The sequence below is a fragment of the Anomaloglossus baeobatrachus genome (assembly GCF_048569485.1).
Source record: "Anomaloglossus baeobatrachus isolate aAnoBae1 chromosome 5 unlocalized genomic scaffold, aAnoBae1.hap1 SUPER_5_unloc_20, whole genome shotgun sequence".
Taxonomy (NCBI): Eukaryota; Metazoa; Chordata; class Amphibia; order Anura; family Aromobatidae; genus Anomaloglossus; species Anomaloglossus baeobatrachus.
In genome coordinates, this window is record NW_027441796.1 from 366,154 (window position 1) to 438,242 (window position 72,089).

Genomic DNA, 72,089 nt, shown 5'->3' on the forward strand with positions numbered 1-72,089 from the left:
GGATCTATTGGGGCCAATTTTTGGAGATGTATCTAATCAACCGAAGCTCATACTGAATGGGCTTGACCTCAAGATCAAGTTGTCGAGAAATAAGGACACTTTCTGTTTGATGTCTGGTGATGCGGAACCGTATAAAGTGAATATCTTACAAGCGTCTCTCTATGTGAAGAGAGTGCAAGTCTCTCCAGCTGTACGTTTAGGTCACAGTCAGGACCTACTATCCGCGACAGCCAAATACGCTATTGATAGGGCCTGCATGCAAGTATACAGTATTCCAGCCGGCACGCGAATTACAAACCACGAGAACCTCTTCTTGGGACAAATTCCAAAAACTGTTATATTGGGCTTTGTAGAGAATGAAGTCTTTAACGGGTTGTACAATAAAAACGCATTGTGCTTTCACTATTACAATGTAAGCCATGTAGCGCTTTACCTGGGTGGCCAATAGATTCCAGCCCGCCCTTTCCAACCTAATTTCAATGATGCTTTAGCCATCCACGAATTTATGTCTTTGAAGCATGTTTCTGGACGTTTTAAATCTCATCATGCTCTGGCGATAGATCGTGAAGAATTTATGGCCGGGTTCACATTGTTTGTATTTGATTTATCACCAAATCAAAAGCCTGGTGGTCGTTTCTCGCTCGTTAAATCGAGTAACCTGCATGCTGAAGTGCGGTTTGCGCTACCTACCCCGCATACTGTAAATATGATAGTATATGCCCTCAACACAACTATACTTCAAATCAACCACAGAAGAGAAGTATTATTTGATTACATCTAATTATGGATAACTTCCATCACACAAACCTGTTGAAGTCTGATCGTTATACAGAATGCATATTTGCTGGTGTGTTTCTGTGTGATTTGCTACCGGCATATAGAGTGACCCAGAGACACGCTGCCTACATTGTGAATACAGACAGTTCCGGTCAAAGTGGGAGACATTGTATATTGATTGTACTTTGGGATGATAAGAAGGCAATATTCTTTGACAGTTACGGGTGTTCACCGACAAGTGTTTTATTTCCTGGCGAGTTTGTAACCTTCTTAAATAGAAACAGTGAACTATATCCTTTTCAATCCATTCAGATTCAGGACACATTTAGCAAAGTATCTAGACATTACTGTGTTTACGTTTTGTACAATATAGCGCGGGGAGTGTCATTCAATAAAATATTACAATGCTTTAGTAATGATTTAAAAGCAAATGACAATATTGTGTCTGATTTTGTCGCATCTCTTTTACTTGAGCATTCGATCAATTCTGGATGCCTTTATAAGCAGCTTTGTATGCCCCTATGCCAAGTAGTCAGAAGTGATCATAAAAAATAAAGTTAATATATGTTGATTAAATGGGTTTATCTATAAGCAGCTATAGATATTTCTCTGTTTCAAAAAGACAACATATGTATGGCATCTGGCTATGAGCAGCTTTGAGAGCGAGTCTCATTGTATTGGTAAGGGTGTGTGAAGTATGTGAAGAAGGTTGTGATCAGATATGAGGTCCTCTTTGTATCTAAATGAACAGGTTTGATACACTTATTGTAATTGTAAGAAACTTGTCGTGTTGGTAAGGCTGTAATGTGCAACTGAATGTAATTAAATTCTGAGCAATAAACTTTTTACATTTTGATATTGTGTCTGTCTTTCATTTTATACACAATATAAACACAAACTTTCAACATGGGTGCTATAAGAAATGCTTTACACTATCAGAATTAGTGTTATAAGAAATGCTTTATAGCATAAGACGCGTAATAGTATAATTGGCCATATACATAATATGCCCAATCAAATCAATTACACTATCAGAATGACTTCTGCATCAAAACCTCAGTGAATAAAATGGCAAGATTACAATCAATTACACTAAATCAGATTTCTGTATCATAATCAGTGAATAAAATGGTGTGATCCTAATCATTTACACTATCAGGATTGCAGTATCAAATTCCTAATCAAAAGCCTATAACATACAGGGAATGTAGAAATCAGATAGCACTTGGAATGTTAGGGGAGGGGAGGGTGTGTGTTTAATACACTTAGATAGGGGCGGGGCACCTGTCAGATTTCTTTTTGACGAGACATATGTACCCCTTACTACTGCTTCCTGACACTTTTTCCCCTTCCTCTTCTTCTGTTACCCAGCTACCTACTTCTGGGTCTTGAACTTCCCCACCTCCACCCTCCTCCATAATACTGGCCCCAGCCAGAGAAATCTCAGTGAGCTCTAAACTCCTCTCCAGGTTTGCAATGCTCCTGAGTGTTGTGAGCTGCATATTTAGATCAGTTACCTGGGCTTCCAAATATATAAGACACTGACATCGGGCGCAGACATATTCACCCTTGAATGGTTGTTCAAGGCATGCAACATCTCAGAAGACGCACATGTGGTAGCATTGTCCATCGAGCACATACTAAATGGGGATAAACAGAACAGATAAAAACAATGGAAAACTATAAAAAGTAACATCAAACTATGCTTGTGTCAAACTATGATATTGTGTTCAACTGTGCTGTATACTAAAGGCCGCTTTACACGCTGCAATATCGTGACCGATATCGCTAGCGTGGGTACCCGCCCCCATCGGTTGTGCGACATGGGCAAATGGCTGCCCGTGGCGCACAACATAGCCCAGACCCGTCACACTACTTACCTGCCCTGCGACGTCACTGTGACCGGTGAACCGCCTCCTTTCTAAGGGGGCGGTTCGTTCAGCATCACAGCGACGTCACAGCTGCGTCACTGATCCGGCGCCCAATAGAAGCGGAGGGGCAGAGATGAGCGGGACGTAACATTTCGCCCACCTCCTTCCTTCCGCATTGCGGGCGGGAGGCAGGTAAGGAGAAGTTCCTCGTTCCTGCGGTGTCACACGTACCGATGTGTGCTGCCGCAGGAACAAGGAACAACTTCATTACTGCTGCAGCAACGATATTACAGAATGGACCCCCATGTCACCGATGAGCGACTTTGCACTTTTTTGTAACGATGCAAAATCGCTCAAAGGTGTCACACGCAACGGCATCGCTAAAGTGACTGGATGTGCGGAACAAATTCCGTGACCCCAACGAGTTCGCTTGAGCGATGTCGCAGCGTGTAAAGCGGCCTTTAGTTTGTAGCCAGCACTTAAATTGCAACCTTAAAAGGCTCAGCAGCCCTCGCTTGGTGTGACCGGCATTTGTAATTCTCTAAGCAGCTAGCAATGCAAATAATGAATCACCTGACACAAATCACAAGACGTCCTCCTTTTGTTTACCTTTCACAGTAAGAGATATTGCAGATATATAATACCCCAGATAATTTAAATAGTTACACAGTTATCACAAATATGATATTGTATTCTATTATTATATGCACTTGCTTTGCAGCCAGCACTTAAATTGCAGCCCTACCCGCTCATGAGCCCTTGATTGGTGTGACTATAGAAGAAAACATTTTTTATTAAATTCCAATTTTGGATTATATTTTGGTGCACAACGCTATACTACAAGTCAATTATAGGTATATAGAGCCGGAAGTGCAGCCCCTGCCCACTGCACTTGTAATTCATTAGCAGACAATTTCAACTATGGATTTCTCTAAAAAAAAATAAAAAAATTAATTTCTACTAGAAAGTAGTTATTCAAAATAACCGTCACTTGGTATACAGGTCATTACATTGGGGTATAAAATCCTGATGACATTCTCTTTAAAGTGCAAATTTTGGGTGTCAGGTTATTGGGATAATTTAGTAAGTATTTAAAATAATAGTCCCCTTAGAACCTATAATCTGTGTATTATGGAATAGAGAAGGGAGTCAGTTCCCGATGATTATGAGAAAACTACTAAACTTAGCGAAAAGTGATTTTAGAAACTCGATCACAGCAGATGTTCCCACAAAGAAGGAATGGATGGTAGATGGAAATAGTAATTTGTAATATGAGCATGTTTATTATTGTAGTATAGAGACGTTACAGACATTGTTCAGACATGGAGATTGTGCGCTGAAAGTAACTGTAATGAATGGCAGATCGCTGAGATTGGGAGTTAGGAAGAAGAGAGAGGAGGAATGTTGGGTAGTTTTGGGAAAGGTTGTAATACTCTTGTCCGTATACTGAATATATAAATATATAACAATGTGAAATGTTCAATGCACATGGAATATGGATTTTTATTTGATTTTTAGAAAACATAGTTACTTACATAGTTACTAAGGTTGAAAAAAGACCTTGGTCCATCTAGTTCAACCTTCCTCCACCAGTTCTACATTTGGTCACTAAGTCATTTATAACCAACAATGTTGTGTGTACTGAGGAAATCATCCAGCCCTTTTTTAAAAGCTGTTATAGTATCTGCCATTACTACCTCTTGTGGTCGGCATTCCACAGTCTGACTGCTCTAACTGTAAAGAACCCTTTCCTGTTTAGCTGTCGGAATCGCTTTTCTTCCACTCGCAGTGAGTGCCCCCTAGTCCTTAGTATTGTCTTTGGAAGAAATAAGTCATGTGCCAGTCCTTTATAGTAACCACACATGTACAAACGTCTATTAGTAACTGTATATATATTTTAATCCTAATGTAACTTCTAACACGCTTTTCCTTTCTTGTTTACTTACTTGCCTTTACTTTGACTATCTCTTTTGTGTTTACTTCTGCAGTTTGTCAAATATATGTTTTCTCCCCATATGAATTTTTCTTACTGGTCAACAAATTACAATTTTCAAGTAAAATATTTCTACACTTGTAGGTATGATAATGGCTTCTACCAGTAGGAATTTTTTGATCTTCACAAAGATGTGTGTAAAATATTTCTCACATTCTAAACATGAAAAGTGTTTTCCCCTGTGTGAGTTCTGTAATGTGTGAGAAGATTTGATTTATTTGCAAAATATTTCCCAGATTCTGAACATTAACCCTTTAACGTCCCAGTGGTCATATTGTTAATCTCCCGCTGCTGCCGCTATTGATTTATACGGCTGAGATGTGTGCCTGCTAGGCACGAGCGGAATTGTTATCCGCCCATGCAGTTTAATCCCTTCAAAGGCGATGTCAATAAGTGACATCATTATAATCGTGATAAAAATTTAACTCACTACCGATAACGGAAGTCACGTGACGTGATCATGTGACTTCCAGTGGTTGTCATTGGGTCATTTGATGACTTCTGTAGCTCACGTGACTCACTTACTGTTTCACCCGGCCGAGGGCTGGGTGAGACAGGAAATGAGCATATCCGGTGTTCACAGCTGTGTAGCTGTGAGCAGCAGATATGGAAGTGATCAGATTGCTGATCCATAGAGTCCCCTAGGGGACCTAGTAAAATAAAATAAGTTTAAAAAAATAAAAAAAACCTAAATAATTAAATCACCTTCCTTTCGCCCCTTTGAAAATTAAGGGATAAAAAAAAAAATTATACACACATTTCGTATCACTGTGTTCAGAAACGCACGATCTATCAAAATATAAAATCACTTAATCTGATCGGTAAACTGTGTAGCGGGCAAAAAATTCCAAATGCCAAGATTAAATTGTTTGGTCGCTATAAATTTTGCGCTAAATGCAATAACAGGCAATCAAAACGTAGCATCTGTGCAAAAGTAGTACCGTTAAAAACGTCAGCCTGAGACGCACAAAATAAGCAGTCACTGAGCCATAGATCCCAAAAATTGAGAACGCTACGGGTCACGGAATATGGCATAAAACGTACACCACTTTTTTCGAACAAACTTTAGATTTTTTTTTTAACCCCTTAGATAAAAGTAAAGCTATATATGTTTGGTGTCACGAACTCGCACCTACCTAAGGCATCACACCGACACATCAGTGTTACCATATAGTAAACAGTGTGAATAAAATATCTCAAAAACAATAATGCTATTGCACTTTTTTTGCAATTTTTCCGCATTTGGAATTTTTTTTCCGTTTTCCAGTACACTACATGGTAAAACTTATGGTTTTATTTAAAAATACTACTTATTCTGCAAAAAAGAGACCTCACATGACCATATTGACTGAAAAATAAAAAAGTTACGACTATCGGAAAAAGAATCGCGAAAAAAAAAACAAAACGGAAAATGCAAAATTGGCCAGTCGTGAAGGGGTTAAAATGGCTTCTTCACTGTGTGAATTTCTTGGTGAATAACAAGATGACATTTCTGTTTAAAACATTTCCCACATTCTGAACAGGAGTATGGCTTCTCACCTGTGTGAAGTCTCTGGTGTCTAACAACTTGTGATCTAGTTGTAAAACATTTCCCACATTCTGAACATGAATATGGCTTCTCCCCTGTGTGAGTTCTGTGATGTGTGGCAAGATTTGATTTACCTGCAAAACATTTTCCACATTCTGAACAACAAAAAGGCTTTTCCCCTGTGTGAAGTTTCTGGTGAGCAACAAGACGTGACTTATCTCTAAAACATTTCCCACATTCTGTACATGAATATGGCTTTTCACCTGTGTGAATTTTTTCATGATTAACAAGATTTGATTTCCAGGTAAAATGTTTCCCACATTTTGAACATGAAAATGGCTTCTCCCCCGTGTGAGTTCTCTGATGTCCAACAAAAACTGATTTCTGTAAATAACATTTCCCACATTCTGAACATGAATATTTCTTCTCCCCTGTGTGAGTTCTCTGGTAACTAACAGACTCTGAAGAAACTCCTATATCCCATGTGTGAATTTTTTGATGGATTTTTTTAAATTCTATAGTTAAAAATGGCTTCTTTGCTGTAAGAGCACCTTGATTTATAATGATCTTTTTGCCACATTCATTTTTCTTAATAGTCTGTGATGAATCAGAAGGCAAGACTTGTTTAAAACAATCAGATGATAGATCTTTGCTGCGAAGGGAAGATTGTATATCTGGAATAATGGCATTCACTTCAGTTATATCTTGTATGATGTTAAGGTCATCTGATGTAAAAGTTGAAGATGTCAGTTGTGTTTCTGATCCCCTGGTACAAACATCTGGCAAGAATAAAAATTGTTTTTAATAATATATAAAAACATGTAAGTATATAATTTGTAAAATAGCTGAAGAAATTGTGAGTTATTTAGCAAAGTATGATAATTTACTGAAACAAAAATCATTCACAATCTAACAGTGGACGTCAGAGCAGGAACCAGTAGACCATGATGTTCAACCCTTTTTGTTAATTTTGCCTCCCAAATATTGAAATAATAATCCACCAAATAATGTTTTCTAGACCAAATTTTTACCAAAAAACTACTATTCCATCAGTGGAAAAACAGAGTGTTTTCACATTGGTTGTATCGGAAAGACTATTGAAAAGAGATATGGCCTCATAATCCTATCCAGCAAAATCTGTCCTCTCAAAGCCAAATGTCTTTGATGTTTCTCAGCCTTGCAGTGGCCCAAACACTGTTAGTATCCACATGTTTGTCATTTCCACAGGGAAGAAACCACATAAATATTTACAGTTCGCGTGTCTCCTGGAGCACAAGCTGGGCACTATGTATTGGGCAATAAAATGACATATTTACTATTTTCACTATGCAACATCTACTCCATGCTAATTTCCAGAAACTGCTTGTAGAGTCAAAATACCATGTTTTCCCAAAAATATGACACTGTTATATTTGTCTTTGCCCTGAAAAATGCACTAGGGCTCATTTCCATCTTACGGCCTATTCTCCGTTGGGGAAATCCCCCCCACCCCCCCAAAAAAAAAACTAAAAAAACAAAAACAAAAAACAGACCCCCACCTTCCCATGAGAATTATACTTTTCAGATTCCGGACGTCTGCGTGGCTCCCAGGTCCTCTTGTGATCTTCAGCATGTGCTCCCAGCAGGTATGCTCCGTGTGGTCCTTCCCTGCTCTGGCAGACACTCACATACACACATCGCGCGCACACACGCACATTCACCTCATCCAGAGATACTGATTGCTTCTGGCATGCAGAGAATCCTGGGACGCAGTGCAATGGTGCGCAAGTGTAGCGCCCCTGAGCCACTCAGGGCACTACTAGATACTGCATCTTCACAAGGATGCAGGGCCTACCCCCTAAACCTGGAACACCAGTGCCTGTAACATCCACCCACACACACACACACACACACACACACTAAAATCCTAGTTTCCACGACACACCAGGGGGCCTGGACTAGTCAGAGACTGGGGAATGGCCACCTAGAGGGCGGAGCCAGACCAGGCGACTAGACAGCCTGGTGGGAGTGGACAAGACAGAACAGTAGTGCACAGTGAAGGAGAGTGAGGTGCCTTGAGCTGGGTCATGTAACAGTGACCCGGGGGCACAGGAGAGTGGTTTCCTGGGCGGGTACACTAGAGTACCGCTGGGACCAGAGCACCGACGGGACACAGATCCCTAGGTCAGGCGATAGTTTCATACGGCCTGGCAAATACCTGCACAGTGAGGGGACCTTTACGGACATCACTGACCCACAGATCCAGGGGCACCAGCAGTAAAGCAAGGATCAGGGTTCAGGACACAGACCAGCCCTACAGGATCCACACTGCCCGCCATATGGACAAGGAGACTGGCACAATAAGGGACAGTTGGCCCCCAAAACGCTTCAAGGTACGGGGACCCAAAACACAGTGAGGGTGCCGGGAACAGAGCAAATGAGTCATCAAGCTGGCACTGGAAATACAGGGACCTGAACCAGCTGTTCAAGGGTCCAAGAGTGAGTAGAGACTGTGAATTACAACCCCGGTGTGGCCTCCTTTACTCCGGCGCGTCTACCATATAGCTCCCTGGGCTGAGCCCTACCTGCGGAGGGCCTACCACCACAGCTGCCATTTCCACCAGCCCTAGGGATAGCCAACCCAGCAGCGGCGGTTCCATCGTCCTAACTGCAACCCGCAGGTGGCGACTCGCTAATGACTAATTTTCCCTGTAAATATTCCCCTTTTAAAAAGCCCCCAGGGCAAGGGACCAGCCAACGGCCACCAAAGTGACATTCCCCAGTGATACACCTCCCGGGACTGAGTACCCCATTCCCTGGGCAACACACAAGGACCTGTGGGTCCTCCATGTGTTCCACCACAGGTCCTCACGCTTCACTGCGTCTCAGGACTGTCTGCCGGCCAGATGCAATCAGTATCGCCGGATGTGGTGTGTGTGTGTGTGTGTGTGTGTGTGTGTGTGTGTGTGTGTGTGTGTGTGTGTGTGTGTGTGTGTGTGTGTGTGTGTGTGTGTGTGTGTGAGAGCTGATGTGTCTGTACATTCCACTGCAGATCCTCCAGTATTAGGCTATGTGCCCACGTAGCGTATTTTCATGCATTTTTATTGATTTTCAAAGAAAGCAAACACTCATTTACATGTTGCATGAAGCCTTCATGAATATACAAAGTTGAGTGAATGAAAATAGACATAAACCTTTTAGAGATAACTTGCAAGGAAAGAGAATTAGAAGAAAAAAAGAGTGAAGAAAGAAGGGAGGGATCAAACCTAGAAAGAAAGAAGAAGGGATAGAGGAACTCTGAGCATGGAAATCTACTGACATTAATACAGGTAACCGCCAATAGGGGCATAGAAATCAGGGCACTTATTTCTCCGCTATCTTAGTACCGTCTGTTACACTGGAGAGGAGAGGAAGGCCTCCCAATGGAACCATTTGGTTGCAACAGAACACTACTCCTGATGAGACTGGGCTACCAATGTCTCCATACGATGGGACAGGGAGATATCTGAAAACCATTCCTCAAGTGGGGGGAGGGGGGGGGGGTTCAGTGGATCGCCAATGACGGGGGAATTCTTGTTTTGCCTTCTTGTAGCATATGTCGTAATATAGATTTTTTATATGCCACCTTCGACATTGGGAACATGAAGAGGGGCACCGCCTCTGGTGAGGCTGGTTCTGAGACATCTGTTACAGCTTTCACCACCTTGAGCACACCCTTCTAGAAGGCCTTCAGAATCTGACACGACAACCAGATGTGGGTCATCGTCCCCTCCTCCAATTCACATTTCAAGCACAGACTAGACACCCCTGGGAACCACCTCTGCAAGGCCACTGGATCACGGTACCACCTGGAGGCAATGTTGAAGCTCGTCTTTTGAGATTTTGTTGCCATTATGGATTTGTGAGACAAAAAGAAACACATCACATTGGTTTTGTGTAAACGTGCTATTGAGCTCCAGCTCCCAACAATATTGTAGGGCTCTCCAGGCCCTACAATAGGAGGGGGGAGGTGGGCGGGGGGCTAGTTCCCTATAGCTCCGCAGTCAAAAGCGCATAGATGATCGAGATAGTGTGTGACGGCATTGAAGGGGCAATACACAGTTCCTCGAACCCTGAGAGAGGGCGCTAAAAGACAGTTTTATCTACAAGCCTGAAGAAAGTGTTTTTGCTGAATATATTCATAGACATGTTGGGCCGATGCAGGATGATCTCCTAAGATAGACTGTAAAGGAAGAAGGGTACCTCTAGGACAGTGATGGCGAACCTATGGCACGCGTGCCACCAGGGGCACGCAGAGCCCATTCTGCTGGCACGCGTGCTGTCGCCTGATCCTGCCGGTTTGATCTGCTGGTGCAGTCGCACTGGCAGATCAAAACTGTGTTGGAGCGGAGGAGACATTTCTCCTCGCTCTGACACTCCTCCTCCCCCAGGCTGCAGGTGTGTTGCCTAGGAGACGGAGGAGCGTCAGCGAGCGGCGCCGGCGTAATGATGTCTTCTGGCCATGTGGGAACTGAGGACCCAGCGGCGCGCAGCGGGGGAGCGGGTGCAGGAAGGTGAGTTGTGTGCTGCTTTTTTTTTTTATAACGCGTGTGCGGCTGTGCCAAGGTGGGGATGGGGGGCCCAGTGCCAGCGCCAGCATGGCGTGGGGGGGGGAACACACATGCCAGCATGGGGTGGGGGTGGGAGAACGCACATGCCAGCATGGGGGGGGGGGGGGAGGGGGAACGCACATGACAGCATTGGGTGGGAGAACGCACATGACAGCATGGGGTGGGGGTGGGAGAACGCACATGCCAGCATGGGGTGGGGGTGGGGGAACGCACATGACAGCATGGGGTGGGGGTACGCACATGCCAGCATGGGGTGGGGGTGGGGGACCGCATATGCCAGCATGGGGGGATGACATGCATGCCAGGATGGGGAAACATGCATGCCAGGATGGAGGAAACATGCATGCCAGGATGGGGAAAACATACATGCAAGGATGGGGAAAACATGCATGCCAAGATGGAGGAAACATGCATGCCAAGATGGAGGAAACATGCATGCCAAGATGGAGGAAAACATGCATGCCAAGATGGGGAAAACATGCATGCCAGGATGGAGGAAACATGCATGCCAGGATGGAGGAAACATGCATGCCAGGATGGAGGAAACATGCATGCCAGGATGGAGGAAACATGCATGCCAGGATGGAGGAAACATGCATGCCAGGATGGAGGAAACATGCATGCCAGGATGGGGGGAAACATGCATGCCAGGATGGGGGGAAACATGCATGCCAGGATGGGGGGAAACATGCATGCCAGGATGGGGGGGAAACATGCATGCCAGGATGGGGGGAAACATGCATGCCAGGATGGGGGGAAACATGCATGCCAGGATGGGGGGAAACATGCATGCCAGGATGGAGGAAACATGCATGCCAGGATGGAGGAAACATGCCACGATAGGGTACATTTACCAGGAAGGGGAACATTTACCAGGAAGGGGGTAAATTAACCAGGATTGGGAACATTTACTAGGATGGAGGACATTTACCAGGAATGGGGTACATGCCGGGATGGGGGAACATTTACAAGGACGGGCAATATGTCAGGATGGGGTACATTTACCAGCATGGGTGAACATTTTCCAGGATGGAGGACATTTACCAGGATGAGGTATATTTACCAGGATGGGGCCATGATGGGGACAAATATACCAGAATGTAAAAAATATATATCAGGATGGGGGACATGTTTACCAGGAAGTGGCCATCAAAACATGATCAGGAGCTCGGATGCATGGTGGAGCGATACATTTTCAATGTTCAACTCCGCAAACTGGTTTAAGGGAATAGGAGGATGGTTAATGGGGATACTGCAATCAGTATTCCAAGTGCTACTCTGTCTATTAGTGGCCTATGTAGTATTTAAATTGTTAATGGCTCTGTTTTCCTGCTGCGTGAAAAAATGCAAAGATAGTAATTATTCAGCGCCAATATGAAATTTCTAACATATACTCTTTTCTACTCTTTCACATCATAATACGCCAAAGTGATTCTATGGGACTCTTGTCGGGAGGTATGCAGGCTCATTACCCGGAGGAAGGATGTGGATTTGAAGACGTCACAACCCCAGGCAACCCGCGGCTTGGACAGCATCCGGTGACCAGCCTGCTATTCCAGCTTCTCAATAGGATCCAGTCCCATCACGAACGCCAAAGGGGGATTGTGAGGAAAGAGTTAACTAAACTTGAGTAGATAGTCACCCACGCCATTTCCAAGAAGTAGAAACTGACCCATCTACGCTCTAGATGGGTGGGCAAGAGCCAAGGACAAATGAATTATCGAAACCATGAACTACGCTTTGCCGAGAAACGAATGTTACGCTTATGCACACGAAACAGCTACGCCCAAATTAGCTTGATAAAAACCTGTATGTGTAATAAACTTCAATTCAGTTCAGAGCGCACACTCTTGCATTATGTGCAGATACCAGTCTCTGTCTGTATCTCATTAAGGTTGAAAGAAGCTGAGGGGGTGACTGGGACCCTCTCTGACATTCGGTCATCGCTGGCAACAGTTGTGACCTATTTAGGGGTCAACCTAACAGAACTGAATTCATAGTTGTAGAAAGTGAATTGCTGTGGAAGCTGACTGATTTTTTGTGGCAGTACACTTCTCTCTTTGTGGAGATTTCAGACACTGCTATATTCTGATGTACAGATGGAATAAAAGCTAGTCTAATGTAACTTGCAGGACATCTGACCTGCTACTTTGTACATCTTCAACAAAACTTGCAACAAAGCAGGTCAGTGCTGAGCCAGGTAAAAGTTCAAAATTGTTTTGATTTTAGGCCCCTTGCACACTGAAATTTTAGAGTGGTTTCACACTTGTGTTTGGGGCCGGCAGAGGTCACTCCGCTTTGGATCTGACATCCAGCTGACCCCAGGGCAATGCTGGCGGAATGCTGGCATTCCGCTTGCATTGCCTATAGAAGTGAACGGCTGGGTTCCGCGATCTGCAGTCGCCCGTTCGCTTTCGTAATGCCGCATTCCGCTATCAGTGTCAGAACAAAAAGAAGAGCATTTTCTTCTTTTCGTTCCGCTGCAGGTTAGCGGAACGGCGGCATTACAGAAGCGAACGGGCGGCCTATAGTGCATATGTAGCGGATGTGTGAAAGCACCCTGATGCTGCCACTGTTTTAGAACTCCAAAGCACTTGCTTTACTGTCATTTTTGAGAGCGCTTTTGTGAGCGCTCTTGGTAATGACCCTTAAGATACAGGCTATTGATGAACGCCAAGTGCTCACAAATAGCTCCTGTAATAAAATTAAAAAAAGAGCTGGCCGAAACAACACCTCGCTTTTCTAGCCATTGACTTATATATTCAAAATTGGCAATCTTCTTAGCGATTTTCCAGTGCTTAGCACTTGGGTAAGTGCCTACTGTGAAAGAGGTCTTAGGGCTAAAACACAAGGCCGAAATTCCCTGCCTAATTTGGGGCCGAAACATCTGGGGGCAAAAAGCTGGGGGCGAAATATCCATGGGCGAACTGCTGTTGGCGAAATGTGCGTGGGCGAAATGGGCGAAACATCCTGGGGGCGAACTGCTGGGGGCGAAACATCCGGGGGCGAACTGCTGGGGCAAAACATCCGGGGGCGAACTGCTGGGGCAAAACATCCGGGGTCGAACTGCTGGGGCAAAACATCCGGGGCAAAACATCCGGGGGCAAAACATCCGGGGGCAAAACATCCGGGGGCAAAACATCCGGGGGCGAAATGTGTGGGGGCCAACTGCTGGGGGCGAAACATCCTGGGGGTGAAATGTTCGGGTGCGAAGTGTACCTGGGGGCAAACTGCTGGGGACGAAATGTTGAGGGCGAAACTTCCAACTCCCCCTCCATGTACCCACTGTGGGATAATCCTAACCTCCCTCATATGTTACAGTTAAGGTCTAGTCACACATAACGAGATCGTTACTACGTCACAGTTTCCGGATCGTTGTTAAATCGTTGGTGAGATGTCACACAGTCATTTTCCCAACAACTTTAGTAACGATGTAGCGACCTGTATAACGATCTCGTTGGTCGATGGGACCCTGTCACACAGCAGCTATGTAACGATTCTGACCTCGAATAGGGGCGTAGTGTTTGACGCTGTAAGCCACGTAGGCGTGCATATGCGTTGCCTTTTCCACACCCCTCCGCTCCGATTGCTGGCCAATACTGCGTTCTGATTAGGCGGCCGGCCTAGAACGCAACTTTGTATCGCTTCATCCTTTGTCCCTTTTTGAGCCTTGCTTTGAGGATAGAACCTGCGACTTCAGCTTCAATCCGAAAAGCAAGCAAGCAATCGGGAACAAAGTACCAATGAATCTGGGTGTAGTCGCAGGTTCTATCCTCAAAGCAAGGCTCAAAAAGGAACGAAACATGAAGCGATACCCAATCAGAACGCAGTACTGTTCTCAGCCCAACTAATCGATGCAGAGGGGGCGCGGAAAAGGTGACGCAAGTACACGCCTACGTGTCACTCTTTAAGTTCTCATCTAGGTCATTAATGAGATCGTTGGTAGGTGTCAAACATACAGATCCATCCGGCCCAACAGGACTCCAACGAGCCAAAAATGGCCCAGGACATTAAGCAACGACCAACGATCTCACAACAGGGGGCGGATCGTTGGTGCATGTCAAACATAACGAGATCGCTGGTGAAGTCGTTGTTTCGTCACAGAAACTGTGACGTAACAACGATGTCGTTAGCGATCTCGTTATGTGTGAAGTGGCCTTTACCCTGTGCTGAACTTTGGATAAAAACACCCCTATCAGCACATTCATCAGAAGGGAGAGAAGGAAGATCCATCAATAAGAGGCCGAGATTCTAGGAAGATGGAGTCATTGCTCTCAGTTGGAGAAACAATAAGAATCTTGTAGTTATGATACTTATTAATGGCAGATAAAGATAAAATAAATGATGTTAGAAAGCAAGCTTTCCAGACTACTGAGGTCTCATCAACTACAAGATTATTATTTAGTTTCTCCCACTGAGAGCAATCAATCTTTATTCACCTGGAGAACACGGCACCAAACTAAGAATCTACGATGTCACCAGCATCATTACCCTCCGCTTTCTCTTAGGGGTCCACCATACTGATTAGATTCTTCTTCCCATGATTTCTAAGTTGTCTGCACATTCTATGTACGCTGTCATTTGGCTTTACAGATTAGAGATCTGGGCAGCGAAGGGTCAACATCTTCTAATTTCAGGGGATAGGGTGGATCCTACCTGTAAGATCTGACTGATACAGATCTCACTCCAACAGAAGGGCGTCCAATGCCCAAAATAATGAGGACAGTATTGGGTGGAGGAGCATGTGGTGGTCTAGCAGCAGAATGGTGACCATTTGATATGGCCGGACTACAACCCTGATAAAGCCGTCACAGCCGGTGACTGAGAGGAATCTGTGACTACTCTACATTTAGTGGTCACTACTCACCTGGGCGGTTATCTGTAGGAATCTCCTCCTTACTCCGCTCATCACCCTTCACATATGTCTCTGTAGTATTAATATGGGGCAGATCTTCCCCCTGAAACAAATATTGTAAAAGTCACAGACAGATGGAGAAGTCCCATCTATGATCAGCGCTAATCCTGCCATCTCCACCGCTCTCATTACACAAGTATAACACATATAATACTGGAGGATAAAACAAGACTGAGCACAAGACCTTCACAGCCATCTATACATCATAGGGAGATTTCATGGCACCTTCTCTCCATCTACCTGATGATCCTGAGGAACATCGGGATCTTCTTGTTTACAGTCCTGTGGGAGAAGAGGACGGGGACATCTCTCTGGTGTTGTCCTCTTACTGGATAGAACTGGAGGAGACACATACAGGGACTGAATTCATTCCTTACATACAGATAATCATAGGCCGTGTGTATTTAGTCCTGTCTATTACCTGGTGATGTGAGGGGCTGGGGAACCTCCATCATGACGTCCTTGTACAGATCTTTGTGTCCTTCTAAATACTCCCACTCCTCCATGGAGAAATAGACGGTGACGTCCTGACACCTTATAGGAACCTGACACATACAATGATACCGTCACCTCCGATCCCTTCATAGCGTTACTGTATAATGTCCCAGCATTCCCAGCAGTGTCACCTCTCCAGTCAGCAGCTCAATCATCTTGTAGGTGAGTTCTAGGATCTTCTGGTCATTGATGTCCTCATGTATCGGGGGGTGAGGTGGAGGCCCCGTGATTGGGCTCAGGGGTCTTCCCCATCCCTCAGACACAGGGGCCTGACAGCGCTCACTAGAGGTCTTCTTCACTACTGTGTAATCCTGGTTATGGAGAGACACAGTAATAAATCTCACTCCAGACATTTCCAGAGTCCTCACCTCTCCAGTTCTGTGCATCTGTTATTCCCATAGATAAGAATGATGTAATGTGACGTCATCAGAATCTCTCACCTCTCCAGTAAGCCGGAAGAGGATCTCTAGGGTGAGGTGTAATATCCTCTCCGCCATCTTGTCCCTGTCCATATCCATCCTTCACGGGGCAATCAGGAGAATTCTCTTCTATAGAAGATCTCCACTGAGAGGATCCGATATTGTAGGGACCTGAATGGGGAGAAGATGACGATGTAACATCATAAAGAATCCGCTGTAATAATACAATTACTGGAGAGAATAAGGGGAAACATAATGAGAACATTCTGGGGAAACATTATACTGTGGGGAGAGAAAGGGGCCGAGGACCGAGGGCAGAAAGGGGCCGAGGACCGGGGGCAGAAAGGGGCCGAGGACCGAGGGCAGAAAGGGGCCAGGGACCGAGGGCAGAAAGGGGCCAGGGACCGAGGGCAGAAAGGGGCCAGGGACCGAGGGCAGAAAGGGGCCAGGGACCGAGGGCAGAAAGGGGCCAGGGACCGAGGGCAGAAAGGGGCCAGGGACCGAGGGCAGAAAGGGGCCAGGGACCGAGGGCAGAAAGGGGCCAGGGACCGAGGGCAGAAAGGGGCCAGGGACCGAGGGCAGAAAGGGGCCAGGGACCGAGGGCAGAAAGGGGCCAGGGACCGAGGGCAGAAAGGGGCAGAGGACCGAGGGCAGAAAGGGGCAGAGGACCGAGGGCAGAAAGGGGCAGAGGACCGAGGGCAGAAAGGGGCCAGGGACCGAGGGCAGAAAGGGGCAGAGGACCGAGGGCAGAAGGGGGCAGAGGACCGAGGGCAGAAAGGGGCAGAGGACCGAGGGCAGAAAGGGGCAGAGGACCGAGGGCAGAAAGGGGCAGAGGACCGAGGGCAGAAAAGGGCAGAGGACCGAGGGCGGAAAGGGGCAGAGGACCGAGGGCGGAAGGAGGCCGAGGACAGAGGGCGGAAAGGAGCCGAGGACAGAGGGCGGAAAGGGGCCGAGGACGGAAAGGGGCAGAGGACCGAGGGCGGAAAGGGGCCAGGGACCGAGGGCGGAAAGGGGCCGAGGACGGAAAGGGGCAGAGGACCGAGGGCAGAAAGGGGCCAGGGACCGAGGGCAGACGGGTTTCCTCACTTCCGGCCTCTCATAGTTGGGGCGTCTGTATCTATCAGAGGAAAAGGAACAAAAACCTCACGATTCATAGAAATCAGCGAGAGAAAAATACCAAGAAAGTCTCAGAGCTGAAGGGGTTAATACCACCTGCCCCAGTAATGGGGAATCTCCACACACCTCCACCTGCAGAGCCGCACACTAGATATATAATACCCTGCACCTACCTCCACCTGCAGAGCCGCACACTAGATATATAATACCCTGCACCTACCTCCACCTGCAGAGCCGCACACTAGATATATAATACCCTGCACCTACCTCCACCTGCAGAGCCGCACACTAGATATATAATACCCTGCACCTACCTCCACCTGCAGAGCCGCACACTAGATATATAATACCCTGCACCTACCTCCACCTGCAGAGCCGCACACTAGATATATAATACCCTGCACCTACCTCCACCTGCAGAGCCGCACACTGGATATATAATAACCTGCACCTACCTCCATCTGCAGAGCCGCACACTAGATATATAATACCCTGCACCTACCTCCACCTGCAGAGCCGCACACTAGATATATAATACCCTGCACCTACCTCCACCTGCAGAGCCGCACACTAGATATATAATACCCTGCACCTACCTCCACCTGCAGAGCCGCACACTAGATATATAATACCCTGCACCTACCTCCACCTGCAGAGCCGCACACTAGATATATAATACCCTGCACCTACCTCCACCTGCAGAGCCGCACACTAGATATATAATACCCTGCACCTACCTCCACCTGCAGAGCCGCACACTAGATATATAATACCCTGCACCTACCTCCACCTGCAGAGCCGCGCACTAGATATATAATACCCTGCACCTACCTCCACCTGCAGAGCCGCACACTAGATATATAATACCCTGCACCTACCTCCACCTGCAGAGCCGCGCACTAGATATATAATACCCTGCACCTGCCTCCACCTGCAGAACCGCACACTAGATATATAATACCCTGCACCTACCTCCACCTGCAGAGCCGCACACTAGATATATAATACCCTGCACCTACCTCCACCTGCAGAGCCGCGCACTAGATATATAATACCCTGCACCTACCTCCACCTGCAGAGCCGCACACTAGATATATAATACCCTGCACCTACCTCCACCTGCAGAGCCGCGCACTAGATATATAATACCCTGCACCTACCTCCACCTGCAGAGCCGCACACTAGATATATAATAACCTGCACCTACCTCCACCTGCAGAGCCGCACACTAGATATATAATACCCTGCACCTACCTCCACCTGCAGAGCCGCACACTAGATATATAATACCCTGCACCTACCTCCTCCTGCAGAGCCGCACACTAGATATATAATACCCTGCACCTACCTCCACCTGCAGAGCCGCACACTAGATATATAATACCCTGCACCTACCTCCACCTGCAGAGCCGCACACTAGATATATAATACCCTGCACCTACCTCCACCTGCAGAGCCGCACACTAGATATATAATACCCTGCACCTACCTCCACCTGCAGAGCCGCACACTAGATATATAATACCCTGCACCTACCTCCACCTGCAGAGCCGCACACTAGATATATAATACCCTGCACCTACCTCCACCTGCAGAGCCGCACACTAGATATATAATACCCTGCACCTACCTCCACCTGCAGAGCCGCACACTAGATATATAATACCCTGCACCTACCTCCACCTGCAGAGCCGCACACTAGATATATAATACCCTGCACCTACCTCCACCTGCAGAGCCGCACACTAGATATATAATACCCTGCACCTACCTCCACCTGCAGAGCCGCACACTAGATATATAATACCCTGCACCTACCTCCACCTGCAGAGCCGCACACTAGATATATAATACCCTGCACCTACCTCCACCTGCAGAGCCGCACACTAGATATATAATACCCTGCACCTACCTCCACCTGCAGAGCCGCACACTAGATATATAATACCCTGCACCTACCTCCACCTGCAGAGCCGCACACTAGATATATAATACCCTGCACCTACCTCCACCTGCAGAGCCGCACACTAGATATATAATACCCTGCACCTACCTCCACCTGCAGAGCCGCACACTAGATATATAATACCCTGCACCTACCTCCACCTGCAGAGCCGCACACTAGATATATAATACCCTGCACCTACCTCCACCTGCAGAGCCGCACACTAGATATATAATAACCTGCACCTACCTCCACCTGCAGAGCCGCACACTAGATATATAATACCCTGCACCTACCTCCACCTGCAGAGCCGCACACTAGATATATAATACCCTGCACCTACCTCCACCTGCAGAGCCGCACACTAGATATATAATACCCTGCACCTACCTCCACCTGCAGAGCCGCACACTAGATATATAATACCCTGCACCTACCTCCACCTGCAGAGCCGCACACTAGATATATAATACCCTGCACCTACCTCCACCTGCAGAGCCGCACACTAGATATATAATACCCTGCACCTACCTCCACCTGCAGAGCCGCACACTGGATATATACTACCCTGCACCTACCTCCACCTGCAGAGCCGCACACTAGATATATAATACCCTGCACCTACCTCCACCTGCAGAGCCGCACACTAGATATATAATACCCTGCACCTACCTCCACCTGCAGAGCCGCACACTAGATATATAATACCCTGCACCTACCTCCACCTGCAGAGCCGCACACTAGATATATAATAACCTGCACCTGCCTCCACCTGCAGAGCCGCACACTAGATATATAATACCCTGCACCTACCTCCTCCTGCAGAGCCGCACACTAGATATATAATACCCTGCACCTACCTCCACCTGCAGAGCCGCACACTAGATATATAATACCCTGCACCTACCTCCACCTGCAGAGCCGCACACTAGATATATAATACCCTGCACCTACCTCCACCTGCAGAGCCGCACACTAGATATATAATACCCTGCACCTACCTCCACCTGCAGAGCCGCACACTAGATATATAATACCCTGCACCTACCTCCACCTGCAGAGCCGCACACTAGATATATAATACCCTGCACCTACCTCCACCTGCAGAGCCGCACACTAGATATATAATACCCTGCACCTACCTCCACCTGCAGAGCCGCACACTAGATATATAATACCCTGCACCTACCTCCACCTGCAGAGCCGCACACTAGATATATAATACCCTGCACCTACCTCCACCTGCAGAGCCGCACACTAGATATATAATACCCTGCACCTACCTCCACCTGCAGAGCCGCACACTAGAGATATAATACCCTGCACCTACCTCCACCTGCAGAGCCGCACACTAGATATATAATACCCTGCACCTACCTCCACCTGCAGAGCCGCACACTGGATATATACTACCCTGCACCTACCTCCACCTGCAGAGCCGCACACTAGATATATAATACCCTGCACCTACCTCCACCTGCAGAGCCGCACACTAGATATATAATACCCTGCACCTACCTCCACCTGCAGAGCCGCACACTAGATATATAATACCCTGCACCTACCTCCACCTGCAGAGCCGCACACTAGATATATAATAACCTGCACCTGCCTCCACCTGCAGAGCCGCACACTAGATATATAATACCCTGCACCTACCTCCTCCTGCAGAGCCGCACACTAGATATATAATACCCTGCACCTACCTCCACCTGCAGAGCCGCACACTAGATATATAATACCCTGCACCTACCTCCACCTGCAGAGCCGCACACTAGATATATAATACCCTGCACCTACCTCCACCTGCAGAGCCGCACACTAGATATATAATACCCTGCACCTACCTCCACCTGCAGAGCCGCACACTAGATATATAATACCCTGCACCTACCTCCTCCTGCAGAGCCGCACACTAGATATATAATAACCTGCACCTACCTCCACCTGCAGAGCCGCACACTAGATATACAATACCCTGCACCTACCTCCGCCTGCAGAGCCGCACACTAGATATACAATACCCTGCACCTACCTCCGCCTGCAGAGCCGCACACTAGATATACAATACCCTGCACCTACCTCCGCCTGCAGAGCCGCACACTAGATATATAATACCCTGCACCTACCTCCACCTGCAGAGCCGCACACTAGATATATAATACCCTGCACCTACCTCCACCTGCAGAGCCGCACACTAGATATATGGCTGCTCTGTGCTTACAGGACCTGTGATGATGTCACATGGAGGGGAGGAGTCAGGGGTCACATGATCAGCTCCTCACTGTAGTCCTATATTAACTTGCACACACTGGATGAGGCACGGTGTCAGTGGACGGTTATAGTAAACTATTGTTGCGTATGTATGTGACCCCTGTTGCATATGTATGTGACCCCTGTTGCGTATGTATGTGATTCCCTCACACTGTTATTTGAATCTTTGCTTTATTGAATTCTTTATTGATAAGTTCAGGTGAGGAGAAGATTTGTTGAGCGACTTTCAAATAAAGACGTTTGGACCTGATCGGTCTTGATCACAAGTTGCTGAAATGTGTGTATGACGTATATGGAGCAGAGCCACATGTGTACGATGTGTACGTAGCAGTGCTATGTGTGTATGATTCTACGTAGTGGAGCTGTGTATGTAACGGAGCCGTGTGTGCATGATGTGTATGTAGCAGATACCCCCTTTTACCACTTTATTAATCCCCAAACACCCGTGCATCTCCAACATATTTCCACACGAGGTCCCACGACAATTCCAGCTCTGCTACATGTAAAGTCACAGCGTGATCATGGCACATGACTGGCCGCTATGAGGTTCAGGCAGGGACTGAGCAGCGATCAGTGGTGACATCACTTACGTTAGCCGTGGCCACAGTTGGAGGTTTCCACGGTCCTCCACTTGTGATTGCAGGTAACTTGACCTCAGGTGACGTCAGTGACCTCACCTGAGTTCATTCACTTGTAAGGAGTCGGGGATAGGCCACCTCTGCACAACTGCGGCACACTGAGGGGTTTAGTACAGTGGAACCTTGGTTAACGAGAACAATCCGTTCTGGGAGTGTGCTTGTTAACCAAGTTACTCGTTCAGCAAAGCAAGATGTCCCATAGGAAATCATTGCAATGCAGACAATTCATTCCACAACTTGGTAAATGTCCCACCCTGGTCCGCTATTGTGCCATTCCACACACGTACAAACGCACACAAACTCTCACACACATATTATGCTCACCTTACCTTCCGTTCCATCATCGGCCTGCTGGGACTTGCTGTTCGCTAGGTTCACAGGCTGTGTATCGGGTAACCATGACGATGAGGGAGGAACTTCTGCACCCAGAGCGCTGACGTCAAAGGCAGGAGCCTCTGATTGGCCAGCGCGCTGCCTTTGAGTAGCGTCTGACAGCGGAAGTTCCTGCCTCGTCGCCGATGGTTACCGATACACAGCCTGGAGCGGCGAACTACAAGACCCAGGAGGTCGGCGATGGAACGGAAAATAAGGTGAGCATAATACTGTATGTGTGTGCATGCGTGTATGTTTGTGTGTGTTTTGTGCGTGCATGTGTGTGTTTGTGTGGACTGCAAGAGCGGGTCAGAGCGCGGTGGATGTACGGAACCGGAAGTGTGTGCAGTGAGTATTTTGCTCATACAGCAAAGCTTTCTCGTAAACAGAGTTACAAATTTACAGAAAGCTTTGCTTATTAAGCGAAATTCTCATTAACTGGGTTACTCGTTAAGCGAGGTTCCACTGTATATTGTATTTCAATGCATAGTACTGTGTGTGGGTCGCCACCAGGTGGCAGTCTGGCCCAAGGATCATATGCTTGGCACCTGGGTTGGCGGAGAGCGGGATAATAGAGGAGGAGGAGGACAGGATACTATAAATAGGGCAGTTAGAGGGAAAGGGGTAGTTGAGTCCCAAAGGAGAAGTAGAAAAGATAAGGCCAACATTGAGACTGATTTCTGACTCTAAAGGCTGCTTTACACGCAGCACCCGCCCCCGTCGTTTGTGCATCACGGGCAAATTGTTGCCATTGGCGCACAATATCGCCGATACGTGTGTCGCCCTGGACTAGCCAGGTAGTCACAGTTACCACCCCGCACAACACCTGTCCCTTAAAAAGGTGTCATCAGCCAACCATCTAGTCACCCCTCTCTGGGCTTGATGGACACACCAGGGGGGCGGAGCCAGGCGGTTAGCCACGTCCACCGAGGAGTTCAGAGGGCCGGAGGCGGGAAAACAGTGCAGTCTGACAGTCAGATGAGTTTTAGGAGTGGAGTAGAGAGGAAGCAGGCCTGTGCAGCAGGTCTGCAGTAATCTGACAGGTGCCGGGGTAGGGGCCCTGGTACCTCTGGCTAGGAGGCAAGCGGTGGCCTCAGCCTGCAGGTGTTGGGAAGACGGCTCGGTGGAACCGTGGTGGACCGGGACAGGGTAGTGGCCCGCCGGTACCGACCCGGGGAACCGAATCGGAAACCGGAGCACAAAGCGGGGTACTCAAACCCTGAAACGAGGTCCAGAAGCCACTGGACCGAGTTAATTAACTGATTGCGGTCTGGACTGTAGGTCCTTTCTCACCCAAAGTCCTGACTCAAGACAACAGCCCAACAAGGGGGATAGAAAGCCACCGCACAGGCAGAGAGATCCCACGGGCCAGCGTCTGCGGGCAAAAGGGCTGTCCTGACATACACAAAGCCGGGGAGCGGACTCCCGTCGCTGAAGCGCATGCAGTCCACAGCTACACTACACGGTGCAGGAGAAAGGCAGAGACCACCAACCGGGTGGGGGACCAGACGCAGCCAGCTGCGGGCACCGGCCACCATCAACTTGGTTTACCAGAGACTTGTGTATGTTTCTAATCGTGAGTACAACAGTGCCCTCCGGCCGCACACCTCCCTGCACCGCCCAACCAAACAACTCTCAACGGGTCCTGGGGCCACCATCCCTGCCCATGGAGGGGTTAACAACTTGCTGCATAACATCTCCCCCGGGTGTCCCGCAATAGCAGCGGTGGTGTCCACCTTCACCACAACCCGTGGGTGGCGTCACAAACTCAAACATGGCTCCAGCCGTGCACCTACGTCCCCTAAAACCGCCAGCCCCCCTTTCAGATCGAAGATGACCACGAGGCCCCCGGGTCCGGAGACGCTCGAGCCACCCACCAGTGAGCTTGGATCCAAGCGGCTCAATCGCAGCCGAGCCCGGAGCGGTAGATACGCGTCACACGTACTTACCTTCCTAGTGACGACGCTGTGGGTGGCGAATAACCTCATTTTTAAGGGGGAGGTTCGTGCATTGTCACAGCGACGTCACACAGCGGGCCACCAATAGAAGTGGAGGGGTGGAGACCAGCCGCATTATCGACATGCCCACCTCGTTGCCGGAGGACGCAGGAACGCTGCTGTTCGTCGTTCCCGGGGTGTCACACGTAGCGATGTATGCTGCCTCAGGAACGACGAACAACCTGTGTCCTGAACGAGCAACGACATTTGGAAAATGAACGACATGTCAACGATCAACGATTTGGTGAGTATTTCTGATCGTTAGCGGTAGCTCGTAGGTGTCTCACACAACGACGTCACTAACGACGCCGGATGTGAGTCACGAATTCCGTGACCCCGACGACATATCGTTAGCGATATCATTGCGTGTAAAGCCCCCTCTAGAGTCATCCCTAGATCACGGATACGTGGGAGGCTGACAAGTTGTAGAACGGTCTAGTCACGTCCCCTGTGCTTGGGGTATAGTCCAGCGGTCAGGGTCGTGGCCGTGTTCCTGGTAGCGTATTTCCCTACAAAGTCCCTAGCGAGACCGAAGTCAATGGCACCCTCAAGCAGAAGGACATGCTTGTTATTGACCTAGGCAGTGATCGAGGAATTAAAAACACTATAAGCTATTCCTAGCACAAACATCCCTGTGGGTGGGATCGGAAGGCTTAAGAGACTACTGTATTTTTCGGACCATAAGACGTACTTTTTTCCCCCCCAAATGTTGGGGGAAAGTGGGGGGTGCGTCTTATGGTCTGAATGTGGTTGAGGGGAATGAGGGTGCTGTGGTGGAGCGGGTCATCGGGGCACGAGCAGGCTGTAGCAGCGCCTGCCGTGACCACGTGGGCCCACTCATTACATATGCACGCCCATCCTCCCGCCCATCATCTCTCAGCACTGAAGCTGACAGGTGGGCGGGTTGATGGGCGGGGGTGCGCGCATAGTAAACAGCCGGCCGCATGATCACCCCTGGCAACTACAGCCTGGAGTGATCATGTGCGGCTGTTTTCACTGCCCCTCGTGCATCATCATCAGCGCGGGGTGCAGTGAATCAGTATACTGTACTCACCGTTCCCCTGCACCATCGCAATGTCCTTCCGTCTGCCGGCTCAGGCTGTGTGGAGACTAGCGGCGCTCACAGCGATGACATCATTGCTGTGCGCATGTGTCCACACGCAGCCGGAGCCGGCAGACAGGAGGACATTGCAATGGTGCAGGGGAACGGTGAGTACAGTATACTGATTCACTGCATCCCGCGCTGATGATGATGCACGAGGGGCAGTGAAAACAGCCGCACATGATCACTCTAGGGTGTAGTTGCCAGGGGTGATCATGCGGCCGGCTGTTTACTATGCGTGCACCCCCCACCCATCATCCCGCCCACCTGTCAGCATTAGTAGGAAACAAAAACATTTGTAAATGGTTAGATTACATTAACCAAACCACATTTTTGGGTCTATGAAATGGCTGAATTAAGTATTTTCGACTACTCAACCTTCAACAGTCCCCCCTTGACTCACTTCTGCCATCTCCAAATACTAAGGGTACTGTGTTCCCTTAGGAAAAGAGGAAAAAAGATCTGTTGGGAAATCTTGCCTGACTGAACGTTGAGACATGGGTGGAGAGGGGAATGGGATTTCTTCACCGGTTTGAGACCAAGGACCCCTAGGCGAGTCCTCACCTTTTGTAGTTGGACTTTCCCATGTCTCAAGGTTCTCTAAGTCCTCTCTTCTAACTGTTTCGGCAATGATGGTTTGGGACTATACAGGTCTTTTTGTAAAGGATAAATATAAAGCCCGCTACACACGCTTCAATATATCTCACAATCCGTCGTTGGGGTCAAGTTGTAAGTGACGCACATCCGGCATCGTTTGTGAGGTATCTGCGTGTGACAGCTACGTGCGATCAGGATTGAACGCAAAACCGTTGATCGCAAACACATCGTATCATTCTCTAGAATTGAGCGTTTTGTTGCACGAACCTAGTGAATTGTAACGTGTGACATCCCTCATACGATTTTGATGTCTGATGCTATGTGCGCAGGTGTGCGCTCTGCACCGCAGCTTAAAAAAGGTCCTCTTCAGAGCGCAGCTGAAAAGCTGCGTTCTGAAGCGCCTCACAATGTCTGTCATTCACTAATCTCTGTCAGTCGGTCACTATCTCTGTCCCTCACTCTCTGTCCATGTCAGTCTATCCCCCTCTCTCATATACTCATCCCCGATCCCCGGCGCTGCACGGCGTTCACACTGCTCCGGCGGCTTTTACTGTTTTGAAAAAGCCGGCCGCCCATTAAACAATCTCGTATTCCCTGCTTTCCCCGCCCACCGGCGCCTATGATTGGTTACAGTGAGACACGCCCCCACTCTGAGTGACAGGTGTCACACTGCACCCAATCACAGCAGCCGGTGGGCGTGTCTATACTGTGTAGTGAAATAAATAATTAAATAATGAAAAAAAACGGCGTGCGGTCCCCCCCAATTTTAAAACCAGCCAGATAAAGCCATACGGCTGAAGGCTGGTATTCTCAGGATGGGGAGCTCCACGTTATGGGGAGCCCCCAGCCTAACAATATCAGCCAACAGCCGCCCAGAATTGCCGCATACATTATATGCGACAGTTGTGGGACTGTACCCGGCTCTTCCCGATTTGCCCTGGTGCGTTGGCAAATCGGGGTAATAAGGAGTTATTGGCAGCCCATAGCTGCCAATAACTCCAAGATTAATCATGTCAGGCGTCTCCCCGAGATACCTTCCATGATTAATCTGTAAATTACAGTAAATAAACACACACACCCGAAAAAATCCTTTATTAGAAATAAAAAACACAAACATATACCCTGGTTCACCACTTTAATCAGCCCCAAAAAGCCCTCCATGTCCGGCGTAATCCAGGATGCTCCAGCGTCGCTTCCAGCGCTGCTGCATGGAGGTGACCGGAGCTGCAGCAGACACAGCCGCTCCGGTCACCTCCACGCAGGTAATGAAGACAGACGCGCGATCAGCTGCTGTCACTGAGGTTACCCGCTGTCACTGGATCCAGCGGTGGCCGCGGGTAACCTCAGTGACAGCTCAGCTGATCGCGCTACTCACCTCAGTTGCTGCGTGGAGGTGATAGGAGCGGCGGTGAGTAGCGCGATCAGCTGAGCTGTCACTGAGGTTACCCGCGGCCACCGCTGGATCCAGTGACAGCGGGTAACCTCAGTGACAGCAGCTGATCGCGCGGCTGTCTTCACTACCTGCGTGGAGGTGACCGGAGCGGCTGTGTCTGCTGCAGCTCCGGTCACCTCCATGCAGCAGCGCTGGAAGCGACGCTGGAGCATCCTGCATTACGCCGAACATGGAGGGCTTTTTGGGGCTGATTAAAGTGGTGAACCAGGGTATATGTGTGTGTTTTTTATTTCTAATAAAGGATTTTTTCGGGTGTGTGTGTGTGTGTTTATTTACTGTAATTTACAGATTAATCATGGAAGGTGTCTCATAGACGCCTGACATGATTAATCTAGGACTTATTGGCAGCTATGGGCTGCCAATAACTCCTTATTACCCCGATTTGCCAACGCACCAGGGCAAATCGGGAAGAGCCGGGTACAGTCCCACAACTGTCGCATATAATGTATGCGGCAATTCTGGGCGGCTGTTGGCTGATATTGTTAGGGTGGGGGGCTCCCCATAACGTGGAGCTCCCCATCCTGAGAATACCAGCCTTCAGCCGTATGGCTTTATCTGGCTGGTTTTAAAATTGGGGGGAACCGCACGCCGTTTTTTTTCATTATTTAATTATTTATTTCACTACACAGTATAGACACGCCCACCGGCTGCTGTGATTGGCTGCAGTGTGACACCTGTCACTCAGAGTGGGGGCGTGTCTCACTGTAACCAATCATAGGCGCCGGTGGGCGGGGAAAGCAGGGAATACGAGATTGTTTAATGGGCGGCCGGCTTTTTCAAAACAGTAAAAGCCGCCGGAGCAGTGTGAACGCCGTGCAGCGCCGGGGATCGGGGATTGGTGAGTATGAGAGAGGGCTGCTAACTTCAGTTACTCAGGAGTTTAACGGTCACCGGTGAGTCCTTCACTGGTGACCGCTAATCAGGGCGCGACACAGACAGAGCCGCAGCATGACCGTGAAGTCGGGTGAAGTTCACCCGAGTTCATTCTGACAGTGCGGCTCTGTCTGTGTCTGCTGTCATCTGCCATTCAGCTCTGCTACATGGCTGTCTGTGTCTGCTGTTAGCGGCCATGTAGCAGAGCTGAATGGCAGATGACATAGTAAAAACGCATCCCTACACAGTACACACGCTTGGCAAGTCAATAAATAAAAAAAAAAAAAAAAGGTGCCCAATGCATACGTCACAGAACACATGATCTAAAGGATCGCACACAAAATTGACCAATTTAACATAGATTACTAACGCACGTGTGATAGCAAATGAACGACCAACGTGCAATCTCATAAGATCCCGTATGCAACCTGGGCGTGTCACATCGCAAATGCGATTGTACAACTAATTGCAACGTGTAAAGTGGGCTTAAGCAGGACGCTCAGTGCAGCTCCGGTGGATCGACCCTTCTGCAATGCGGGGCGTGAATCCATGTTGTCCTGCCGTTGAGCTTTATCGAAATGTCTGTGTCCTTTTAGGATTAATCAGTCTCCTGACCGAAAACCATATACTACTAACTCTGATTTAGGATCTGGAATTAGAAAATACACTTTACATTGGAACCTGTTTATTACTGAAGAGAAACACAACACTCACTAAAGAGAAACACAACACGCATTGATTTACAACCTATTAGTTTGTCTTTTACATACCACTTGCATTATGTGGATTTTCAGCAATAACATCGTTTTCTGCACTGGAAAGCCTCTCACCAGACCTGGAGAGAAAGCTACACAACACGCACAGACTTGCATACAACGTGCTCATGATATACATCTATAATCAGTTTGCAGTCTCTAAGAATGGGTAGAGCAGGTGCAGGGTGTTTCTACGGACTCTTTACAGTTTTTCCTCATTGTTTTACGAACGTGTTTCACAGGACCGGGTGAGTTTGCCTACCTGGGTACTGAACCCTGGCAACACCAAAGCGCACACTGATATCCAACTGTCACAGATGTTAGTCCATGTTACTTGGGCCATCATTAAGAAGAAATCTCATGGCAGAGAAAGCTTACTGCCCTTCATCCACAGACCTTCCTCAGTCAGCCGGCTCCCTGCGTCTCGCACTCCACTCCTTATTGGTTCGCTTTTTCCTGTAGGGATTTAAGAACAGAAGGAGTGACAGAAGTCACTGACGTGACAGATGTCACCAAGGCATGGTCTCTATACATGGTAAAGGACTCCTCAACTCTAGGCCCTTTCACTGCTTCTTGGTCAGCTGCACCTGTGCGGGGATCTCCATACGATTCCATCAGCTCAGATATAGACTTTCTTTTCGGCGTACCTAGCTTATTTGACAACAGGAAAGATCTACATCCTACATACATTTTGACTCTTACCTAATACTGCTCCACCCATCTAGAGAGGCACTTACGTCACTTCCTCCTGTACCGATAGGAGGGGAGGGAATGGCCTAAATTTAGACTACCTTATGTTGTGTAAACTGTAGCATATCCAGTGCAGAATCGACCACCATCTGATTCCATCTATAAAAACAAAACTAAAAAAAATATAGATTAGATCATTCCTATAACAGACATATATTCCTACATTCATAATAATCCAATAAACATGACATAACTGTTGCAAAAGAAAGGCCAGCTTTAAAGCCTATCCAATATGTCTGCTGCTGGAAAAATGTAATAGGTATCTACTTCCTCCCTTTTTATTTTTTGTTTTTATATACTACTTTGGCAAAATATATAGATCTATAACAGTAAATAATATGATTAACCAACCGATAAATATAACTTATACTCTACTGGGAAATTTTGAAACCTTACAACAGGGTTCATAGATATTCTGTATCTACAAAAAAAAAGGAAAGTAATCAATATTGGCAGTTTGTATGCAAAAATAATACAAAACAAAAACATAACAATAAAAACTAATTTGTATATTTTAAAAAATATACTTTTCCCTGCAAAATGAATTTAATTATTTAAATAGCAGCAGAATACTATTGATAATCTCCTATGAAATTTTGAACTCTAAGGATTAAACAAAATCCACTCCACCAGCCGGAAAAAGCACTTCTTAGTACATAAGACAGAAACAGCTTTGTAAATCTGCTGAAACTACCTTTTTGTTTTTCTTCTTTCACAACTTGTGATAACTAGCAGCGTACTGTATACCCTCCCACACATCCCTGCAGGAGTGCAAGAGCATCATTAAAATAGATGGCTTGGGACTGGAAATCACTGCAACAAAAACAAGCAGTCTGGGGCTCCCCCCTGTGTCATTAGGGAAGGTTGGGGCAGACTCCTGGGTGAAGCCGGACTGTGGGCAGTATCTTGGGAAATCACCTGGGACTGATTTAAAGGGATACTGTGATACTCTGGGAAAAGGCACACCTGGCTTCAGATAGATCATTACTGAATCTACAGGGAACACCTTTATTGTGGATTTGTGTGTTGCAAGTTTTGGTTACGGTTTTGAGGGTACCTGGCCAAACACTGAGATTTGGGGGTGTGACACTTTCTTTGATAGTGACCGGGCTGACCACAATGCCAACAATTCTGTTGCTGGCTCTGCTGGTTTTGTTGATTGGGAGCTACGTATACGGGGTTTGGGCCCTGTCGGGGCATGGGCTGTGGTGGGGGCTGCACCGGCGCGGTTGTATACACAAATTGATCTTGAGCCCATCTTTTTAAAGCGGCACAATACTGTTGTCCACTTTGGAAAATGGTATCATCAGTGCCTGGGGGCATTGTGAGATGGGGCTCCATTAAGGGCCAAAAACTGTCTCCTGCTTTTATCTTGGTCAGGTTAACTAGGTCCTTCCGAGCAGCTGAATATAACTGCTGGACCTGTAGCATCTTCCTATAAAATCGCATAGGGTTAAGTTGGGATCTGGCAAGCAGGGAATTAATGCCTCTAACTGGATGAGGCATTTAAATGAGGGCTGTTCCTCGTCAGGTTCGGGGTAAAACTGACTATGTGTCCTAGGGGAAAAAGGGGGATCCAAGGGGAGGGGATTGGTAACTGGGGAGCGTCACGGCAGACTGGCCGGTAAGGGGAGAGACGGCATTGCAGAAACAGGAGGGGCCAGGGGTATGGGTGTGGATAACAGCTCCTGAGACTGTTCAGTTGTTCTCTGGTGTACAGGAGGCACATAGTAACCTCCTCCGGGAGTTAAAACAGGGAGTATTGGGACAGGCTTATGGCCGTAATTCAGGTGTGGGCGGTGAGCTGCACAATTATTACAACCATCTCTCCAGTCTGTGTTTTGGTAGCCACACTGGTAACATGTGCAGCTGGCTGGGTCGTATGGGGGCGGTTTCTCAATTGGTACTTCTGGATAGACGGGGGCAGGAGTGGGCAGAGTCAATGTGGGGGTTGTGGGGGATAGCTCTACTAGCTCTACTAACTGTCAGGTGGATGCTGGAACAGAGGGAACTAATGCTGGTGTGGGCAGTACAAGAAGAGTTAAGGAATTCCGGCTAGTAGGTGGGATCACAGCATCTATGAGCAGCTCTGAAATAGGGGAAATAGAATGGGGATCAGGTTGCGGGGCAGCAACAGAACAACCTGCCGGAGGACCCTCAGATCCTTCCTCAGACTTGGGTAACATATAGTAAAACACAACATCTCCTCGCTCATCCTCTTCTTTGACCTCAATATATCTTTCTTATAGCAATATCTGTGTTATTCTGTTAAACAATTCAGCATCAATCAACAAATAATATTCTGAAAATCTCTGGGGCATGATGCACAGCTGAACTGTCTCCAGCACGTGCCCCTCCCTAAGGAATGTTTACTAAATCTATTCTGTGAATCCTCAGGTTTTTTAACCTTGTCTTCTCCGTTCTAAACATTTTTGTTATCTTGGTGCTGTCTGGATTACACTAATATATGACTATGCGGTGAGCGTTACAGCCCGGCCGGAACTTAAGGCTACACCTCTATACTAGCTGGCAACTCCTCAGCTATATAGTAATAAGGGTATCCCGCACTTGGAGGAGGGGTACAAAATGTATTCCCTCCGGACTTGATCAGCTGCACCAATATTTTTTATTGTCCTAATCCCCATCTTCTTTCATTGAGGATCTGTCTCATGAAAGGAGGAGGACGTACAAAAATGTACATGCATATACAAGAATGTCCCGACCTCCGGACTTGGTCAACTGTATCAAATTTAATGTCCTAATCCCTATCTTCAGTCACGGGAACCCCCCGCGTCTTTAATTACAGACCGGGTCAGTCTAACTAGCTATATCCAGCCAACACCGTCTTTCCTGCCCTAACAACCGTCCTCTGGATCCCGTGTGACACTCGATCCACACCTCAGGGCTGGGATCGTGCTCTGAGCTCCAATCTGAGTCACAATCAGGAACCTTTTAACACCGATAAGGACACACAGCCCATCACTCCCTCCTCTCCAAGAACAACCACAACGGCAGTGAATACAAAATATGTAACACTCACCGAGGGTTGTAGGGGATCAGCCTGGTTGTAGCGGAGGGAGGTCTCAGTCCGTGACATCCAAATAATCGGTATTTGCAGGTCGGTAATGCGGCCTTGAAGGAGTCCCACGCTGATGGGCGCCAAACTGTCAAGGGAGGAATTTGCGTTGAAGACTGCTAATGGAGTCCTCATTTGGGATATCCAGAGACGGTGCCGTATTATCTGTATATCAGTGCCAATATATATCAATGTATATAAGACAAAGAACACAGACATGCTCTCTTCCCAGCCAGCGTCATCAACTGAACTAGTTTAATTCGATAGATCCAATTATACCGTAAGTAAGCATAAATTACCTTGAAGCTAACGAAGGAGTGCTTTCACTCCCCTATTTTTCACATCACATTGCCTGCCTCCCGTACATTCCCTCTATGTGAACCTTACTGATAACACTTTTACAGCTTCACATTCTGGCTTCATCATCTTTGGTTAACTCCTTCATGATTATACAACTTTGAATTATACTATAGTTCCATGCGATGGCTACAGAGACAGACAGATAATTATACAACTACATCTACATTTTGATTATTTATATACACAGATATTCTTATTACATTAGAACAAACAAGCTATAACTCAGGCGACCTCAACAGTATATTCTCTAAATGGGCTATAATTAGCAGTGGGGTGCCGCAGGGATCTGTACTAGGACCAATCCTTTTTAATCTCTTTATTAATGACCTTGTGGATGGGATTGATAGTACAGTGTCAGTCTTTGCTGATGCCACCAAACTATGTATGATATTAAAAACTAACCTGATAGTAAAATATTACAAAACGATATGGATAAGATGTCAGAATGGGCAGATACTTGGCAAATGAGATTTAATGTTGATAAATGTAAAGTAATGCACTTAGGACAGAGTAATCCTATAACTGCATATACATTAGATGGAAGTAAACTCGGGACTACAGAACAGGAGAAGGACTTGGATATTCTCATTACAAATAAGCTGAGCAGCAGTAATCAATGTCAAGCAGCAGCTGCTAAAGTAAACAAGATTTTAGGGTGTATAAAAAGAGATATTAGATCCCGTGATCCCAATGTATTGTTACACCTCTATAAATCACTTGTAAGGCCACATCTGGAATATGGGATCTAGTTTTGGGCTCCACATTTTAAGAAGGACATACAGAAGTTAGAGTCAGTTTGAAGGCGGGCAACTAGACTACTACAAGGAATGGAAGACCTCCCATATGATGAGAGGTTGAAAAAGTTAGATATGTTTAGCTTAGAAAAATGACGTCTCAGAGGAGATCTCATTTATATGTATAAATACATGTGTGGTCAATATAAAGGACTGGCACATGACTTATTCCTTCCAAAGACAATACTAAGGACCAGGGGGCATACACTGCGAGTGGAAGAAAAGCGATTCCAACAGCTAAATAGGAAAGGGTTCTTTACAGTTAGAGCAGTCAGACTGTGGAATGCCCTACCACAAGAGGTAGTAATGGCAGATACTATAACAGCTTTTAAAAAAGGTTGGATGATTTCCTCAGTACACAACATTGTCGGTTATAAATGACTTAATATCAAAATGTAAAATTGTTGGAGGAAGGTTGAACTAGATGGACCAAGGTCTTTTTTCAACCTATGCAACTATCTAACATGACCTCTGTGCAAAGAGAGAGGAGCTCACAGAAGAGCAGGTAAGTAGTTGGTATCAACCTACATGTATCTATGTAGCGTAATAGTTACTAAAAAGCTGGATAAACCCTTTAATTTCTCCATCTTCTCTGCACTTTTATCCAAATCTTGCATATGATGGAATCTAATTATAGTGAATGACACTCGGCTCCACACTAGAGTCTGATACATGAGAAAACATACAACAGTGTGAGCACGGTCTAAGGGAAAGGCCTGGAAAAACGTCTACGGAGACGCCCCAAATCTGTAACACAGAAAGCGCCGGACCCCCGGGACTGAGCGCAGGTCAGAGAAATGAGGCTGTAAGGCCAAAAACACAATAATACAAGGGTTGAATGAAAAGTAATGCCTCCACCTTCATAACTCCTCACAGATGGCAGCGCTGGTATGGGGCAGGTACTGGACTGTTCAGTAGACTCTCCTCTACAGCTCCAGTTGGCGGGAAACCTTAGCAATGAACGGTTGTGTTATTACAGTGTAAAGAATGAACCCTGTGCAGACAATAGGTCAATGTGATTTAGACAACGTGCTGTCATTGAATTCTTGACAGCAGCAGGTGTCACCCCAAAGGAGATCCATCAGAGAATACAAGCCGTGTATGGTGATTGTGCAGATGTGCACTGTGCGTCGTTGGGCCAGTAGTAAGATTAAAGATGATGAGGCGGGAACATCTGACTTGTGTGACAAAAAAAGAGTTGGACGTCCTGTGATAGCAACCATGGAGTTACACATGGAAAACGTAGACTCAGGATGATGGTCGTATCACTCAATGAGAAATTGTAAGGACAATCGGCATTTCAAAGGAAAGTGTAGTCACATTATTGCTCTGCTTGGTTATGGGAAGATCTGTGCACGATGGCTGCCCCGGATGCTGACGTCTGACATGAAAGCCACAGACTGGACATTTACCAGGAAATCCTCTCACGTTACAAGAATTAAGGTGACGCCTTTCTGCATTCAATTGTGACCGGAGATGAAGCTTGTGTACACCACTACAGACCGGAGCCGATACGTCAGTCCATGGAATATCAGCACAAAGGCTCGGGCCAGAAAAAGACATCCAAGACATCGTCCTCAGCCGGGAAATCCTGGCCTCAGTGTTTGAGGCGCAGATGGCGTTATCCACGGGGATTTCCTACAACGTGGAGAAACAATCAATTCAGAGTGTTACATCACAACGCTGCCAACTGTGAAACGATTACTAACATACGATGCTGAAGTTGGTTTCTTATTCGTCCAGTTTCTTATTCGGGGCTGAAGTTGGTTTCTTATTCGGCAGTTTCTTATTCGGCAATTTAGTTTTCTCAGTTTTTTATGCATTTAACAACAAAAATAACACATAACAATAATAAAATACAATGCGCTGATGAGCCCTAATATAAATACACTGAAACTCAGCTGCGAAACTTATAAAACTGGCAAAAAAATGGGCATCAAAGTGGGCACCAAAGTATGTTAGTGAAAGGGTTAAATGGCTTTAGGCCACTGATATAACACCACAATTGCATATCTAGTGATGCCTCTAATCAAACTTAAGTGACTCCAGCCTGGCCCAAAGGGGTTCTGGGCATCAAAACTGGCATCAAAGTGGGCACACAGCCAGTTTTCACAGATTTGAATAAGTAACTGGTGTTTTTGAGGGGTTAAATGGCTTTCCGCCACTAATCTCACACCACATTTACATATGTAGTGATGCCATACATCAAATTCAGATCCCTCTATCCTGCCCAAACAGGTTCTGGGCATCAGAACTGGCATCAAAGTGGGCAAAACCCCAGTTTTCACAGATTTGAATAAGTAACTGGTGTTTTTGAGGGGTTAAATGGCTTTGGGCCACTGATCTCACACCACATTTACATACCTAGTGATGCCCCACATCAAATTCAGATCCCTCCAGCCTGGCCGAAACAGGATCTGGGCATCAGAACGGGCATCAAAGTGGGCAAAACCCCAGTTTTCACAGATTTGAATAAGTAACTGGTGTTTTTGAGGGGTTAAATGGCTTTGGGCCACTGATCTCACACCACATTTACATACCTAGTGATGCCCCACATCAAATTCAGATCACTTCAGCCTGGCCCAAACAGGTTCTGGGCATCAGAACTGGCATCAAAGTGGTCAAAACCCCAGTTTTCAAAGATTTGAATAACTAACTGGTGTTTTTGAGGGGTTAAATGGCTTTGGGCCACTGATCTCACACCACATTTACATACCTAGTGAGGCCCCACATCAAATTCAGATCCCTCCAGCCTGGCCCAAACAGGTTCTGGGTATCAGAACTGGCATCAAAGTGGGCAAAACCCCAGTTTTCACAGATTTGAATAAGTAACTGCTGTTTTTGAGGGGTTAAATGGCTTTGGGCCACTGATCTCACACAACATTTACATACCTAGTGATGCCCCACATCAAATTCAGATCACTCCAGCCTGGACCAAACAGGTTCTGGGCATCAGAACTGGCATCAAAATGGGCAAAACTCCAGTTTTCACAGATTTGAATAAGTAACTGCTGTTTTTGAGGGGTTAAATGGCTTTGGGCCACTGATCTCACACAACATTTACATACCTAGTGATGCCCCACATCAAATTCAGATCACTCCAGCCTGGCCCAAACAGGTTCTGGGCATCAGAACTGGCATCAAAATGGGCACAACTCCAGTTTTCACAGATTTGAATAAGTAACTGGTGTTTTTGAGGGGTTAAATGACTTTGGGCCACTGATCTAACACCACACTTACTTACCTAGTGATGCCCCATATCAAATTCAGATCCTTCCAGCCTGGCCCAAACAGGTTCTGGGCATCAGAACTGGCATCAAAGTAGGCAAAACCCCAGTTTTCACAGATTTGAATAAGTAACTGGTGTTTTTGAGGGGTTAAATGGCTTTGGGCCACTGATCTCACACCACATTTACATACCTAGTGATGCCCCACATCAAATTCAGATCACTTCAGCCTGGCCCAAACAGGTGCTGGGTATCAGAACTGGCATCAAGGTGGGCAAAACCCAGTTTTCACAGATTTGAATAAGTAACTGGTGTTTTTGAGGGATTAAATGACTTTGGGCCACTGATCTAACACCACACTTACATACCTAGTGATGCCACACATCAAATTCAGATCACTCCAGCCTGGCCCAAACAGGTTCTGGGCATCAGAACTGGCATCAAAGTGGGAAAAACCCACTTTTCACAGATTTGAATAAGTAACTGGTGTTTTTGAGGGGTTAAATGGCTTTGGACCACTGATTTCACACCACATTTACATACCTAGTGATGCCCCAGATCAAATTCAGATCCCTCCAGCCTGGCCCAAACAGGTTCTGAGCATCAGAACTGGCATCAAAGTGGGCAAAACCCCAGTTTTCACAGATTTGAATAAGTAACTGGTGTTTTTGAGGGGTTAATTGGCTTTGGGCCACTGATCTAACACCACACTTACTTACCTAGTGATGCCCCATATCAAATTGAGATCCTTCCAGCCTGGCCCAAACAGGTTCTGGGCATCAGAACTGGCATCAAAGTGGGCAAAACCCCAGTTTTCACAGATTTGAATAAGTAACTGGTGTTTTTGAGGGATTAAATGGCATTGCGCCACTGATCTAACACCACACTTACATACCTAGTGATGCCACACATCAAATTCAGATCACTTCAGCCTGGCCCAAACAGGTTCTGGGTATCAGAACTGGCATCAAAGTGGGCAAAACCCCAGTTTTCACAGATTTGAATAAGTAACTGGTGTTTTTGAGGGATTAAATGGCGTTGGGCCACTGATCTAACACCACACTTACATACCTAGTGATGCCACACATCAAATTCAGAACACTCCAGCCTGGCCCAAACAGGTTCTGGGCATCAGAACTGGCATCAAAGTGGGAAAAACCCACTTTTCACAGATTTGAATAAGTAACTGGTGTTTTTGAGGGGTTAAATGGCTTTGGGCCACTAATTTCACACCACATTTACATACCTAGTGATGCCACACATCAAATTCAGATCACTTCAGCCTGGCCCAAACAGGTTCTGGGTATCAGAACTGGCATCAAAGTGGGCAAAACCCCAGTTTTCACAAATTTGAATAAGTAACTGGTGTTTTTGAGGGATTAAATGGCGTTGGGCCACTGATCTAACACCACACTTACATACCTAGTGATGCCACACATCAAATTCAGATCACTCCAGCCTGGCCCAAACAGGTTCTGGGCATCAGAACTGGCATCAAAGTGGGAAAAACCCACTTTTCACAGATTTGAATAAGTAACTGGTGTTTTTGAGGGGTTAAATGGCTTTGGGCCACTGATTTCACACCACATTTACATACCTAGTGATGCCCCAGATCAAATTCAGATCCCTCCAGCCTGGCCCAAACAGGTTCTGGGCATCAGAACTGGCATCAATGTGGGCAAATGGTCAGTTTTCACAGATTTGAATAAGTAACTGGTGTTTTTGAGGGGTTAAATGGCTTTGGGCCACTGATCTCTCACCACATTTACATACCTAGTGATGCCACACATCAAATTCAGATCACTCCAACCTGGCCCAAACAGGTTCTGGGCATCAGAACTGGCATCAAAGTGGGCAAAACCCCAGTTTTTACAGATTTGAATAAGTAACTGGTGTTTTTGAGGGGTTAAATGGCTTTGGGCCACTGATCTCACACCACATTTACATACCTAGTTATGACACACATCAAATTCAGATCACTCCAGCCTGGCCCAAACAGGTTCTGGGCATCAGAACTTGCATCAAAGTGGGAAAATGGTCAGTTTTCACAGATTTGAATAAGTAACTGGTGTTTTTCAGGGGTTAAATGGCTTTAAGCCACTGATCTCACACCATATGTACATACCTAGTGATGCCACACATCAAATTCACATCACTACAGCCTGGCCCAAACAGGTTCTGGGCATCAGAACTGGCATCAAAGTAGGAAAAACCCCAGTTTTCAAAGATTTGAATAAGTAACTGGTGTTTTTGAGGGGTTAAATGGCTTTGGGCCACTGATTTCACACCACATTTACATACCTAGTGAGGCCCCACATCAAATTCAGATCCCTCCAGCCTGGCCCAAACAGATTCTGGGCATCAGAACTGGCATCAAAATGGTCAAAACCCCAGTTTTCACAGATTTGAATAAGTAACTGCTGTTTTTGAGGGGTTAAATGGCTTTGGGCCACTGATCTCACACAACATTTACATACCTAGTGATGCCCCACATCAAATTCAGATCACTCCAGCCTGGACCAAACAGGTTCTGGGCATCAGAACTGGCATCAAAATGGGCAAAACTCCAGTTTTCACAGATTTGAATAAGTAACTGGTGTTTTTGAGGGGTTAAATGGCTTTGGGCCACTGATCTAACACCACACTTACTTACCTAGTGATGCCCCATATCAAATTCAGATCCTTCCAGCCTGGCCCAAACAGGTTCTGGGCATCAGAACTGGCATCAAAATAGGCAAAACCCCAGTTTTCACAGATTTGAATAAGTAACTGGTGTTTTTGAGGGGTTAAATGGCTTTGGGCCACTGATCTCACACCACATTTACATACCTAGTGATGCCCCACATCAAATTCAGATCACTTAAGTCTGGCCCAAACAGGTGCTGGGTATCAGAACTGGCATCAAAGTGGGCAAAACCCCAGTTTTCACAGATTTGAATAAGTAACTGGTGTTTTTGAGGGATTAAATGGCTTTGGGCCACTGATCTAACACCACACTTACATACCTAGTGATGCCACACATCAAATTCAGATCACTCCAGCCTGGCCCAAACAGGTTCTGGGCATCAGAACTGGCATCAAAGTGGGAAAAACCCACTTTTCACAGATTTGAATAAGTAACTGGTGTTTTTGAGGGGTTAAATGGCTTTGGGCCACTGATCTCACACCACATTTACATACCTAGTTATGACACACATCAAATTCAGATCACTCCAGCCTGGCCCAAACAGGTTCTGGGCATCAGAACTTGCATCAAAGTGGGAAAATGGTCAGTTTTCACAGATTTGAATAAGTAACTGGTGTTTTTCAGGGGTTAAATGGCTTTAAGCCACTGATCTCACACCATATGTACATACCTAGTGATGCCACACATCAAATTCACATCACTACAGCCTGGCCCAAACAGGTTCTGGGCATCAGAACTGGCATCAAAGTAGGAAAAACCCCAGTTTTCAAAGATTTGAATAAGTAACTGGTGTTTTTGAGGGGTTAAATGGCTTTGGGCCACTGATTTCACACCACATTTACATACCTAGTGAGGCCCCACATCAAATTCAGATCCCTCCAGCCTGGCCCAAACAGATTCTGGGCATCAGAACTGGCATCAAAATGGTCAAAACCCCAGTTTTCACAGATTTGAATAAGTAACTGCTGTTTTTGAGGGGTTAAATGGCTTTGGGCCACTGATCTCACACAACATTTACATACCTAGTGATGCCCCACATCAAATTCAGATCACTCCAGCCTGGACCAAACAGGTTCTGGGCATCAGAACTGGCATCAAAATGGGCAAAACTCCAGTTTTCACAGATTTGAATAAGTAACTGGTGTTTTTGAGGGGTTAAATGGCTTTGGGCCACTGATCTAACACCACACTTACTTACCTAGTGATGCCCCATATCAAATTCAGATCCTTCCAGCCTGGCCCAAACAGGTTCTGGGCATCAGAACTGGCATCAAAATAGGCAAAACCCCAGTTTTCACAGATTTGAATAAGTAACTGGTGTTTTTGAGGGGTTAAATGGCTTTGGGCCACTGATCTCACACCACATTTACATACCTAGTGATGCCCCACATCAAATTCAGATCACTTAAGTCTGGCCCAAACAGGTGCTGGGTATCAGAACTGGCATCAAAGTGGGCAAAACCCCAGTTTTCACAGATTTGAATAAGTAACTGGTGTTTTTGAGGGATTAAATGGCTTTGGGCCACTGATCTAACACCACACTTACATACCTAGTGATGCCACACATCAAATTCAGATCACTCCAGCCTGGCCCAAACAGGTTCTGGGCATCAGAACTGGCATCAAAGTGGGAAAAACCCACTTTTCACAGATTTGAATAAGTAACTGGTGTTTTTGAGGGGTTAAATGGCTTTGGGCCACTGATTTCACACCACATTTACATACCTAGTGATGCCCCAGATCAAATTCAGATCCCTCCAGCCTGGCCCAAACAGGTTCTGAGCATCAGAACTGGCATCAAAGTGGGCAAAACCCCAGTTTTCACAGATTTGAATAAGTAACTGGTGTTTTTGAGGGATTAAATGGCGTTGGGCCACTGATCTAACACCACACTTACATACCTAGTGATGCCACACATCAAATTCAGATCACTCCAGCCTGGCCCAAACAGGTTCTGGGCATCAGAACTGGCATCAAAGTGGGAAAAACCCACTTTTCACAGATTTGAATAAGTAACTGGTGTTTTTGAGGGGTTAAATGGCTTTGGGCCACTAATTTCACACCACATTTACATACCTAGTGATGCCACACATCAAATTCAGATCACTTCAGCCTGGCCCAAACAGGTTCTGGGTATCAGAACTGGCATCAAAGTGGGCAAAACCCCAGTTTTCACAGATTTGAATAAGTAACTGGTGTTTTTGAGGGATTAAATGGCGTTGGGCCACTGATCTAACACCACACTTACATACCTAGTGATGCCACACATCAAATTCAGATCACTCCAGCCTGGCCCAAACAGGTTCTGGGCATCAGAACTGGCATCAAAGTGGGAAAAACCCACTTTTCACAGATTTGAATAAGTAACTGGTGTTTTTGAGGGGTTAAATGGCTTTGGGCCACTGATTTCACACCACATTTACATACCTAGTGATGCCCCAGATCAAATTCAGATCCCTACAGCCTGGCCCAAACAGGTTCTGAGCATCAGAACTGGCATCAAAGTGGGCAAAACCCCAGTTTTCACAGATTTGAATAAGTAACTGGTGTTTTTGAAGGGTTAAATGGCTTTGGGCCACTGATCTCACACCATATTTACATACCTAGTGATGCCGCACATCAAATTCACATCACTACAGCCTGGCCCAAACAGGTTCTGGGCATCAGAACTGGCATCAAAGTGGGCAAAACCCCAGTTTTCACAGATTTGAATAAGTAACTGGTGTTTTTGAGGGGTTAAATGGCTTTGGGCAACTGATCTCACACAATATTTACATACCTAGTGATGCCGCACATCAAATTCACATCACTACAGCCTGGCCCAAACAGGTTCTGGGCATCAGAACTGGCATCAAAGTGGGCAAAACCCCAGTTTTCACAGATTTGAATAAGTAACTGGTGTTTTTGAGGGGTTAAATGGCTTTGGGCACTGATTTCACACCACAGTTACATACCTAGTGATGCCCCATATCAAATTCAGATCCTTCCAGCCTGGCCCAAACAAGTTCTGGGTATCAGAACTGGCATCAAAGTGGGCAAAACACCAGTTTTCACAGATTTGAATAAGTAACTGGTGTTTTTGAGGGGTTAAATGGCTTTGGGCCACTGACCTCACACCACATTTACATACCTAGTGATGCCCCATATCAAATTCAGATCCTTCCAGCCTGGCCCAAACAGGTTCTGGGCATCAGAACTGGCATCAAAGTGGTCATAACCCCAGTTTTCACAGATTTGAATAAGTAACTGGTGTTTTTGAGGGGTTAAATGGCTTTGGGCCACTGATCTCACACCAAATTTACATACCTAGTGGTGCCCCACATCAAATTCAGATCACTCCAGTCTGGACCAAACAGGTTCTGGGCATCAGAACTGGCATCAAAGTGGGCAAAACCCCAGTTTCCACAGATTTGAATAAGTAACTGGTGTTTTTGAGGGGTTAAATGGCTTTGGGCCACTGATCTCACACCACATTTACATACCTAGTGATGTCGCACATCAAATTCAGATCACTTCAGCCTGGCCCAAACAGGTTCTGGGTATCAGAACTGGCATCAAAATGGGCAAAACGCCAGTTTTCACAGATTTGAATAAGTAACTGGTGTTTTTGAGGGGTTAAATGGCTTTGGGCCACTGATCTCACACCACATTTACATACCTAGTGATGCCGCACATCAAATTCAGATCCCTCCAGCCTGGCCCAAACAGGTTCTGGGCATCAGAACTGGCATCAAAGTGGGCAAAATCCCAGTTTTCACAGATTTGAATAAGTAACCGGTGTTTTTGAGGGGTTAAATGGCTTTGGGCCACTGATCTAACACCACACTTACATACCTACTGATGCCCCATATCAAATTCAGATCTTTACAGCCTGGCCCAAACAGGTTCTGGGCATCAGAACTGGCATCAAAGTGGGCAAAACCCCAGTTTTCACAGATTTGAATAAGTAACTGGTGTTTTTGAGGGGTTTAATGGCTTTGGGCCACTGATCTCACACCACATTTACATACCTAGTGATGCCTCACATCAAATTCAGATCACTCCAGCCTGGCCCAAACAGGTTCTGGGCATCAGAACTGGCATCAAAGTGGGCAAAACCCCAGTTTTCACAGATTTGAATAAGTAACTGGTGTTTTTGAGGGGTTTAATGGCTTTGGGCCACTGATCTCACAACACATTTACATACCTAGTGATGCCCCACATCAAATTCAGATCACTTCAGCCTGGCCCAAACAGGTTCTGGGTATGAGAACTGGCATCAAAGTGGGCAAAACCCCAGTTTTCACAGATTTGAATAAGTAACTGGTATTTTTGAGGGGTTAAATGGCTTTGGGCCACTAATCTAACACCACATTTACATACCTAGTGATGCCACACATCAAATTAGATCACTCCAGCCTGGCCCAAACAGGTTCTGGGCATCAGAACTGGCATCAAAGTGGGAAAAACCCACTTTTCACAGATTTGAATAAGTAAATGGTGTTTTTCAGGGGTTAAATGGCTTTGGGCCACTGATCTCACACCACATTTACATACCTAGTGATGCCACACATCAAATTCAGATCACTCCAGCCTGGCCCAAACAGGTTCTGGGCATCAGAACTGGCATCAATGTGGGCAAATGGTCAGTTTTCACAGATTTGAATAAGTAACTGGTGTTTTTGAGGGGTTAAATGGCTTTGGGCCACTGATCTCTCACCACATTTACATACCTAGTGATGCCACACATCAAATTCAGATCACTCCAACCTGGCCCAAACAGGTTCTGGGCATCAGAACTGGCATCAAAGTGGGCAAAACCCCAGTTTTTACAGATTTGAATAAGTAACTGGTGTTTTTGAGGGGTTAAATGGCTTTGGGCCACTGATCTCACACCACATTTACATACCTAGTTATGACACACATCAAATTCAGATCACTCCAGCCTGGCCCAAACAGGTTCTGGGCATCAGAACTTGCATCAAAGTGGGCAAATGGTCAGTTTTCACAGATTTGAATAAGTAACTGGTGTTTTTCAGGGGTTAAATGGCTTTAAGCCACTGATCTCACACCATATGTACATACCTAGTGATGCCACACATCAAATTCACATCACTACAGCCTGGCCCAAACAGGTTCTGGGCATCAGAACTGGCATCAAAGTAGGAAAAACCCCAGTTTTCAAAGATTTGAATAAGTAACTGGTGTTTTTGAGGGGTTAAATGGCTTTGGGCCACTGATTTCACACCACATTTACATACCTAGTGAGGCCCCACATCAAATTCAGATCCCTCCAGCCTGGCCCAAACAGATTCTGGGCATCAGAACTGGCATCAAAATGGTCAAAACCCCAGTTTTCACAGATTTGAATAAGTAACTGCTGTTTTTGAGGGGTTAAATGGCTTTGGGCCACTGATCTCACACAACATTTACATACCTAGTGATGCCCCACATCAAATTCAGATCACTCCAGCCTGGACCAAACAGGTTCTGGGCATCAGAACTGGCATCAAAATGGGCAAAACTCCAGTTTTCACAGATTTGAATAAGTAACTGGTGTTTTTGAGGGGTTAAATGGCTTTGGGCCACTGATCTAACACCACACTTACTTACCTAGTGATGCCCCATATCAAATTCAGATCCTTCCAGCCTGGCCCAAACAGGTTCTGGGCATCAGAACTGGCATCAAAATAGGCAAAACCCCAGTTTTCACAGATTTGAATAAGTAACTGGTGTTTTTGAGGGGTTAAATGGCTTTGGGCCACTGATCTCACACCACATTTACATACCTAGTGATGCCCCACATCAAATTCAGATCACTTAAGTCTGGCCCAAACAGGTGCTGGGTATCAGAACTGGCATCAAAGTGGGAAAAACCCACTTTTCACAGATTTGAATAAGTAACTGGTGTTTTTGAGGGGTTAAATGGCTTTGGGCCACTGATTTCACACCACATTTACATACCTAGTGATGCCCCAGATCAAATTCAGATCCCTCCAGCATGGCCCAAACAGGTTCTGAGCATCAGAACTGGCATCAAAGTGGGCAAAACCCCAGTTTTCACAGATTTGAATAAGTAACTGGTGTTTTTGAGGGGTTAAATGGCTTTGGGCCACTGATCTAACACCACACTTACTTACCTAGTGATGCCCCATATCAAATTCAGATCCTTCCAGCCTGGCCCAAACAGGTTCTGGGCATCAGAACTGGCATCAAAGTGGGCAAAACCCCAGTTTTCACAGATTTGAATAAGTAACTGGTGTTTTTGAGGGGTTAAATGGCTTTGGGCCACTGATCTCACACCATATTTACATACCTAGTGATGCCGCACATCAAATTCACATCACTACAGCCTGGCCCAAACAGGTTCTGGGCATCAGAACTGGCATCAAAGTGGGCAAAACCCCAGTTTTCACAGATTTGAATAAGTAACTGGTGTTTTTGAGGGGTTAAATGGCTTTGGGCAACTGATCTCACACAATATTTACATACCTAGTGATGCCGCACATCAAATTCACATCACTACAGCCTGGCCCAAACAGGTTCTGGACATCAGAACTGGCATCAAAGTGGTCAAAATCCCAGTTTTCACAGATTTGAATAAGTAACTGGTGTTTTTGAGGGGTTAAATGGCTTTGGGCCACTGATCTCACACCACATTTACATACCTAGTTATGTCGCACATCAAATTCGGATCACTTCAGCCTGGCCCAAACAGGTTCTGGGTATCAGAACTGGCATCAAAATGGGCAAAACGCCAGTTTTCACATATTTGAATAAGTAACTGGTGTTTTTGAGAGGTTAAATGGCTTTGGGCCACTGATCTAACACCACACTTACATACCTAGTGATGCCCCATATCAAATTCAGATCCTTCCAGCCAGGCCCAAACAGGTTCTGGGCATCAGAACTTGCATCAAAGTGGGCAACTGGTCAGTTTTCACAGATTTGAATAAGTAACTGGTGTTTTTCAGGGGTTAAATGGCTTTGGGCCACTGATCTCACACCACATTTACATACCTAGTGATGCCACACATCAAATTCAGATCACTCCAGCCTGGCCCAAACAGGTTCTGGGCATCAGAACTGGCATCAAAGTGGGAAAAACCCACTTTTCACAGATTTGAATAAGTAACTGGTGTTTTTCAGGGGTTAAATGGCTTTGGGCCACTGATATCACACCACATTTACATACCTAGTGATGCCCCAGATCAAATTCAGATCCCTCCAGCCTGGCCCAAACAGGTTCTGAGCATCAGAACTGGCATCAAAGTGGGAAAAACCCACTTTTCACAGATTTGAATAAGTAACTGGTGTTTTTGAGGGGTTAAATGGCTTTGGGCCACTGATTTCACACCACATTTACATACCTAGTGATGCCACACATCAAATTCAGATCAAATCTGTGAAAACTAGCCATTTGCCCACTTTGATGCCAGTTCTGATGCCCAGAACCTGTTTGGGCCAGGCTGGAGTGATCTGAATTTGATGTGTGGCATCACTAGGTATGTAAATGTGGTGTGAAATCAGTGGCCCAAAGCCATTTAACCCCTCAAAAACACCAGTTACTTATTCACATCTGTGAAAACTGGGGTTTTGCCCACTTTGATGCCAGTTCTGATGCGCAGAACCTGTTTGGGCCAGGCTGGAGTGATCTGAATTTGATGTCTGGCATCACTAGGTATGTAAATGTGGTGTGAGATCAGTGGCCCAAAGCCATTTAACCCCTCAAAAACACCAGTTACTTATTCAAATCTGTGAAAACTGGGGTTTTGCCCACTTTGATGCCAGTTCTGATGCCCAGAACCCTTTTGGGCCAGGCTGGAGTGATCTGAATTTGATGTGGGGCATCACTAGGTATGTAAATGTGGTGTGAGATTAGTGGCCCAAAGCCATTTAACCCCTCAAAAACACCAGTTACTTATTCAAATCTGTGAAAACTGGCCATTTGCCCACTTTGATGCCAGTTCTCATGCCCAGAACCTGTTTGGGCCAGGCTGGAGTGATCTGAATTTGATGTGTGGCATCACTAGGTATGTAAATGTGGTGTGAGATCAGTGGCCCAAAGCCATTTAACCCCTCAAAAACACCAGTTACTTATTCAAATCTGTGAAAACTGGGGTTTTGCCCACTTTGATGCCAGTTCTGATGCCCAGAACCTGTTTGGGCCAGGCTGTAGTGATCTGAATTTGATGTCTGGCATCACTAGGTATGTAAATGTGGTGTGAGATCAGTGGCCCAAAGCCATTTAACCCCTCAAAAACACCAGTTACTTATTCAAATCTGTGAAAACTGGGGTTTTGCCCACTTTGATGCCAGTTCTGATGCCCAGAACCTGTTTGGGCCAGGCTGGAGTGATCTGAATTTGATGTGGGGCATCACTAGGTATGTAAATGTGGTGTGAGATCAGTGGCCCAAAGCAATTTAACCCCTCAAAAACACCAGTTACTTATTCAAATCTGTGAAAACTGACCATTTGCCCACTTTGATGCCAGTTCTGATGCCCAGAACCTGTTTGGGCCAGGCTGGAGTGATCTGAATTTGATGTGTGGCATCACTAGGTATGTAAATGTGGTGTGAAATCAGTGGCCCAAAGCCATTTAACCCCTCAAAAATACCAGTTACTTATTCAAATCTGTGAAAACTGGCCATTTGCCCACTTTGATGCCAGTTCTCATGCCCAGAACCTGTTTGGGCCAGGCTGGAGTGATCTGAATTTGATGTGTGGCATCACTAGGTATGGAAATGTGGTGTGAAATCAGTGGCCCAAAGCCATTTAACCCCTCAAAAACACCAGTTACTTATTCACATCTGTGAAAACTAACCATTTGCCCACTTTGATGCCAGTTCTGATGCCCAGAACCTGTTTGGGCCAGGCTGGAGTGATCTGAATTTGATGTATGGCATCACTAGGTATGTAAATGTGGTGTGAGGTCAGAGGCCCAAAGCCATTTAACCCCTCAAAAACACCAGTTACTTATTCAAATCTGTGAAAAGTGGGTTTTGCCCACTTTGATGCCAGTTCTGATGCCCAGAACCCCTTTGGGTCAGGCTGGAGTCACTTGAGTTTGATTAGAGGCATCACTAGATATGCAATTGTCATGTTAGATCAGTGGCCCAAAGCTATTTAACCCTTTCACTAACATACTTTGGTGCCCACTTTGATGCCCATTTTTTTGCCAGTTTTATAATTTTCGCAGCTGAGTTTCAGTGTATTTATATTAGGGCTCATCAGTGCATTGTATTTTATTATTGTGATGTGTTATTTTTGTTGTTCAATGCATAAAAAACTGAAAAAAACTAAATTGCCGAATAAGAAACCAACTTCAGCATCGTCCAGAACATCTCCAGACTATCTGTGGCCTCCAGCACCTCCGCTACCAATCTGCCTGTGGCTTCCAGGATGTCTGCACCTGTCTGAGGTCTCCAGGACGTCTGCGGCTTCCAATACCTCAGTTACCTGTCTGCCTGTGGGTGTCAGTACCTCTGCAGCCTGTCTGCAGTCTTCAGGACTTCTGCTGTATGCCTGTGACTGGTAGTGCCTCTGCTACTCGTCCCAGGTCTTCCAGGATATCTTCTCCATGTCCGTCCCCGGCTTTCAGTCTCCTGTCTCCCTACAGCCTCCATTACCTCACTTTGTGAGCCCTTCACAGAATCCAAGACCATGGTCCCAATGGTGCAGTTACTTCCCCTCATCCAGCACCATGACAACCAGCACAGCAGAGTCCTGCATACACTGAGGAGCTGACCATGTGACCCCTGACTCCTCCCCTCCATGTGACATCATCACAGGTCCTGGAAGCACAGAGCAGCCATATATCTAGTGTGCGGCTCTGCAGGTGGAGGTAGGTGCAGGGTCTCTATTATTTGGGGGTCACCATTATTATTAACCCCTTCATTTCTCAACTATTTTCACCTTTAACCAGTTCAGGACTAGTTTCCCGCTATTCCTGACCGGCTCATTTACATTCAGTTTAACCCATTAATGACGGAGCCAGTTTTGTACTTCATGACTCGGCCATTTTCTACAATTCTGACCGGTGTCACTTTGAAAGGTTTCGAAAGGTAACGCCAAAATGTGGACCCCACGGTTTATTACCCACTTTATTATGAGCTCGTTAATTCCCCACATGTGGTCAGAAACCTCTTTTTGTACAAATAGGAGGAGCCAGAATAGAAGGAGCTATATGTGAATTTTGGAAAGGAAATTTGGCTGAAATAGATTGCGGGCCCCATGTAGCATTTGTAGGGCCCTCAAAGTACCTAAACAGCAGAAGCCCCCACAAGTTACTCCATTTTGGAAACTAGACCCCTCAAGAATTTTATCTAGATGTTTGGTGAGCCGCTGGAACCCCCGGAGGCTTCACAGAATTTTATAATGTTGAGCCGTGAAAATAAAATAAAATTTTTTTTACCACAAAATTATTACTTTAACCAGATAGCTTTTATTCACAAGGGTAAAAGGAAAATATGCAACATAAGGTTTATTGTGCAATGTCTCCTGAGTACGCAGATACCTCATATGTGGTGGAAATCAGCTGTTTGGGCGCACGGCAGGGCTTGAAAGGGAAGGAGCGCCATTTGACTGTAAAATTAGCTGGAATCATTAGCTAATGCCATGTCGCATGTAGAGAGCCCCTAAGGTGCCTAAACAGTGGAGCTCCCCCACAAGTGATCCCATTTTAGAAACTAGACCCCTCAAGGATTTTATCCAGGGGTATATTGAGCATTTTGAACCCACAGGTACTTCACAGAATTTGATAACATTAGGTCGTCATATTGAAAATGTTAATTTTTATTAACAAAAATGCTGCTTTAGCACCAAATTTCTCTCTTTTTCAAGAGGAAACACGAAAAAGTAAACCCCACAATTTGATACCCCACATGTGGCCAAAAATTTGTGTTTGGACAAGCGGGAGGGCTTGGAACAGAAGGAGCACCCTGTGAATTTTGGAAAGTTGAAATAAATGGTGGGCATCATGTTGCATTTGTAGGGCCCCTAAGGTACCTATACAGCAGAAACCCCCACAAGTGACCCCATTTTGGACAGTAGACCACTAAAAAATTTTATTCAGGGTTACAGTGAGCATTTTAACTCCACAGGTAGTTTACAAAAATGTTGCTGTAGTGCCAAGTTTCTCACTTAGACTGTGACGCAGTATCAGCCCTTCTGTGCAGATGCCAGTGTTTTCCACACGAGAATGCAGCTGCTCGTGCCCACGATCTGGGTTCAGGCCGCTGCGGACTTTATTCTCCAGGCTGCGAAGAACACACTCCTCTTCACAGCATAAACTGACATCCTGCGTCTCAGGAAGCCGTGGGGATGAGATTTCTAAACATTTCGCTACTGCGCTTGTACTGCACAACATCGCAGTCAAAACACTGCAAATAATGTATGAGTCCCAAAAGAACCACATACACATAGGAGTGTAAATTTCCAAAAATACATCAATTTTTATTAAAGATTTACATATACAAAAATCTAAAAACACATGATTCATTAATCAGAAGGTATAAGGAGGACCTCTACCAAACATCCACCCCCCACAAAAGTGGAGCAGTGTGTCTAGCTAGCATAGAAATATGGGACAAATAGTAGATTAAGCCCCATATCTTAGTTACAGCTCCCAGAGGTGTAAGCTGTCACTAGACAAAAAGTAGCTCCCAGCTACTGCAGGGAAAATGCCGTCTAACAGGATCAAACAATTAGTATAAGATAAGATTCACGGCTTACCCATAGAGTAAACAATAGTAGGAGCTGACACAAAGCTGAGGGGGGAAGGAATGCAGCTCTCAACCCGGACGCGTGTCGCTTAATGCTTCTTCAGCAGGATGAAGGCAAGGGCGGAAGTGTCAAAACACTCTGCATCCAAACGACTGCAAATCCTGATCGTGGGCACACAGCGTAATAAGCTAGGATGGATGGATGGATAGATAAATAGATGTCAAACACATATATAATGTCCCACCCCCCTGCATATTCTAAGCTGGCACCATTTAGTAACTTTCATGTGGCACTAAAGGGTGTTTAGCCTTGTATTTAGCTAAAAAAAAAAAAAATGTAAATAAATAATTAAAAAAAACAACATAACAAAAAAAACAGCTAGGGTAAAGCAGACGGCTGCAGACCACAGCTGGCAGCTTCACCTTGCCTGGTATTCCAAAATGAAGGTCTCCCCATGCTGTTTTTTTTAAGATATAAATAATTAAAAAAAAAAAGTGGGGTCCCCCTGTGAAGGGGTCTTTCTCCCATATCACACAATTAACAGAGCGAGAGATGAGTGAACAATCCAAAGCATATTTATTCCTTGCAACATAGAATGACCATCAAATAATCCAACACACGGAGGGTAAAACGAGTCCAGAAATGGCATTAATGTCCTGGAGTTCAGTCACACTCCTCCAGCAGTCCTTCTCCAGGGAAATCGTGGTTTCTCACAGCATCTTTGGGGTGCTGTCCGCAGCCTCGGCGCCTCCTTCAGAGGTTCAATCTTGCTTCCTCTCTCTTGTAAGTCTCACCCAGAATCACTAATCTCTCAGGTAAACCGAGTTTAGGTGGATTCCAGGCCCCCTCCCCCAGACCTAGGCACAGAAGCACTTCAAGGGGATATAACCTGACTTAACAGGACAAGCAATATATCGAATAGACAGACCACCACGCCCAAAACATGAACCCACACAAAATGGTACATAACCCACAATATCACACCATGACACCCCCCAAATTGGATTTCCAGCCAAGGTAAAGTGGACAGCTGTGGTCTGGTATTCTCAGGGTGGAAAGACCCATAGTTAATTGGCCCTTCCCAGCCTAAAAATAGCAGGCCGCTGCCACCCAGAAGTGGCACATCCATTGGATACGCTAATCCTGGCGCTTCACCCCGACTCTTCCCATTACCCTAATGCGGTGACAAATAAGGAAATAAATGGGGTTATTGGGGTTAGGGTTAATGATGTCACGGCGTCTATCAGATACTTGACATCACTAATCTAGTCAGTAATAAAAAAAAAGACAAAAAAAAAATTTTATTGAAAAAACACTCCCCAACACATTCCCTCTTTCAGCAATTTATTGAAAAGAAAAAAAAATCTGTCTGCCGTAATTCATTTTGGAGGTCCTACGACGATTTTGTACCTTCCAGAATATGGGTGGCAAACTTTGAGAACGTATCCCCCATTTTCTGGAAGTTCAAACCCTCCATGGGAGGAGTGTGGGTGCAGTGATATTGCACTCACACTTCCCGGGTCCACAGCATGGCAGTGTGAGCTGCAGTAAGCTCAGTGTCACTACTAGCAGGGAGCCGGCTGAGAGCCGCTCTGCTAATGTGGCTAAGATCTTCTGAGAAGGAAGAGGAGGGATTGTGGGGGATCGTCACTGCAGAAGGAAACGGGAGACTTGGGATTGACAGGGGGTGACCTGGCTGGACCTGGGGAGAACTTTGATGTTGCATCTGACATGTCAGATACGACAGAACTCAGAGGAGAAGGATGGTCCATTTTAGTTGATTGGGTGGGGGGGCAGTTTGGCCACATTCGGGGACCGGGGGAGGCGACTTATCTCCCATCTGACATGATTAATCATGCCAGGTGGGAGATACATCATTTTTTTCTGCCCGAATCGTGGTCTCCAGGGACTGAGCTACCCTTGGTAGATGAAACCACTGAAATTTTCCGATGTTGGGGGGGGCGGCATACACTTGATTTCTTTATTGCTTGCCGGCAGCTGCGGGAGGGGATTAACACTGACCGCTAGGACATAATTTTACTTCCCGCGGTCGTTAAGGGGTTAAAGTCTACAAGCTCCGAAACCAGTTTAGAATATCTAAACTTTTTTATTTACATAATTTTTCTAGTTTAGGAGTGAAATATAATGTGGGCACATTTTGTAATTGGAATAATTTTCACTATTTTGCTGCCTTCAAACAAGCAAATGTGGCAAATTGTGTGTCAGCGAGTGCACAGATCCGGACGCCATGTGTGGCCCCTCTTCTTCCGTTAGACACAAGAATACATTGAATCCTAATCCCATTGTCCTGTTCTTAACCGAAAAACTGGGAAATTATTTGTTTTTGTACTTTTTTATTTTCCTACTCTTAAGGCCACTTTACACACTGCGATATCGGTACCGATATCGCTAGTGTGGGTACCCGCCCACATCTGTTGTGCGACACGCGCAAATCGCTGCCCATGGCGCACAACATCACCCAGAGCAGTCACACATACTTACCTTCCCTGCGACGTCGCTGTGACCGGCGAACCGCCTCCTTTCTAAGGGGGCGGTCCGTGCGGCGTCACAGCGACGTCACAACAGCATCACTGAACCGCCGCCCAATAGCAGCGGAGGGGCGGAGATGAGCGGGACGTAACATCCCGCCCACCTCCTTCCTTCCGCATTGTGGCCGGGAGGCAGGTAGGGGAGCTTCCTCGTTACTGCGGCGTCACACGCAGCGATGTGTGCTGCCGCAGGAACGAGGAACAACTTCGTTACTGCTGCAGTAACGATAATCGAGAATGGACCCCCATGTCACCGATGAGCGATTTTGCACGTTTTTGTGACGATGCAAAAACGCTCATAGGTGTCACACGCAACTGCATCGCTAATGCGGCCGGATGTGCGTCACCAATTCCGTGACCCCAACGACTTAGCATTAGCGATGTCGTAGCGTGTAAGCCCGCTTTATTATGGAAGCAATTACTCTTTTATTTTTCCATTCACATTGTCGTATGAAGGATTGTTTTTTTATAACGATAATGTGCTACTTTCACAGTTGTACTATTTACATAGCACATTTCATGTTGAATATTTTTTAGTACCCAAATGATATCTCACCTCCCTTATCTCCATTAATTTTACATATCGGCTCATCTCCTTCCCATTCAGGTCCTTATAATATCGGATCCTCTCAGTGGAGATCTTCTATATAACAGAATTCTCCTGATTGCCCGTGAAGGATGGATATGGACAGGGACAAGATGGCGGAGAGGATATTACACCTCACCCTAGAGATCCTCTTCCGGCTTACTGGAGAGGTGAGAGATTCTGATGACGTCACATTATACCATTCTTATCTATGGGAATAACAGATGGACAGAACTGGAGAGGTGAGGACTCTGGAAATGTCTGGAGTGAGATTTATTACTGTGTCTCTCCATAACCAGGATTACACAGTAGTGAAGAAGACCTCTAGTGAGCGCTGTCAGGCCCCTGTGTCTGAGGGATGGGGAAGACCCCTGAGCCCAATCACGGGGCCTCCACCTCACCCCCCGATACATGAGGACATCAATGACCAGAAGATCCTAGAACTCACCTACAAGATGATTGAGCTGCTGACTGGAGAGGTGACACTGCTGGGAATGCTGGGACATTATACAGTAACGCTATGAAGGGATCGGGAGTGACTGTATCATTGTATGTGTCAGGTTCCTATAAGGTGTCAGGACGTCACCGTCTATTTCTCCATGGAGGAGTGGGAGTATTTAGAAGGACACAAAGATCTGTACAAGGACGTCATGATGGAGGTTCCCCAGCCCCTCACATCACCAGGTAATAGACAGGACTAAATACACACGGCCTATAATTATCTGTATGTAAGGAATGAATTCAGTCCCTGTATGTGTCTCCTCCAGGTCTATCCAGTAAGAGGACAACACCAGAGAGATGTCCCCGTCCTCTTCTCCCACAGGACTGTAAACAAGAAGATCCCGATGTTCCTCAGGATGTGCTTCCTCCAGCTCTATCCAGTAAGAGATATCTACTCATGTACTTTCTGCACTAATTTTGTGATTACATTTTTAGACTTTCTGCTCTGGTTTTTTTCAGCTATGTTTTCTTTGCTTCTGCTTCTTCTGCTGTTTGTTTCTAGTGCCTTCTCTATGTTGTTATGAAGGCAACTCAAAGACCTGCAGAGGGTTCATGAATAGAGTTGAGCGCGGTTCGAGGTTCGAGGTTCTCCAGTTCGCGGCTCGAGTGATTTTGGGGGCTGTTCGAGATCGAACTAGAACTCGAGCTTTTTGCAAAAGCTCGATAGTTCTAGATACGTTCGAGAACGGTTCTAGCAGCAAAAAGCAGGGCTTTTTACAGCTACAGTGTGCAGGAGCCATCGCTGGCAGCCTGCCAGAAGCTGGTAACCAAGATAAACATCGGGTATCCAACCAAAGCGCTTTGGTTAGTAACCCGATGTTTATCCTAGTTACGTGCAGGAAGCCCACACTTCCCCGCTCAGCTCGCTCCGCTCCCTCCTGCCCGCGGCATGTACACACACACACACACACACACACACACCCCCGCTCGGCTTACCTGCGGTGATGAAGTCCCGCCATCCCGACCTCAGCGCTGTCACTGTCCTCCATGGCCGCCGCTTGTCACATCACCTCTCGCTTCCGACCCGAGACTGACTAGCGGTGACGTCACGGGCCTCTCGCGATACTTGGTGTGAAGGCGCCGGTCATTGAACTCAGTGACAAAGGCTGTCAGACAGTGTGCTGGAGATCAGCGCAGGTAATGTACCTCGCTGACAGCAGCACTTGTCATCCCCTGCAGTGACCTGGGCTGACCCATTGATGTTAGCTCAGGTCACTGCACTGCTCTCCCATCCAATGGGGAACATCCTGCTCTTCATTGACTGGGACAGTGTGGATCGTCATGGCAACCCCTTGGATTACACCAGACCTGGATTTGTTTTTCATTCTAATAAATTGGTTAAAGAGGGAATCTTTTGGGGAGTGTTTTTTCAAATAAAAATGTGTTTGTCGTCTATTTTTTTTTTTATTACTGACTGGGTTGGTGATGTCGGGTATCTGATAGACGTCTGACCTCACCAACCCCAGGGCTTGATGCCAGGTGACATTACACATCTGGTATTAACCCTATATATTACCCCGTTTGCCACCGCACCAGGGCGCGGGATGAGCTGGGGCGAAGCACCAGGATTGGCGCATCTAATGGATGCGCCACTTCTGGGGCGGCTGCGTCCTGCTTTTTTAGGCTGGGGAGAGTCCAATAACCATGGACCTCCCTAGTCTGAGAATATCAGGCCCCAGCTGTCTGCTTTACCTTGGCTGGTGATCCAATTTTGGGGGACCCCTACGTGTTTTTTTTTTAAATTATTTATTTAATTTAAAATAACAGCGTGGGGTGCCCTCAGTTTTGGATTACCAGCCAAGGTGAGGTTGCCAGCTGTGGTCTGCAGGCTGCAGCCGTCTGCTTTACCCTAGCTGGCTACAAAACTAGGGGGAACCCTACATCATTTTTTTTTTCATTTTTTTGGCTAAATACAAAGCTAAGCACCCCTTAGTGCCACATGAAAGGCACCAAAGGGTGCTCCACTTTTTCTCCATTTTTTCTCCACTTTTTCTACATTTTTTCTCCACTTTTTCTACATTTTTTTCTCCATTTTTTCTCCACTTTTTCTCCACTTTTTCTCCATTTTTTTCTCCACTTTTTCTCCATTTTTTTCTCCATTTTTTCTCCACTTTTTCTCCACTTTTTCTCCACTTTTTCTCCACTTTTTTCTCCACTTTTTCTCCACTTTTTCTCCATTTTTTTCTCCACTTTTTCTCCATTTTTTTCTCCATTTTTTCTCCACTTTTTCTCCACTTTTTCTCCACTTTTTCTCCACTTTTTCTCCACTTTTTCTCCACTTTTTTCTCCACTTTTTCTCCACTTTTTCTCCATTTTTTTCTCCACTTTTTCTCCACTTTTTTTCTCCATTTTTTCTCCACTTTTTCTCTCCATTTTTTCTCCACTTTTTCTCCACTTTTTCTCCACTTTTTCTCCATTTTTTTCTCCACTTTTTCTCCACTTTTTCTCCATTTTTCTCCACTTATTCTCCACTTATTCTCCACTTATTCTCCACTTATTCTCCATTTTTTCTCCACCTATTCTCCACTTTTTCTCCACTTTTTCTCCATTTTTTTCTCCACTTTTTCTCCACTTTTTCTCCACTTTTTCTCCACTTTTTCTCCACTTTTTCTCCACTTTTTCTCCACTTTTTTCTCCACTTTTTCTCCACTTTTTTCTCCACTTTTTCTCCACTTTTTCTCCACTTTTTCTCCATTTTTTTCTCCATCTTTTTCTCCACTTTTTCTCCACTTTTTCTCCACTTTTTCTCCATTTTTTTCTCCACTTTTTCTCCACTTTTTCTCCACTTTTTCTCCACTTTTTCTCCATTTTTTTCTCCTTTTTTTCTCCACTTTTTCTCCACTTTTTCTCCATTTTTCTCCACTTATTCTCCACTTATTCTCCACTTATTCTCCACTTATTCTCCATTTTTTCTCCACCTATTCTCCACTTTTTCTCCACTTTTTCTCCATTTTTTTCTCCACTTTTTCTCCACTTTTTCTCCACTTTTTCTCCACTTTTTTCTCCACTTTTTCTCCACTTTTTCTCCACTTTTTTCTCCACTTTTTCTCCACTTTTTCTCCACTTTTTCTCCACTTTTTTCTCCACTTTTTCTCCACTTTTTCTCCACTTTTTCTCCATTTTTTTCTCCATCTTTTTCTCCACTTTTTCTCCACTTTTTCTCCACTTTTTCTCCATTTTTTTCTCCATTTTTTCTCCACTTTTTCTCCACTTTTTCTCCACTTTTTCTCCATTTTTTCTCCATTTTTTCTCCATTTTTTTCTCCATCTTTTTCTCCACTTTTTCTCCATTTTTTCTCCACTTTTTCTCCACTTTTTTCTCCACTTTTTCTCCACTTTTTCTCCACTTTTTCTCCATTTTTTCTCCATTTTTTCTCCATTTTTTTCTCCATCTTTTTCTCCACTTTTTCTCCACTTTTTCTCCATATTTTTTCTCCACTTTTTCTCCACTTTTTTCTCCACTTTTTCTCCACTTTTTCTCCACTTTTTCTCCACTTTTTCTCCACTTAAAATGGAGAATAAGTGGAGAAAAAGTGGAGAAAAAGTGGAGAAAAAGTGGAGAAAAAGTGGAGAAAAAAATGGAGAAAAAGTGGAGAAAAAGTGGAGAAAAAGTGGAGAAAAAAGTGGAGAATAAGTGGAGAAAAAATGGAGAATTTCTCCACTTATTCTCCACTTTTTCTCCACTTTTTCTCCATTTTTTTCTCCACTTTTTCTCCACTTTTTCTCCACTTTTTCTCCATTTTTTTCTCCACTTTTTCTCCACTTTTTCTCCACTTTTTCTCCATTTTTCTCCACTTATTCTCCACTTATTCTCCACTTATTCTCCACTTATTCTCCATTTTTTCTCCACCTATTCTCCACTTTTTCTCCACTTTTTCTCCATTTTTTTCTCCACTTTTTCTCCACTTTTTCTCCACTTTTTCTCCACTTTTTTCTCCACTTTTTCTCCACTTTTTCTCCACTTTTTTCTCCACTTTTTCTCCACTTTTTCTCCACTTTTTTCTCCACTTTTTCTCCACTTTTTCTCCACTTTTTCTCCATTTTTTTCTCCATCTTTTTCTCCACTTTTTCTCCACTTTTTCTCCACTTTTTCTCCATTTTTTTCTCCATTTTTTCTCCACTTTTTCTCCACTTTTTCTCCATTTTTTCTCCATTTTTTCTCCATTTTTTTCTCCATCTTTTTCTCCACTTTTTCTCCACTTTTTCTCCATTTTTTCTCCACTTTTTCTCCACTTTTTTCTCCACTTTTTCTCCACTTTTTCTCCACTTTTTCTCCACTTTTTCTCCACTTAAAATGGAGAATAAGTGGAGAAAAAGTGGAGAAAAAGTGGAGAAAAAGTGGAGAAAAAGTGGAGAAAAAAATGGAGAAAAAGTGGAGAAAAAGTGGAGAAAAAGTGGAGAAAAAAGTGGAGAATAAGTGGAGAAAAAATGGAGAATTTCTCCACTTATTCTCCACTTATTCTCCACTTTTTCTCCACTTTTTCTCCACTTTTTCTCCATTTTTTCTCCACTTATTCTCCACTTATTCTCCACTTTTTCTCCATTTTTTCTCCACTTATTCTCCACTTATTCTCCACTTATTCTCCACTTTTTCTCCACTTTTTCTCCACTTTTTCTCCACTTTTTCTCCATTTTTTTTCTCCACTTTTTCTCCACTTTTTCTCCACTTTTTCTCCACTTTTTTCTCCACTTTTTTCTCCACTTTTTCTCCACTTTTTCTCCACTTTTTCTCCATTTTTTTCTCCATTTTTTCTCCACTTATTCTCCACTTATTCTCCACTTTTTCTCCACTTTTTCTCCACTTTTTCTCCACTTTTTCTCCACTTTTTCTCCACTTTTTCTCCATTTTTTTTCTCCACTTTTTCTCCACTTTTTTCTCCACTTTTTTCTCCACTTTTTCTCCACTTTTTCTCCACTTTTTCTCCACTTATTCTCCACTTTTTCTCCACTTTTTCTCCACTTTTTCTCCATTTTTTTCTCCATTTTTTCTCCACTTTTTCTCCACTTTTTCTCCATTTTTTTCTCCATTTTCTCTCCACTTTTTCTCCACTTTTTCTCCAATTTTTCTCCACTTTTTCTCCATTTTTTTCTCCACTTTTTCTCCACTTTTTCTCCACTTTTTCTCCATTTTTTTCTCCATTTTTTCTCCACTTATTCTCCATTTTTTCTCCACTTATTCTCCACTTTTTCTCCATTTTTTTTCTCCACTTTTTCTCCACTTTTTCTCCACTTTTTCTCCATTTTTTTCTCCATTTTTTCTCCATTTTTTCTCCACTTTTTCTCCACTTTTTCTCCACTTTTTCTCCACTTTTTCTCCACTTTTTCTCCATTTTTTTCTCCATTTTTTCTCCACTTTTTCTCCACTTTTTCTCCACTTTTTCTCCACTTTTTCTCCATTTTTTTCTCCATTTTTTCTCCACTTATTCTCCACTTTTTCTCCACTTTTTCTCCACTTTTTCTCCATTTTTTTCTCCACTTTTTCTCCACTTTTTCTCCACTTTTTTCTCCACTTTTTCTCCACTTTTTCTCCATTTTTTTCTCCACTTTTTCTCCACTTTTTCTCCACTTTTTCTCCACTTATTCTCCATTTTTTCTCCACTTATTCTCCATTTTTTCTCCACTTTTTCTCCACTTTTTCTCCATTATTTTCTCCATTTTTTCTCCACTTTTTCTCCACTTTTTCTCCACTTTTTCTCCACTTTTTCTCCACTTTTTCTCTACTTTTTCTCCACTTTTTCTCCATTTTTTTCTCCATTTTTTCTCCACTTATTCTCCACTTTTTCTCCACTTTTTCTCCACTTTTTCTCCACTTTTTCTCCACTTTTTCTCCATTATTTTCTCCATTTTTTCTCCACTTTTTCTCCACTTTTTCTCCACTTATTCTCCACTTTTTCTCCACTATTTCTCCACTTTTTCTCCACTTTTTCTCCACTTTTTCTCCACTTTTTCTCCACTTTTTCTCCACTTTTTCTCCACTTATTCTCCATTTTTTCTCCACTTATTCTCCACTTATTCTCCACTATTTCTCCACTTTTTCTCCACTTTTTCTCCACTTTTTCTCCACTTTTTCTTTACTTTTTCTCCATTTTTTTCTCCATTTTTTCTCCACTTTTTCTCCATTTTTTTCTCCACTTTTTCTCCACTTTTTCTCCACTTTTTCTCCATTTTTTTCTCCACTTTTTCTCCACTTTTTCTCCACTTTTTCTCCATTTTTTTCTCCACTTTTTCTCCACTTTTTCTCCATTTTTTCTCCACTTTTTCTCCATTTTTTTCTCCACTTTTTCTCCACTTTTTCTCCATTTTTTTCTCCATTTTTTCTCCACTTTTTCTCCATTTTTTTCTCCATTTTTTCTCCATTTTTTCTCCACTTTTTCTCCACTTTTTCTCCACTTTTTCTCCATTTTTTTCTCCATTTTTTCTCCACTTATTCTCCATTTTTTCTCCACTTATTCTCCACTTTTTCTCCATTTTTTTTCTCCACTTTTTCTCCACTTTTTCTCCACTTTTTCTCCATTTTTTTCTCCATTTTTTCTCCATTTTTTCTCCACTTTTTCTCCACTTTTTCTCCACTTTTTCTCCACTTTTTCTCCACTTTTTCTCCATTTTTTTCTCCATTTTTTCTCCACTTTTTCTCCACTTTTTCTCCACTTTTTCTCCACTTTTTCTCCATTTTTTTCTCCATTTTTTCTCCACTTATTCTCCACTTTTTCTCCACTTTTTCTCCACTTTTTCTCCATTTTTTTCTCCACTTTTTCTCCACTTTTTCTCCACTTTTTTCTCCACTTTTTCTCCACTTTTTCTCCATTTTTTTCTCCACTTTTTCTCCACTTTTTCTCCACTTTTTCTCCACTTATTCTCCATTTTTTCTCCACTTATTCTCCATTTTTTCTCCACTTTTTCTCCACTTTTTCTCCATTATTTTCTCCATTTTTTCTCCACTTTTTCTCCACTTTTTCTCCACTTTTTCTCCACTTTTTCTCCACTTTTTCTCTACTTTTTCTCCACTTTTTCTCCATTTTTTTCTCCATTTTTTCTCCACTTATTCTCCACTTTTTCTCCACTTTTTCTCCACTTTTTCTCCACTTTTTCTCCACTTTTTCTCCATTATTTTCTCCATTTTTTCTCCACTTTTTCTCCACTTTTTCTCCACTTATTCTCCACTTTTTCTCCACTATTTCTCCACTTTTTCTCCACTTTTTCTCCACTTTTTCTCCACTTTTTCTCCACTTTTTCTCCACTTATTCTCCATTTTTTCTCCACTTATTCTCCACTTATTCTCCACTATTTCTCCACTTTTTCTCCACTTTTTCTCCACTTTTTCTCCACTTTTTCTTTACTTTTTCTCCATTTTTTTCTCCATCTTTTTCTCCACTTTTTCTCCACTTTTTCTCCATATTTTTTCTCCACTTTTTCTCCACTTTTTTCTCCACTTTTTCTCCACTTTTTCTCCACTTTTTCTCCACTTTTTCTCCACTTAAAATGGAGAATAAGTGGAGAAAAAGTGGAGAAAAAGTGGAGAAAAAGTGGAGAAAAAGTGGAGAAAAAAATGGAGAAAAAGTGGAGAAAAAGTGGAGAAAAAGTGGAGAAAAAAGTGGAGAATAAGTGGAGAAAAAATGGAGAATTTCTCCACTTATTCTCCACTTTTTCTCCACTTTTTCTCCATTTTTTTCTCCACTTTTTCTCCACTTTTTCTCCACTTTTTCTCCATTTTTTTCTCCACTTTTTCTCCACTTTTTCTCCATTTTTTCTCCACTTTTTCTCCATTTTTTTCTCCACTTTTTCTCCACTTTTTCTCCATTTTTTTCTCCATTTTTTCTCCACTTTTTCTCCATTTTTTTCTCCATTTTTTCTCCATTTTTTCTCCACTTTTTCTCCACTTTTTCTCCATTTTTTCTCCACTTATTCTCCACTTTTTCTCCACTTTTTCTCCATTTTTTCTCCACTTTTTCTCCACTTTTTCTCCGTTCTTTTTCTATGGTCAGTCTACCCATTAGCTCTGCCATGCATACTGTAGCTCTACACCTACTGCACATGTTACTTTATGATTGACATCTCTTTCGTACCAGAGCTGTCTAAGCCTACTCTGACCCCATATTTGTCATTACTATATTGTCCTTGTACTGTATTATGACATTTGTATCATGTGTTTCATTTCTTGCTGTGTTGCAATTTTTTTGCTGCATCCCAATTGTACCTCTACATTGTTCGAGTTTATGTTATTGTTCTCTCACTCTTATGTGATACTGATTATTGTCATTTTTCATGATTACAAGCAGATAAGTCCAATCTGACGAAGGCTGAGGCCGAAACGTCATTTGTAACTTGTTTTGGACAAAAACATATATGCTTATGAAATTTTTTTTTTCTAAATACGGACCAATAAAGAGTGATTTTGCATTACTATCCGTTGTGACTTACTGACTTAGTCTGGGAGATTTAGAGTGCCGAGGTTACTCACTAATTTTATCTATTATTACCTCTGAGCACCTATATACCAGTGAGCAGAGCTTCCTCTACAGTAGTTCTCCTGATTAGGCATGCCCTTACCTCATGAGCAGGGCATTGCAGCTTTGTTAGCAACTATTACGACATGGACTCTGCTGCTGTGGACCCGGGGAGAGTGAGTGCAGATTCATTGCACCCACACTCCTCACATGAAGGGTCCGCACTCCTAGAAAATGGGGGATATGTTCCCTGAGTATCTCCCCCCCATATTCTAGACGGTCCAGAGTCGTCGTGGGACCCCTTTATTTTTTTTCTTACAATAAATTGGTGAAAGAGGAAATGTTTTGGGGACTGTTTTTTCAAATAAATTTCTTTTGTCGATTTTTTGTTTTTGTTAGTACTGACAGTTTATGATGTTGGGTATCTAATAGACGCCATGACATCACAAACTGCTGGGCTTGATCTCAGGTGACTTTACAGCTAGTATCAACCCGATTTATTACCCCGTTTGCCACTGCACCAGGGCACGGGATGAGCTGGGGTGAAGCGCCAGGATTGGCGCATCTAGTGGATGCGCCACGTCTGGGGTGCCTGCGGCCTGCTATTTTTAGGCTGTGAAGGCCCAATAACTATGGACCTTCCCACCCTGAGAATACCAGACCACAGCTGTCCGCTTTACCTTGGCTGGTGATCCAATTTGGGGGGGACCCTACTTTTATTGTGTAATTATTAATATTTATAAAATAATTATAAAAAAGAGCCTGAGGGGACCTCCACATTGGATCCCCAACCACGGTAAAGCTGCCAGCTGTGGTTTTCAGGCTACAGCCATCTGCTTTACCCTAGCTGGCTATCAAAAATGGGGGGACCCAACGTCATTTTTTTTTTTAACTATTTTTTAAATAGAAAAAATTAATGGGCTTCCCTGTATTTTGATTGCCAACCAAGGTAACGGCAGGCAGATGGGGGTGGCAACCCATAGCTGTCTGCTTTATCTGCTGAGAATCAAAAATACCGCGGAGCGCTACGTCATTTTTTTAAAGATTTATTTTTACAGCACTGTGATGTCCAGCAATCAAAATACAGGGAAGCCCATTTTATTTTTAGTTATTTAAATAAATAATTAAAAAAAATATATATGGGCTCCCGCTGCATTTTTTGTATTGCTAGCTAAGGGTAATCCAAGCAGCTACTGGCTGCTAACCCCCACTGCTTGGTGTTACCTTCACTGGCAATGGAAAATCCAGGGAAGCATTTTTTATTTTTTTTGCCAAAAAACTACAAAAAAAAGGACGTGAGCTTCGCCATATTTTTGTATGCTAGCCAGGTATAGCAGGCAGGTGCTGGAAGAGTTGGATACAGCGCCAGAAGATGGCGCTTCTATGAAAGTGCCATTTTCTGAGGCGGCTGCAGACTGCAATTCGCAGCAGTGGGGCCCAGAAAGCTCAGGCCAACCTGTGCTGCGGATTCCAATCCCCAGCTGCCTAGTTGTACCTGGCTGGACACAAAAATGGGGCGAAGCCTACGTCATTTGTTTTCTAATTATTTCATGAAATTCATGAAATAATAAAAAAAGGGCTTCCCTTTATTTTTGGTTCCCAGCCGGGTACAAATAGGCAACTGGGGGTTGGGGGCAGCCGTACCTGCCTGCTGTACCTGGCTAGCATACAAAAATATGGCGAAGCCCACATAATTTTTTCAGGGGGCAAAAAACTTCTGCATACAGTCCTGGATGGAGTATGCTGAGCCTTGTAGTTCTGCAGCTGCTGTCTGTCTGTATGGAGAAGAGCAGACAGCAGCTGCAGAACTACAAGGCTCAGCATACTCCATCCAGGACTGTATGCAGAAGTTTTTTGCCCACCAAAAAAATGACGTGGGCTTCGCCATATTTTTGTATGCTAGCCAGGTACAGCAGGCAGCCACGGGCTGCCTCCAACCCCCAGTTGCCTATTTGTACCCGGCTGGGAACCAAAATTATAGGGAAGCCCATTTTTTTTTAATTATTTCACTTATTTCATGAAATAATTAAAAAACAAATGACGTGGGCTTCGCTCCATTTTTGTGTCCAGCCGAGTACAACTAGGCAGCTGGGGATTGGAATCCGCAGCACAGGTTAGCCCGAGGTTTCTAGGCGCCTCTGCTGCGGATTTCAGTCCGCAGCCGTCCCAGAAAATGGCGCTCTCATAGAAGCGCCATCATCTGGCGCTGTATCCAACTCTTCCAACAGCCCTGGAGCCGGGTGGCTTGTTGGGTAATCATGAGTTAATACTGGCTTTGTTTTACTAGCCAGTATTAAGCCAGAGATTCTTAATGTCAGGCACGTTTGACCCGGCCATTAAGAATCTCCAATAAAGGGTTAAAAAAAAGACACCACACAGAGAAAAAATACTTTAATAGAAATAAATACACAGACACATTAGAGACTCCATCTTTATTACCCCCTGTCAGCCCTCCACGGTCCTGCTCTTCTGTCTTCTTTCTTTCTAGTGTAGTAGTAGTGACGATTGTAGTGAGGATGAGGTTCACCAGCCCATCACTTGGGGCTGGGGAACCTCATCCTCAGTACAATCCTCACTAGTGTAGTAGTAGTGACGATTGTAGTGAGGATAAGGTTCACCAGCCCATCACTTGGGGCTGGGGAACCTCATCCTCAGTACAATCCTCACCAGTGTAGTAGTAGTGACGATTGTAGTGAGGATGAGGTTCACCAGCTCATCACTTGGGGCTGGGGAACCTCATCCTCACTACAATCCTCACTACAGTCTGGAAGCAGCGTGCAGCCTTCACTCCGTGAGTGATCAGTGCTGGCTGCTAGCGGTAACAGCGGTAACGCTGACAGACGCGTTACCATAGCAACGGTGCTCTCGGAGCTGCGGTTAGCGGTGACGTCACCGCTAACTGCGTTGCTATGGCAACGGTGATCTCCGTTAATGACCGGCTGTGTCAGCCGGTCCCTAACGGAACGGGGAGTCGACCGTGTGCTAGAGCATGTCGCCGGTACACGGCGATACACATATGTGCACCGTGTACCGGAGAGATGCACTCGCAGGTCCTACATGACGCGTCATAGTCATGTGACCAGTCTGTAGCCAATGAGATAATAGCCACGTGACTGGTCACATGGCTATTTTGACGTCACGATAGGTCCTGCTTCTCTGCTGGCAGTGCCGTCACCGGGAGGATTCAGCGATCATCGGATGGAATAGCGGCAGGAGACAGAGTGCAGAAGGGATCGCGAGGACCGGTAAGTGTTATGGCAATGTTTATTAACTGTTTGTGTACATTTATAATGCATTTTTATGTGTTTGTGATTGCCTCCCATTTTAGCCTATTGGCTCGAGTTCGGTTCGTCGAACGTTCGACGAACCGAACTCGAACGGGACCCCCGTTCGGCGAACCGACCTCGAGCCGAACCGCGACCGGTTCGCTCATCTCTATTCATGAATACCCTGTTTCCCAAAAAAGATGACCTACACCAAAAATAAGAGCTAGCATGATTTGTTGGGATTTTTGGAGAATGGTTGAAATAAAAGCCCTACTCCATAAATAAGACCTAGTTACAGTGAGGACTAGTGTTGGGAGGAATCAAACTGCACAATTTCTCAGGAACCGCACTCTGTTAGGGACTCCATCAGTTGTATTCTAAAGTTGATTAAGGACCTTTGATCACTTCAGAGTCATGTGACATGATGTTATTAATCTATCAACATTTCCACATCTTAAGCGGGCTTTACACGCTACAATATATCTAACGATGTGTCGGCGGGGTCATGTCGTAAGTGACGCACATCCGGCAGCGTTAGTGTTGTAGTTGCGTGTGACACCTACGTGCGATTCCGATTGTATGCAAAAACGTTGATCGCATACACGTCATTCATTTTCTAAAAATTGAACATCCGGTTGGCACCACACATCGCTGTGTGTGACACCCCGGGAATGATGAACACCGCTTACCTGCGTCCCGCCGTGCTATGCGGAAGGAAGAAGGTGGGCGGGATGTTTACATCCCGCTCATCTCCGCCCCTCCGCTTCTATTGGGCGGCCGCTGTGTGACGTCGCTGTGACGCCAAACGTCCCTCCCCTTCAGGAAGTGGATGTTCGGCGCCCCCAGCGAGGTCGTATGGCAGGTAAGTACGTGTGACGGGGGTTACAGCATTGTGCGACACGGGCAACAAATTGGCCGTGCCGCAGAAACGATGGGGGCGGGTGCAATCGCAAATGCGATCGCACGTTTTATTGAAACTTGTAAAGCAGCCTTTATTCTGGCAGATTGTGCTGGAATAACTCTTTTTCTCCTTTTGGTTTGAAGACATATTTGGATAGACCGCAAGACCCTGCTACCTGCTTTGGTTACAAAGCCTCAGAATAGGCCATCAACGTTAAAGTCCCGGACAACACTGTTAAATATCCGACATCTGTCTCTAACTATTTTATTTTCGTCTTAAAAAAACCCCTCATTGAAATTGTCTATGTTGTGTGTCATTGTTACTAGGAGAATTTTGCAGCTTCTGACTACTGGCATGGCAGCGTCAGGATCTGTGGATACTGCACTCTGCCTGCTAACTTCTCTGATATTTGTGAGCAGCTCAAGTAGACACAGGCATGAAACCACAGGCTTAGGCAGGCTAGCAAGAGTTAATCTCTGCTAGGCTGCTTGTTAATATCTTTCATTACATGCTGTAGGTGAGCCAGTGTCATTCGCTCCCCTCTTGCATATACTGGCTGGACTATTCCATTAATGCCAGCTGTAGTTTACCTATACTGGTCTGGTCAGGTGTTGTGAATTGTTGCTGTGACCAGTTTTGGTGTTAACCCTTGTTGTCTTTTTGTTGCTGCTTTCCTACTCTTGCTTTTCTCCTTAGTCTCTCATTGTTTAATTCTGTGAGTTTGCAGTATGTCTGAATTTTGGTTTTCTTATTTGTTTTAATCTGTTTCCATCATACTCCTGGCCCTTCCTTCCCTAGGGGGATAACAGATTACATCTGGTCAGGAGAATAGTAAGGCCCAAGACTGGCATCTCCACTTACAGGAGTAATCCAGAAGTTAGAGAGAGCCTAAGGTCTCCTAGCATGAGGGACAGTATAGGAGCCCCTTGTGCCTCGCTATCCTGCATTCATATTGTGACAAATCAGATTACTAACTGTAGGACATTTCAGAGAACTGGTCCTACTGGAGAGATATTTTGGAGACCGGAATTGGAGGTCCGAATTAACAAAGATGTAGCACTAAGATCTCGAAATTAGAAAATAGATTCAGAATAATTTGTTTCCTAGTTTAATTTCTGATGTTATGGTTTAAAACACAATGTGCTTTCAAAATTTCATTAAAAACTAATAACATTGTGTTTATATTTAGCAGATAACTGTATTGGGAGTTCAGATGGACCTCTAATATCTTCAGAATTTATAACAGATGATGAAATTATCACACATGATACATATGAGGAGCATGCTGTTGTCCCACATATACCTCCAGTCCTTCCTAGGATTGATCTATCATCTGATCTTATCAAACAAGTCCAAAATTCCAATCATCAAAAAACTCACACTGTGGAGAAGCCATTTTCATGTTCAGAATGTGGGAAATGTTTTATTAAGAAATCAAAACTTGTTGTGCATCAAAGATCTCACACAGGGGAGAAGCCATTTTCATGTTCAAAATGTGGGAAATGTTTTATTCAGAAATCAAAACTTGTTAGACATCAGAAAATTCACACAGGGGAGAAGCCGTTTTCATGTTCAGAGTGTGGGAAATGTTTTATTCAGAATTCAGAACTTGTTGTGCATCAAAGATCTCACACAGGGGAGAAGCCATTTTCATGTTCAGAATGTGGGAAATGTTTTATTCAGAAATCAAAACTTGTTAGACATCAGAAAATTCACACAGGGGAGAAGCCGTTTTCATGTTCAGAGTGTGGGAAATGTTTTATTCAGAAATCAAAACTTGTTGTGCATCAAAGATCTCACACAGGGGAGAAGCCATTTTCCTGTTCAGAATGTGGGAAATGTTTTATTCAGAAATCAAACTTTGTTAGACATCAGAAAATTCACACAGGGGAGAAGCCGTTTTCATGTTCAGAGTGTGGGAAATGTTTTATTCAGAAATCAGAACTTGTTGTGCATCAAAAATCTCACACAGGGGCGAAGCCATTTTCATGTTCAGAATGTGGGAAATGTTTTATTCAGAAATCAAAACTTGTTGTGCATCAAAGATCTCACACAGGGGCGAAGCCATTTTCATGTTCAGAGTGTGGAAAATGTTTTTTTCAGAAATCAGACCTTGTTAGACATCAGAAAATTCACACAGGGGAGAAGCCGTTTTCATGTTCAGAGTGTGGGAAATGTTTTATTAAGAAATCAGAACTTGTTGTGCATCAAAGATCTCACACAGGGGAGAAGCCATTTTCATGTTCAGAATGTGGGAAATGTTTTATTAAGAAATCAGAACTTGTTGTGCATCAAAGATCTCACACAGGGGCGAAACCATTTTCATGTTCAGAATGTGGAAAATGTTTTTTTCAGAAATCAGACCTTGTTAGACATCAGAAAATTCACACAGGGGAGAAGCCATTTTCATGTTCAGAATGTGGGAAATGTTTTATTCAGAATTCAGAACTTGTTGTGCATCAAAGATCTCACACAGGGGCGAAGCCATTTTCATGTTCAGAATGTGGGAAATTTTTTATTCGGAAATCAGATCTTGTTAGACATCAGAAAATTCACACAGGGGAGAAGCCATTTTCATGTTCAGAATGTGGGAAATGTTTTATTAAGAAATCGGAACTTGTTGTGCATCAAAGATCTCACACAGGGGAGAAGCCATTTTCATGTTCAGAATGTGGGAAATGTTTTATTCGGAAATCAGTTTTTGTTTGGCATCAAAGATCTTATACAGGGGAGAAGCCATATTCATGTTCAGAGTGTGGGAAATGTTTTACTAGGAAATTATGTCTTGGTTACCATCAAAAAAATCACACAAAATAAACCATTTTTATGTTCTGAATGTGGAAAATGTTATTCTCAGAAATCGGATCTCGTTAAACATTTGATGAAGCCATACAGGGAAGGAACCTTTTTCATGATTTGAATAATTGAAATGTTTAGGGCTCATGCGCACGTTGCTTTTTTTTTTTTGCGTTGCTGCAGCGTCACATTGTCAAAATTCATGCGTGCTGCTTCCCCAGCAAAGTCTATGAGAATCATGCAAAATCCGTGTGCACGATGCTTTTTTAAACGCAATGTTTTGATTGTCAAAAATTTGAGAAAATCTCTGCGTTTAAAAAAAAGTAGCATGTCACTTCTTTTGTTCGTTTTGGCAGTGTTCTACACCCATTGATATCAATGAGTTGTAGAAAAATGCTACCAAAATGCTAAGCAGTGCGTTTGCATGTTTATTTGACAATAACAAACGCAGGTCTTTCGGTCTCTCTCTCTGTCGGTCGGTCTCTCTCTCTTTGTCTCTATCTCTCTCTCTGTCGATGTCGGTCTCTCCCTCCCACCCCCTCTCTAATACTCCCCGATCACGGGTGCGGCGCTGCACGGCGTTCACACTGTGGCGGCTTCTCTTTTGAAATTGCATGCAGCTCATTATTCAATCTCCTATTCCCTGCTTCCTCTGCCCACCGGCGCCTATGACTGGTTGCAGTCAGACACGCCCCCACGCTGAGTGACAGTTGTCTCACTGCAATCAATCACAGCTGTTGG

The 72,089-nt window shown here is 45.0% G+C and overlaps 2 protein-coding genes across 2 annotated transcripts; one reads left to right on the plus strand and one right to left on the minus strand.

Moving 5' to 3' along the window:
• Positions 1-3,930: 3,930 nt before the first annotated feature.
• Positions 3,931-50,247, minus strand: LOC142258984 (uncharacterized). Its single transcript, XM_075331525.1, has 5 exons — positions 50,212-50,247; positions 36,102-36,327; positions 15,914-16,011; positions 15,626-15,716; positions 3,931-6,948 (listed from the first exon to the last, which is right to left on the minus strand). Exons 1-5 carry the CDS (start codon positions 50,245-50,247, stop codon positions 6,080-6,082), a joined length of 1,320 nt encoding a protein of 439 aa, XP_075187640.1. The 3' UTR covers positions 3,931-6,079.
• Positions 50,248-55,763: 5,516 nt separating this feature from the next.
• LOC142258979 (uncharacterized) lies at positions 55,764-71,498 on the plus strand. The gene is given in 4 exon segments (XM_075331521.1): positions 55,764-56,125; positions 56,209-56,322; positions 69,742-71,362; positions 71,364-71,498. Coding segments are annotated over 4 exon segments (1,977 nt in total). The 5' UTR covers positions 55,764-55,992; the 3' UTR covers positions 71,473-71,498.
• The last annotated feature ends 591 nt before the right edge of the window (positions 71,499-72,089 follow it).

Bases quoted from the DNA above. Each gene is read 5' to 3' on its own strand.
- LOC142258984 (XM_075331525.1), bottom strand. From the start codon at position 50,247: ATGGTCTTGGATTCTGTGAAGGGCTCACAAAGTGAG. The intron at 16,012-36,101 runs GTAAATGTCCAG...TGTCTCCTCCAG, and splicing joins TAACGTGAGAGGATTTCCTG to TTCTATCCAGTAAGAGGACA. The intron at 15,717-15,913 runs GTAGATGGAGAG...TATTTGTTTCAG, and splicing joins ATGTTCCTCAGGATCATCAG to GGGGAAGATCTGCCCCATAT.